Source organism: Micromesistius poutassou (assembly GCF_964030765.1).
Source record: "Micromesistius poutassou genome assembly, chromosome: 8".
In the NCBI taxonomy this organism is placed as follows: Eukaryota; Metazoa; Chordata; class Actinopteri; order Gadiformes; family Gadidae; genus Micromesistius; species Micromesistius poutassou.
Window position 1 is genome coordinate 8,364,763 of NC_140278.1, and position 70,982 is coordinate 8,435,744.

General features: G+C 43.7%; 4 protein-coding genes across 9 annotated transcripts in view; 3 read left to right on the forward strand and 1 right to left on the reverse strand.

Annotated features, from left to right (window-relative positions):
- Positions 1–5,736: 5,736 nt before the first annotated feature.
- Positions 5,737–22,875, forward strand: thrap3a (thyroid hormone receptor associated protein 3a). Of its 3 annotated transcripts, none has more exons than XM_084471431.1 (11): positions 5,737–5,892; positions 10,361–10,535; positions 14,385–15,323; positions 15,826–16,437; positions 16,644–16,828; positions 17,178–17,286; positions 17,531–17,615; positions 18,269–18,453; positions 18,563–18,749; positions 18,972–19,109; positions 21,250–22,875. In XM_084471431.1, exons 2-11 carry the CDS (start codon positions 10,384–10,386, stop codon positions 21,448–21,450), a joined length of 2,793 nt encoding a protein of 930 aa, XP_084327557.1. In that variant the 5' UTR covers positions 5,737–5,892; positions 10,361–10,383; the 3' UTR covers positions 21,451–22,875. The 3 variants fall into 3 exon arrangements, with proteins under 3 accessions (XP_084327557.1, XP_084327558.1, XP_084327559.1); XM_084471432.1 differs by having other exon boundaries at positions 16,656–16,828; XM_084471433.1 differs by lacking the exons at positions 5,737–5,892; positions 10,361–10,535 and adding an exon at positions 12,809–12,907.
- A 204-nt stretch (positions 22,876–23,079) lies between these two features.
- On the forward strand, positions 23,080–36,642 carry sh3d21 (SH3 domain containing 21). 2 transcript variants are annotated; one of them, XM_084471210.1, is made up of 17 exons: positions 23,080–23,397; positions 24,105–24,262; positions 24,408–24,462; positions 25,284–25,393; positions 26,434–26,524; positions 26,706–26,767; positions 26,869–26,914; positions 28,726–28,820; positions 29,757–29,855; positions 30,177–30,228; positions 31,152–31,199; positions 31,308–31,416; positions 33,769–33,907; positions 34,568–34,627; positions 34,957–35,093; positions 35,585–35,648; positions 35,982–36,642. In XM_084471210.1, the coding sequence occupies exons 1-17, from the start codon at positions 23,394–23,396 to the stop codon at positions 36,012–36,014; spliced, it is 1,362 nt and encodes a 453-aa protein (XP_084327336.1). In that variant the 5' UTR covers positions 23,080–23,393; the 3' UTR covers positions 36,015–36,642. The 2 variants fall into 2 exon arrangements, with proteins under 2 accessions (XP_084327336.1, XP_084327337.1); XM_084471211.1 differs by having other exon boundaries at positions 31,167–31,199.
- A 1,571-nt stretch (positions 36,643–38,213) lies between these two features.
- Positions 38,214–50,334, reverse strand: eva1ba (eva-1 homolog Ba (C. elegans)). Of its 2 annotated transcripts, XM_084471303.1 has the most exons (4): positions 50,102–50,334; positions 41,851–41,977; positions 39,966–40,054; positions 38,214–39,749 (listed from the first exon to the last, which is right to left on the reverse strand). In XM_084471303.1, the coding sequence occupies exons 3-4, from the start codon at positions 40,030–40,032 to the stop codon at positions 39,310–39,312; spliced, it is 507 nt and encodes a 168-aa protein (XP_084327429.1). In that variant the 5' UTR covers positions 40,033–40,054; positions 41,851–41,977; positions 50,102–50,334; the 3' UTR covers positions 38,214–39,309. The 2 variants fall into 2 exon arrangements, with proteins under 2 accessions (XP_084327429.1, XP_084327430.1); XM_084471304.1 differs by lacking the exons at positions 41,851–41,977; positions 50,102–50,334 and adding an exon at positions 41,665–41,840.
- A 17,342-nt stretch (positions 50,335–67,676) lies between these two features.
- The window catches only part of LOC311351267 (adenosine 5'-monophosphoramidase HINT3-like), a gene marked incomplete at its 5' end in the record, with an annotated part of 13,722 nt that continues 10,416 nt past the window's right edge, over positions 67,677–70,982 (forward strand). The window contains 5 exons of one of the 2 annotated variants that reach the window (XM_084471380.1): positions 67,677–67,857; positions 68,000–68,117; positions 68,305–68,374; positions 68,761–68,887; positions 69,619–70,239. In XM_084471380.1, coding sequence (XP_084327506.1) covers positions 67,720–67,857; positions 68,000–68,117; positions 68,305–68,374; positions 68,761–68,887; positions 69,619–69,666 — 501 coding nt within the window. In that variant the 3' untranslated portion in view covers positions 69,667–70,239. Of the gene's footprint in view, positions 67,858–67,999; positions 68,118–68,304; positions 68,375–68,760; positions 68,888–69,618; positions 70,240–70,982 lie in introns of those variants that run through there. The other variant, XM_084471381.1, reaches the window with a different exon arrangement.

The window sequence follows — 70,982 nt, forward strand, 5'->3', positions numbered from 1 at the left end:
TAGTGACTGTTCTGGCGCGCAGGAGAGGAAGCCACAGAAGCAGAAATGTGTTTTCATGTGATTGTAGGTCACAGTTGCAGACGCTGCCAAGACAGCTGCTTCCAATTTTGCGTATTTATTTCAAGCTTTATAAAACGTCTGTTTGTTTGCGAGTGCTTTCTTCTGACATAGCATTTTATTGTGTTTGCTGTACTTCTCAGAGTGAAGATAATGTTGTGTAATGTTGCATCTGACTCCATTTAGTATGTAGCATACTCATCTCTATTTCATTGTGTGTGTGTGTGTGTGTGTGCGTGGTTTTGTGTATTTGTATACATGCCTGTGTGTATACATGCCCTCTGTGTGTGTGTAAACCTGTGGCATAGTGTCTCAGCGGTAAGAACATCTCAATCCCAGTCAGGATATCTCACAGGTTTAGTACGTTCTTAGCATCGTGTTCTTTCAGTAAACTCAGAAGAGTTCTCCTCCTGCCATCAGAACCTGTCACACTAGTTTCTCCACCATTCCCAGAGAACTGGTTTCAGACCACAGGATAATGTGTCTATAAAAGGTAAATAAAACATTTCCATATTCCTGTTTCATTCCTCTGATCTATCACAGATGGTTAAGTCCAGTAAAACTCTGTCCGTTGGTTCCAACTCAGACTTTCAAATGTCACCAAATAAAGTGAAAGTCTCAGGGTGAGGTGATGGCGCTGTGTGATGTCACTTCCTTAGCAATTATTCTTCTATCTCTCTCACAAAACCACGCTTCACTTGACTAATCGGAATCGCCGAAGTTGGAAAAAGTGTTATAGTCTGAAAAAGATTCTTGGAACACGCAAGACGATTGAGACCTTATCTTCCAGCAAAAGCTCCTTGCTGAAGATGGTAATTTAAATTTCACAGTTCACCATAGCTAGTACAAACATCTAAAGTCCTGTATTCTCTGTGGGTGTGACACGCGCCTGTGGGAACACGTGCTCTATCGTCTGGCGGTTGAAGTGATGTCTTGTGAAGAGTTTGCAAGGCCTTAGTTGTCTGAGGTGAAACATCACACATCCTACTGCTGTTGGACGTGTGAACCTTCACCAGACCAGTGTGAACGTGTGTCATATTATTGTAATAATATGTGCTTTGAAGCTAAAACTGTCCATGTGATGGTTAGGACTTTTAATCTTTCTGATTTGATTTACTTGGCAGAAACTAGAATTGAATCATTTTCAATCAGATACACATTTAAACCAAAATAAACCATGTTTCAATTTTGTATTGCTGCGTACGTTTTTTCCCTACAGAGAAGGTGTCTGCTCCTGTGTTCTCTGTGACCTTTGTGTTTCACACAAAGGTCTTACATACAGTATATGCCGGGCTTGCTCATGGACACTACAGTAGCCCTGGGATTCAGTGTCAGGATGGTTAACAAGGAGGACCCCTGGATGGGAGGGGGTAGTTAAAGTCCTTGGAGACTGTAACTGTGATTAAGGGCTATGTCAATACGATAAATGAGAAGGCCTTCTCATAAAACCTGCTTGGAAAATATCTACAGATAGAGATTTGATTCCCAGTCACGCCGCCTGGTGTGAGTTTCATGTTTGTTGCATGGCCATTTTGTGTGTCAGGGTGTCAGAGATGAGCAACACAATCTGTTTTACGCACTTTTAATATCTGCTGCCCTCAGCAAAAACTGTCCAATAACTCTCTCCGTGGGAGGCTAAGTGTTCTTCGGGCAGCCAAACATAAGCGGCACTTTAACGTTGCTATTTCAGACCAAACGTTTGTTATTCCACACGACGCTAAGAGCCTTTAATTGTCCGCATCTCCTCCTCCCTTCCAGGACCTCGCTGGGACCAAGCCACCAAGCCGCCGACTCCGATGTCGGGCCAACGCCAAAAGCAAACGTTACGATTGGAAACCTCAGTAGCCTTATATAGCCTTATATCCTGCGCCCATCTCTGGCCAGCGGGTCTCGGGTTACCACGGAGACACTGGAACGCGGGTGGTAAGCGAGACCCCGTTAACACTCGGGGGGCCGAGTGACGCGGCGGCGCAGATACGGTTGAGCGTCCGGGGTTAGGTGGATTTACCGGCGCACTAATTTTACCCACAGGGACGAGGGGAGAAGTGGGGGGGTGGTGGGGTTGCACCTGTGTGGTGGATTAGTGCAGATAGCATATGGTGTGTGTGTGTGTGTGTGTGTGTGTGTGTGTGTGTGTGTGTGTGTGTGTGTGTGTGTGCGCGTGTGCGTGCGTGCGTGCGTGCGTGTGTGTGTGTGTGTGTGTGTCCTCGAGTAGTGCATGAGGAGGTGAAGTGTCACTAGTGACGTCCCCGGTATGTCCTGGCAGAGGGTGGGCGGGGCTTGTTCTGTTCCGTACCTGCATATCCCTGACTCCCTCACAGTAGTGTGTAGCAGACTGCAGAGTTAAACCTTCTGTTTTGGTTTCCCTCCTCCCCTGAATCAGCAGATTTAACCTCTTTACAACTCCCTCCGGACCGTGCCCGCGACCGACTCCAGATGGTTCACTCCAAACTCTGGGTTGGATTCTGTGTACTTGAGACCGGAGTTTGTTCCTTATGAAAATGTAGCCACCCATAACCCATTAGACGCTAGACCTAGCCAAGGTATTTCCACTGGAAGGGTTGTGTGGATGCTGAGAGGCTCTCAGCTGCGGTCCCAGAATGGCTCTGCTCTTCAGGGGAAATCCTGGGGGCCTTGGGGGCCCGGAGGTGCAGCTGGGCACTCAGGAAAGTTATTTTCTCCTCTGCTGTGTTCCCCTTGAGTCTTCCACAAGCCAAAATAACACGTACACAGACACGAGAAACACACGCACCCAAACACACACAGGCATGTCAAGCAAACACACATACAGGTGCACTAATGCACTCACACAGTCTGTCATACTGCAACTGAGGAACAATATATTAGCATCCATACCATGCTAGTCATCTTTGTCGCTAGACCAGGTGTGTGTGTTTGTATGTGTGTGCGTAGACAGAAGCCCACAGACTGTTCAGTTGAACCAATTTCTCAGTCTTCCCTCCGGGCCACACAGGGTTGTGCTGCTCTGTGTTTCGTCAGCAGGATTCACAGGGAAACCACGCGTGTCACGTACAAGCATCGCAAGCCACACATCTGTCTCCTACCCTCACCTCAGAAAAACACCCTCTAACACAGCCGTTGCCGTGGTCACCGAAATGCCAGGGCCCATCCATCACCAGTCGATCATCGCCATCTCTCCCTGACAAGCACCGGTGCACACGCACCTGATCACATGTCACATCAGAGGATTCAGAGACGGAGCGGAGGGTCTTAAACAAGCTGGTGTCCCATTGCCGCTCCAACCCCCCCACCCCCGCTTCCTGCTGAGTGAACGTTTCTTATTATTCATCGCCGTCTTCCCAAGAGACCCTTTGAAAGACGTTAGCAGATGTACCCTGCAGCGTTCAGACCTAAACAACAGCAAACGAATCCCACGTGGTGGACCGGCTGTTTACCGCTTGACTTGTAATTCCCGTGTCCCTATTCTGCTCAGCCCACCTGGTCTTTATACCAACTAGACCAGCTTCCTACCATAGCATTATAGATACCGTTTGATATGATTGAATTGAATTGAATTGTTTTTGGGAGTGAATTTCACTCAACACACCGATTATTGGGTTTTCTGTCTGTCTTTAATTGCGTGTTCAGGTCGGCGGGGTCAGGATAGAGAGGTCTGGGTGCCAAACGTCCACAGCATAGGCATCCTTGAGCAAGATGTCCCCTAACCACAACCTGCTCCTAATGACATGTATCTGAATACACTATAAGTAGCTTTGGATTTAAGCGTGTGATCAATGACTCAATAGTAAATCAGGTTATTGTATCATCTGGTGTGTACTTGTAAGCACATGTATGTTAGTCCAGGGGCCTCCCCCTCTAACTAGACCTACTGATGGAAACCCCTCCCTCTCCTTCATCTGAAATACTGAAGCGCTCTCAACGATAACGTTGAGGGGTCTGACCTCTCTGTCGCCCCTGGTGTGTGAGAGCGTTCCTGTTTTACGATCGAGCCATGCTATTTCGGTTCTGTTGGCACACAGGGGGGGGGCCCTGTCAGCTCTCTGTCTTGCCCGTTCTTTAGACATGTTAGCAGTAGTGCTGTTCTTATACAAGACATGTTAGCAGTAGTGATGTTGGTATACAAGACATGTAAGCAGTAGTGATATTGGTATACAAGACATGTAAGCAGTAGTGCTGTTCTTATACAAGACATGTTAGAAGTAATGCTGTTTTACACAATAAGAGAAATATCAATATAAAACAGAAAAACATGTCTCGTCACTATTAGCATGAATTATTCAGTGAATCTGTGGAATATTCTAAAATAAATATTTAAAAAAATTTGCTGGATGCCTGACACTTCGATCTTGGCTTCTTCATTTTAATACAACTCCCATCATGCAACGGCCTGTTTTCAAAACAGAGATGCTGTGGGTCTCCATGACAACTGGTTTTCGATGGAGTTGAACTTGGAGTTGCTAATGGGTTCTAGATAAGGGGTCGCGACCCCCCGTGGATCCCAGGCAGCTGCCTGCTATACACTCCGATCTGGTTCACAGCAGTCCTGACCGCAATAAAAGATCCTTCGGACCCCCCATGGAGTCGGGTGACTCGACATTTATAAATAAGGGAAGGGTGAGGAGAATTCATATCTAGGACATCTCCACTGGACCCGCTGCCAAACCCACATTTTACAAGTTGGACAGGTTGGATGTTGTTAAAGTTGGATGCTGCATGTCGAAATGAACTAACGTTGCGTCCCAGAATACAATGCTCGTAAACACCATCTTACACTGATATTGATAGGAGCGATGAGTGATTTACAATTTGATGAAATTTATACCATACATGGCAGCATTGTAATACAAAACTAATCTTCAACGGTGTGCCAGTGAACACTCTTTCCGTTTAGCTCCGTCAGACAAGACTCAGTCTATTTATGTGCATCCATTGATTAAGTGAAAACTAAATCGAAGCTTTTTCGATATTTCATTTGCTTAAATTCAAACACGTTTTAATGTATCTTTACGTATATAAATATGATTTATATATATATATGTGTGCATTAAGTAACACAATAACTATTGCAACACATGTCACAACATGTTGCATGTTGTCGTGGTCTGTTTCAGACTTGCACATCTGGAAAACTAAACTAGAGGGTGATTTCTGGAGAAATATAAAATTCCTCCACATATCTCTGCCAAGGACAACTGTGCCAGGGCTAGGAAAGGCCTGGAACGAACCAGCCAGGAGATGACCTGGAACCGGATCAGAGTGGATCTGGAGCAGGACCAGAGAGATGGAGGAGTAAGGACATCTGAGATGAGAGGGATGCACCTCTACACCTCCTTTAATGGAGCTGCAGAAACATCTGGCGTTGGAAGAATTTTACATAACTTATACGTTCAATTATATTTGTTCTGTCTTATTCTCTTTCTTGCAGTCTTTCGTTCGTTCTCTCTTTCCTTTTCTTTTTTATTCAATAACTTTGAGACGAAGTTAAATAATGGTCGGTTTGGAGGGCGGTGTTAATAGAGCGCCTGCGCGTGTCTGCACAGTCACACCCACTCGCCCAGTTTACGCATCTGGTGCGCGCAGCCATGGGCTCTCCATCCGATGGGATTGTTAACCAAACTCGTCTTGTCGCACCGGAGGCAGACCGATGAATTTACCCTCCACCCAACAACACACTGGTAATAAGGATTGAAGACTCCGTGATTTGGACGCTGGCAAATACTTTGCCAGGCAGACCTATTTATGCGCAAAAATACATCCCGGTGACATTGTTTTCGTGTGACTCGATTTGGACGTCAGAGTCCCTCTCTCTCTGGCAAGAAGCTCAACTTTTGATCTTTAAGCTTACTGGCAAAGGTACGTAGTCTAACATACGTGTAACATAAGTTATAGGTTAAATGTTTAGACATTGTGAAGTCTGATGTGCGCACACCTCGAATGAACGCGTCTCTGCGTGGTTGAATGAAGTAGCGATGCGTCACCAACAGTTTAAGGCATGTGTAAAGGCTCTCCTCTCACCAGGATCTCTCCCACTGAACAAACACCTGAGCAAACACGGACGTGAGGCAGAACCAGGGAGCGTCAGGAGTCAGACACTTTTTTTCACTTTTGATGTAGGTGTGCGTTTTTGTGTATATGTGCGTGTGTGTGTGTTCGTGTGCGTGCTTGTGCGCGCGCGCGCGCGCGCGTGTGTGTGTGTCTGAGTGTGTGTTTGCGTGTGTGAGTCTGTGTTTTCAGAAACGTTTTTCTCATTATTCTCATTATGAATAAGATTCTCATTATGAATATTCTCATTATTCTTATTATGACTAAGATTCAAATGTAACCTTATTATAACTTGGCTTACAAGATTTCCAGGGACAGACTCGCTCAGGTTAAAACAACGTGTAACAAACACCACGCACCCTGAGTGCTCACCATAGGAGACCAAAATAGAGAGGACCTTTAGATGAGGTGATGTCAAACTAAGAGATGAAGAGAGGAGATGACAGCCGTTTGTCATCCCCTCCCCTACTCATCACCTGCTTCAAACAGACAAGACTAGTAGTTGACCAACTAGTGACAAGGGACATTTGTCATACATTATATTTAATATATTATTATAACGCTATGCAGTCAAACGCTTATTTGCCATGACCTTTGGCTCTATTACTGTAAAATGTATCATGAAATAAGAATAGAAGAACAGCCAAATTACATATGATGATGATGACAGAGATGTGGGCCTATGTATGGTACAATGAAATCAGGATCAACAATAAAATTGGCAAATATCAGCATAATTCAAACCACACAGAAGATCGAATTGTACTAAATATCATAATATCTTATCCCCATATTTACAGAATCCCAGTACATATTGTATCGGCATCCACAAATCGTTATAATATAGAATCATGAGGGCCCTGCCGATTCCCATCCCTACTAGCCCGGTTGTTCTAACACTAGTATGGTCACTCTGCCTGTAACTAGCCTGGTTATAAGCCTGTCTTCTAGCCAAGTTGTTCTAACAAGCCTGGTTACTAGCCTGGTTATTAGCCTGGCTACTAGCCTGGTATATGCTTCGTTACTAACCTGGTTGTTCTAACTCTAGCCTGGTTACCTACCAGCCTGGTAACTAGCCAGGTTACTGGCCCAGTTGTTTTAGCATAGTTGTGTGAAGTCTCTTTAGGGATAGCGGTGCTAACAGACGCTGCAGAGGGCTGCCAGCCAATAATGACAGTTGGTGTAGCAGTGTGGGAGAGCGAAGGGGAAGTTTGTGTGTGTGTGTACATTAGTTTGTACATGTACTCAATGTGACATGAAGAAAGCAAGTGGGATTCCAGCTGTCTCTGTGGAATGCTAGTCTAAAAGCTAGTGGAGTTGATGTTAGTGAGATGCTTGTGAAGGTAATTGATTGTTGTGTAAGCGAGATGGTAGTGGAGATGATTGGGTGAGCGTTAGCGAGATGCTAGTGGAGATGATTGATGGGATGGTGATGGGAGTTAGCTGGATGCTGGTACTGATGATGGGATGTAAGAGTAATTACACTAATAGTAATGAGGGTTAGTGGGATGCTAGTCAAGTTAGCCAAATGCTATGTGCCGGGGATGTTAGCTTGATAGCTAATGGAGTCTATGACATCAGCGACATTGGATGGCGTCAAACAAACAGGAGGCAGAGAGCAGCTGTTTCTTAAGCTCCATCACTGTATGTGTGTGTGTGTGTGTGTGTGTGTGTTAGAGGGAGGGGGAGTATTTTTATGTGTCTGTGTGTGTGTGTCTGGGATCGATGCATGGGGAGGTGAAGCATATGTTTGTGCATATCTGATTGTGGCACATGTGCGTGAACATGTGTGTGCGTGTGTGTGTGTGTGTGTGTGTGTGTGTGTTTGTGTAACCCAAGTAGAGCATGATTACAGAATAAGGCGGCCTTGTTTTTTTTAGACTCCATCACAGTGATTAGGGTCGGGGGGCCTGATAGCAGCTGCCACTAGCTAGTTAGCTACCAGCTTGCAAGGTTACAATTTCTCTAGGCTAACTTGGTTACCAGCTCAATGCATCTGAACCAATCTCTGGTGTTCAGTTAGCATTACTTTATATATTGTTTTGTACTATAGGGTGCATGACTCAATGTTATTTCCCCCCGATGTCTATTCTCTCCACATACTCAAATGTTTTGTCTCAGTGTAGTTAAACTTTGTTTCACCTAAAGCTGCCTTTAAGAGCCATAAAACTGTCTAAAGATGTAATTTTCATTCTCTTCTAATGTCCATTTGGCATTTTAAAGTTTGTATGGACCACCTTAACAAATGGCAGATGAGAGCAATACAATAGTCTTCCTAACAAAATTGCTTATATAATGTCCGACTGTGTGGCAAGGGAACTTTTATTTACTTTGCCCCGTGCTTCACAAAACCTCTCTGTAAGCAGAAAATCTGTTTCAATGTAGAAGAAGTCCTCAGGAAATTATTATTCTGGAGCCAAAAACAACAAGCCAGCTGGAATGAGGAGGTGGAGGTGGAGGAGGGGAAGGACAGATTCATTTAAATACGCTCCAAAATAGTAGCCTGAATACACAGTGGGACCACCATGTGCTCTCTACACTGTCCTCTGATGTTGGTTCCACTCACCAGAGGAACTATAGACGCCGTGATGATCAGTTGTAATTTTTTAACTTGCTGCAGATATCGGTAAAATAAATGTGTCCGGTCTAGTCTGGGTGGAATAGTAGAGAACAGAATAGTGGCAGAAGATGTGACGAATAGGACACCCAAAATTCCTGTCTGGGATTGATAAAGTTTTCTCCTAGTCCTCCTCTTTTTAGTATATTGCTTTTATTTCAAATTATATTACTGTTCTGTACTGTCTGCTGTAACTACGTATTTCCCATCTCAAAATCAAGAGAGAAGAATCAAATTTCATCCTCTCGGCTTAATATCTGAAATGTGGTGAAGAAATCTTTGGAGATATTGTGTTATTCACATCCACATTGTTCACATGTATTCATGGAGAAGACAGGTGTGAGCAGGTCTGGTAACCGGAAGACCTATTACCGTTTACAGTTAGATATTCATGAAGTTGAGGCCAGTATGTCAGTACTGGATCGCTCAAATCACGTTAACACCTAGAAATGTGAATATTTTAATAATCATGTGTAATAATCATGTGTACAACATGTTCAACTGCACTGGGAAAATGTCTGGCTCAAGATATCTTCTTCTCCCGTCCGGGTTCTGGCGTTTTGCCCGTTCTTTGTGGTCTCAGGGTTAGGGGATGTTGTCCAAATCCCCTAAGCCATGAACTGTATATGGTTCAATTAAAGTTGACCTGAGCAAGACTATTCTGCCCTACATGTAACTGAGCAGATTTGTAGATAAACAGGCTATAGTATTTACAGTTAGATAAGCCTGCAGGTAAACAGGGGAGAACAGTAGATACAGTTAGTCAAATGTAGTTGACACAGGATAATACAGGTAAATAAAGGTACTTTCAGGTAAATACAAACGGTTACAGGTGGCAGATACAGGTGGTTACAGACATACACAGATAGATTGAAGAAGTTACTGATAGTTACAGGTAGATAAAGAAAGAAACAGGTAGTTTGTTGCGGGTGGTTACTTTCGGAGGGTTAAACATAGTTAAAGGTAGATACAGACATATACACATACAGTACATAGATGCAAGTAGATACAGGTAGTTGGTTTCAGATACAATTAGTTTTGGATATAGGTAGATCCAGATGTATACAGCTATGTAGTAGATACAGGTAGTTGGTTTCAGATACAATTCGTTTCGGATACAGGTAGATCCAGATGTATATAGCTACATAGTAGATACAGGAAGAAGTAGCTCAGGTAGGTGTCAGAATGCCCCTGAAGAACTGGGACAGCTTCCTCTGGTCCTGGTGCTACTGCAACGGATGCTACTGCTTCTACTGCTACTACTACTGCTACTTACCCTGGAAATCCAGGAGTTCTCGTGAGAGAACAATTTGAATTTGCTCAGCGAGTCACTCTGGGAACGAGCAATATACTCACTCCCCGATTCCCATGGCCTGATATATCTGATATAGGCAGGCCAAAAGCGTTGCTGTTTAGCCGACCTGATACGGCAAGAGGCTTATCTATTGGTTAGCTCCACTGTGCGTGCAGTGATATTTTCAAATGTATGCTTGATGCCGCCCCTCGAGTTGGGCCATTTCGTTGCCAGACCCTACATCTTTCTAGATGTGGGTCTGGATTTCCAGGCTAACTGCTGCTACCACTACATTGATTACTTCTATTACTTTTATCAATGTGCCGGATCCTTCGTGGTGTAGTACAACTCTCCTGCTTGTCTTTCAGCTTGACGAGGCCCCTCTGCAGTGATGTCCAAAACCACCAGATCCGCCTCCAAGTCTTGCTCCAGATCTCGATCTGGATCAAGCCAGAGATCCCGTTCCAGATCTCGTTCCAGATCTCGTTCTACCTCGCAGTCCAGGAGCCCCTCGAGGTCTCGGGGAAGGAAGCATCGCTACAGGTGGGTACGGGTAGCCTGGTTCCGCCCGCCTCCGTCCTTCCGCTCAATTTTCATTTCACTTCAGTACTAGGTCTGGGAGTGCTGTATGATCGAACGATTTATTTTCCCTCAAGTTTGTCCCTCCAATCAGCGAACAGGAGGCGCGGCCTGAGAACAGTGATGTACAGGTCGTGCGCGTTTCAGTTGTAGTCAAACGAATACCAGGAAGCAACAGGAACACAATGGAGAAAGCTATTCGGTCTGTTGTGGAAACTCTGCCGAATATAGATAAATTAAAGCAAGATTTTTTTTTTGTTGGTGGTTAAGATGTTGTGGCGCTTCTTTCCACGGGATTCGGGAAAAGTTGAATTTTCCAGCTGGCTCCATTAGTGGTGAAGGAGTTTGCTAAGCATGAAATACGTCATGACCAAATGTTAGCGATTGGTTAAGGCAGATACGGAGTGGCACTGGGCAGAGCCAATAGGTTTTAAACTTCAACAGCACCCGCCTTCAAGTGAGAAATCGTTTGTCTCTAGCAGTTCTAGACCATCGGTATGAATGAAATGAGTACAAAGGTCTAGTTAGGACTAGGCTAGGGTACGGGCATGAGGATCGAAGGATCCCAAGGTTGTACAACAATTTGTAATCTCAGGCTTTGCAGTTTTCTTTTTGCAGAGTCATGATTAGTTGTGTGATCTGTTGTTGTGTTACAGAGCTGCCAACTTTTGGGTTTTGGCCGGAGTGAGATTCTATAGAATCTTGTAATGCATACCTTTATAGCAGGGTCCGTGGGCGATTGGGATTGTTGACGGGGGTGGGGAGTGTTGGATTGCGGGCGATCGGGATTGTTGACGGGGGGCGGGAGGAGGGGAAGGATGGACACGTGTTTTGTTTTTTTTTGCCGTGAGAAATTGGATGTGTGGCGTGTGTGCGTGTGTAGACAGGCAAAAACGTGTGTCACACGGTGAAACTGTGAGAGTTGGCAGCTCTTTGATCCGATTGTGTCACGTTGTGCTCTATTGTGTTGTGTTTTGCGGTGTGTTGTTCTCTCTCATAATTGTGTGTCTCTGACCATGCGTGAGTGTGTCTCTGTGTTGTGCAGCAGAACTCAAGACAGGAGATAGAGCTCATCTGGTCTTTGTACCTAGATTCACTTATTTTCTTTAGTTTAATGTTTCTCACTGCCTTATGTTCTATACAGGGCTAAGAACTTGCTGACTCACGGAAATATCATTTTAAGATAATCTGTTGGTTTTCTTTGGAGACCGAATGGAAATTCATTGGCGTGGATATCTTCCACTGGCTGTGATCACTTAGACTCCCAGAGAACTGGTTTCACTGTCTCAACTGCACTGCTGGTTTACCATTAATACAGCACTACTGGTGCATTGTGGTTTAATCATGGTCCTCATTTAAATGCTCCTCATTTATATAGCTCTTTTATCCAAAGCTCTTTACAGTGTTGACTGACATTCACCCATTCATGCACACATTCACACACCGACGGCGGAGTCTACCACGCAGGGCGACAGCCAGCTCGTCAGGAGCAATTAGTGTGAGGCGTCATGCTCAGGGACACCACGACACTCAGCTAGGAGGAGCCGGGGATCGAACCACCAACCTTGCGGTTACCAGACAACCCACTCTACCTCCTGTACTAATGCCACCCCTAATCACATGCACAAACACACACTGACACACTCCCACATCCACAACTACCCACACACCACATAAAAACACACCCTATTAAACAAACATTCTCAAGGATATTCTAATAACTTGTTCTAATAACACTTTAAAATCTTTAAATATTTTGCTCTCACCTCAGTATCACAAACTCTCACTATGTCGAAATAATTTGACATAGTAATTTATTAAGTAATTCATACAATATATTATCACAAACTAATTATGTTTATGGAATATACTTTACTCTATTACTCGATTTATAGCCCAACAATATGATAGGACCAAGTTACAGCAGATCTAAATACAGATCCGTGTGTAAACCATTAGTGGTAACAGCCTGAGTAGGCTGCTATATTGGGAGACTGCCAAAGTTAAATTAGCAGTCTTTTGTTTGTTGAACGCTTTTTCCATCTTTCTGGATATTTCTAGCTTTAGTTCTTATTAAGTTCTTCTTAGCTCTTACCGTCCAACACTATAATACCTCTATATGTCTCGTTCGAGCTTTCAGTCTTGGCTGTGTGTGTAATTGGCACCGGCACCTTGGCGTTGTTGGAGCGGAGGGCTGAGCTTTCCCCTCCCGGCCCATGTGACCACAGGACGGGCTACTGGTCCTCAGCAGACTCGCTCTCGAAACTCACTCCGCCGTGCGTTTCGATGCTCTGACGTCTTTAAACCTTCTTTATTCCGATGAAAAAACGCACCCGGTGAGTTATCGACGCATTTCCGTTTTATTTACGTGGCAAAGCTTCTATTATTTTACAAAGTGGATATTTTTCATTTCAGACAGTGTTCCGAATTACATAGCCTATGTTCCTCTTGTCATCAAATAGTAGGCTATTGAGATATTTATCTTAAACTAAGACTGGATGCAGTTAATTTTTAATTGCATTTTATTAATGCAAATTGTTTTACGTTGGAAATCAGTAGTCTTAAATTAAATCAGTGTAAATGGAAACGGAAAGTATTGGTCATTATGGAAGTTGCATGAAGCATGTTGTGTAAGAGCAGCGAGTTCCAAGTGGTAGACCTACATAATGCACCGCTTGTTTTTGATGGTCGAATAAAAACTTTAAATAGAACTTGCTAAAAATGCTGTGGGGAACCCGGCGACCCTGCCTCATGTAAAGACCAAAGAGATGGAATGGATTTAAACTGAGTGAGCTTTGAAACACTGTCCAGCGACGCGCCAGTGACCTCATGTGGTCGGGACTGACATGATTGGTTCATCTTTAGCACAAGATTGTTAGGACTATTCGTTTTTATCGTTTCTGCTTGGCAAACAATTTGACGATCATTTTCTCAGGACGTCACTGTGCAAGTCTTTGCACCTAGCGCAACATTACTCGTCTGTCGTTTTAATTCTGTTTTTGTGCAACTCACCGATTAGCCAGCAGATGACACTCTTTAGTAGCACATGCAACAAGTGACGTTAATTAGGAAATTAGGCCTTCTGCTTTCTGAACCGTATTAACCTAATCTTATTACCACTCGAGAAAAGTTCACTGTCTTTTGTTATTGTCGAGCTGGACATTGAAGGGGTCTTGTTTTTGATTTTCCTTTGTTGACCAGAGGTCCATTGATTTCTTGTGTTTCATATCATTACTCCAATCACTGATAAGAAATTAGGAATCTTTAATGGTTAAACCAAAAATAAACTTAATAGTTTTTAGTTCTCTTTTGTACACATTTTATTATCTGTATTTCATCATGCAGTTGCTGTCTTTTATCATGTGTGAAGTGAAGACAACTCACTTCATACTGCTGAAGCATCACAATTACAGTGTAATGGTTCCAGTGGTTCCTCAAGCCTGCCCCTGTATCCAGTGGCGGTTCTAGGGGGGGGCCAGGGGGGCCAGTGCCCCCGTAACTCTGAGTCTGGCCCCCCCTGTGGCCCCCCCAAACGAGCCAACCCCACCCCCGTCAACAATCGTGCCTGCAATAGCGCCCTTCTGAATTTTTCTAAGCTATTTTCAGATATACCATTTAAATCAGCCAGGATGGTCCTGGTTGATTTATAAGCTATATCTGATATCTGATATTAGTTATCCTGGCAGGACCCCTATGCATATCAGATGACCACAGGTGGGATCTCAACCCAAAGGTCAGAGTCAACTGCCCAGACAACCCGGTCAGGATGCATTGGGCATTTTTCCGAAGTCTTCCTTCTTCCTCTCTCCTCAGCTCCAGATCCCGTTCTCGCTCCAGGTCCCGATCCCCCTCCTCCAAGCCCCGTGAGCGGAAGTACGCCAAGGACCACCAGGCAAGGGGCCCGGGGCCCCGCGAGGCCCGGGGGTACCAACACCGTGGCTTCCAGAGGCCCTTCCACTTCAGGGGGCGAGGACGGGGCTTTTTCCCCCGGGGGCGTTTCCAGCGGGGGGGTGGAGGAGGAGGTGGCGGTTGGGGCTACAACCATCATAACTTCCGCAACAACTGGAGGAACTTCAGACAATGTCCCCCGCAGAGGCAGCAGTACCCGCATCCTCAGTGGCAGCAGCAGCAGCAGCAGCAGCAGCATCAGCAGCAACAGCAGCAGCAGCATTATCCCAGGGGGCGCTCTGCCAGCCCCAGGAAACGCCCGGGCGTGACCCCCCCGAGGCCCATCCCCCGCTCAGACCACTCCTCCTCCTCCCCCAAGTCCAGACGCTCAGCTCGCTCCTCCTCCTCTCACTCCTCCTGCTCCCCTAAGCAGAGTGCCACCTCTGAGCTGGCCAATCAGACCCTCTCAAGCAACGGCAAGGAGGAGCAGCTGCCCTCCAAGGAGGCAGGAGAGGAGGAAGAGGAGGAGGAGGAGGAGGAGGTGGGAGGAGGAGTTACTAAAGATGGCTCTGATGGAGGGAAGTGGCGGAGTTTGAGGGTCTGTAGCGCTGGTCTGAAGAAGTCTAATCCACCAGAATGTTCTGCTGATGACGGTCAGATGACTCTGACGTCTGCTGACCAGTCCAGCCCTGCCCACAAAATCACAGCTGGTGGGGTTAACAGTGGCGCCCCCTCCTGGCAGGGAGTAGAAAACAAAAGCCCAACTCAAAAAAGCCCCAAAGCTGTGATTTCTGGTTTTGGAATCTTCTCTAAAAAGAACAACCTGGATGGAGGTAGTTCCACCATCCCCGCTGCCTTTAGAAAGTAAGACTTTCATCTATTTAAATCCTGAATCAATAAACTCATACTGAAAAGTTTTTTTGAGGATAAAGTTTCAACATATAGGAATTAAGCCTGATTTGGTCTGTAATTGTTTTCATGTGTTTTTTGTTTTTCTTTCATTTGCTGCTCAGAAGTCTAGCTCACGTTTCATTCTCAAACCACACGTTGGTTCTGTATTTTCCTTCCCGCTTCGCCCTCTGGGAACATGTGGTGGTCGTCATAACAGACTCAAATGAGAGGAAGAAAAAGACCAATAAATACTAGATTGGCCCATTTGCGTGACCGCCTGGCAACACATGCCGTGCCAGATATTATTTAGTCGGTCGCTCAGATACTTAAGTGACATTTATAATATATTATCCTTTGTTTATTGTTATAATAATAATAAGCAATGGAAAGCCTCTTCATACATATGGTATAATAATATGGCTTTGTGTTTAATGTACACCTGGACTCATAAAGTTTGATTATTTGGTACTTTCAGGTTCCTGGAGGACCAGAGTAACGGGTCCGGCCAGGGTCGGGAAAAGGGGTCCGAAGCAAGTGGTCAGGTCGCTCTGGAGGGCGGGGCTAACGGGAAGATGAGCGGCTGTGTCTCAAACCCAATGCCACGCAGAGAGGGCGCTGACATGTCTCTGAGAAGCTTCTTAAAAGCCTCTCCCTTTCAGTCTGGCGGAGACAATCATGAGGATGATGAGGAGAAGGCAGAGGAAGGCGGGGCCCGTGCCAAGCCCCAGAAAGGGGAAGAGCCCTCTAAGACAAAGGTTAAGACCTCGGCCCTCGCCGTGTTTGCGGAGCGCCTCAGTCAGTGGGAGAGTTCTGGCTGCCGGCCGCTCATGGCCCCAAACCATCCCGACCTCATACAGGTGTACTGCACCCAGAACCCAGACGCCACAGGGGCCAAACCCGCGGGGTTCTCCCCGGAGAAAGACCCCGGGAGGTTCCTGAGGATGGAGATGCGTAACCCCTCTCCCCCCGCCCAGAGCGCCTCCCTCAGGGAGATGCTCAGAGGAGAAGGAGCAGCATCTTCTCCCTCTGGCTCCAGGGAGGCCAAGTGTAGCGCGGTGATGGACTTCCTGAGGGATCGGATGACCAGGTGAGCATCGAGAGCTATTTGCATAAGACTGCCCCCTTCCATGATGTATGAGCCTAGCATGTGACTCATGAGCGATTCCGTCTAGACCAGAACCTCTCGCTAGTCCATCTAGATTGACACAGCATACCCCCCCCCCCACCCTCTGGAGGTGGTTTTGTTTTGAGCACAATCCAGGGTTTGAGCTGTCCCTGCATTAATATGAATAGGTGTGCTCCTAGCTCGTCGGATGTGTTGGCGGGGGAGCGCCAGTTATCCCAGGACCTGGTCCAGTCCTGCAGGAAGGAGCAGGAGTTCCGCTCCATCTTCCAACACGTGGACACCAGCAAGGTCCAGAGAAGCCCCTCAGAGCTCTTCACCCAACACATCCTCACCATCGTACATCACGTCAACGGTGAGCGCTGACTCCCCACTCTCCCCTCTCCCCACTCTCCTCGCTCTCTCTCCCTACGCTTTCTTCATGATCTCTCCTCTTCCCTCTCTTTTCTTCTCACTAGTTGATCACTGCTGTTCATGCAACATGTTCTGGATGGGTCATACAGATACAGGCCTTGAGAGAGGCTCAAGGCCTTGACATTAGCTTCTCTCAAGATCTTGACTCTCTCAAAGGCCTTTGCTTCAAAATTATGCTTCACTGTTTCCCCACACCTGCACCGCTACGCATACCCATGACTGCACATCTCCAGTAGTAACGTGTGAAGCTAAGTAGCTAATACTAAACTGACTCCTGACCTCCCGTGCAGCCCAGTACTTCCCATCGTCAGGAGGAAGTCTTAGTGAGCGCTTTGCAACATACCAGCGAAACGCCGCCCAGCAAGAGGAGAGGAGGAGGAAGAGTCCCGAAATACACAGGTAGCTGGACCTCACCTCGGCTGGTTACCAGGTCAAAGGTCAGATGGCCGTGTTGCCTGCTCACCTGATTAAAAAAAAGAGCTACTTGGCTTTGTGTGTCGATGGGGTGTGGTTGGTGGAGGTCAGGTGATTCAGCTATGCATTTGTTCATTCAATCATTTGTTTTTTCGTTTTTTTATCTAAGATTGCGTCTTCTGATTAAACTGACTTGATTAATAATAAACTTCCCCTTTCCCCCATTCAGGAGAATAGATGTTTCCCCGAGTGCCTTTAAGAAACACTCTCATCTCTTTGAGGCCATGAAAAGCTCGGAGGAGGGCAGTTACAAGGTGACCAAATATTTTGCAATATGAAGCATAAAAGGGGGAGAAAACAGAGCACCCAGAACCATGGGCTGAGCCAGCCAGATGTCTGTAGACCGCTGACTAGACTGCCATCAAAGGCACAGAGTCTAAGGGAGTCAAACTCATTGAATATGTTGTGAGTTGTGCACCCCCTCCACATACGTTCTTCATAAGTGTGGCTACCTGGGCACTACAAGGCTAATCAATCACATAATTTGATCAATAATGGAAGCGAGAGTTGCTCCTGTGCCCAAGCTGTTCGAAGGACTCTGAAGGTTCATAGTAAGTATTATTCTTCTCCAGATAAGGAACAGAATTTATCAACCGCAGCCCCAAATGAATCGCGGCTCTTCTCCCATTTAACTGTCTTTTCAGATATCATTGCGCATGGTAACAAAACACTGACCCAAGCCGACGTTAAAACCAACGATTGCGTTGAAATAAATTAACTCAAACTAGCATCTTTGTCCATGCTTGTTGTCTAGCGCCGTGGGGAGATTCTTCCAACTTCACACGCCGAGTCTTAACTACCTCCTAAACATCTCCAAACATCCCCGTCCATCGTTAAACGTATTTTGGAGTGCACCTCTCTGCAAACCGGAAGTCCACAGCACCTTCTTCTGTCTCGTTTTGCTCAGGACGGGGGAGAGAAAGCGATGAAGGGTGACTCGTCCGACCTTCGCTTGGACATTGAGCGCCGTAAAAAGATCTCCGTTGGAGAGCAGGATTGTGATCAGGACAAGGAGAAGGGTTTAGGGGGTCCACCAGTTCCAAGCAAAGGGAAAAGTTCAGAAAAATCTTCCAAACGTCACAAGAAATCCAAGTATGTTCCACCGATTTCTAAAACATTTTGAAACATGATGTTCACAACGTCACTCCTCCCCTTGTTCCTCCTGCCTGTTAAAGAGCATCTCTGTCTCTGCTCCTTCAAGGAAAAGGAAGAAGAAACGTTCTCGCTCCAGTTCCTCCTCTTCTTCCTCTTCCTCCTCGACTGTATCCCAGCACAAGGTCCATCCTTCCTCCCAGAGCCGGTCTGGAGACCAGGACTTCAGCAAGACCCACCTGGCCCAGAGAGACCTCCCTCGACCCGGCGAGGGAGGGGGACCAAGAGGAGGATTTGTAAGTTGAGAATATGATTTCTTTTAACTATTTGTTTTTGAAAGGAGAATCTTCAATTTTCCTACGGCTATGGACAGATAACGTGGTGTTGAACCAATGGTTTTCGAACTTAATTATTTGCTTAACGGTCATTTAAAAAGAGATGTCACAGGTGGTCTTCATGTTTGTTCAGTTGGTCCTCTCAAGATGTCAGCATTTCTTCTTCTTTTCTTTTAATTGCAGCAGTTCACTGTTCGAGGGCGGGGCTGGAACGGGGGTAATCACCAAGGAAACGGCATCCATACCCAGCCCTCAACCACGGCAACTCAGAATGAAGACTGGGATCCCGAGTTTACTCCTAAGAGCAAGAAATACTTCTTGGTAGGAAAAAGTATGCACAAAAGTAATAGACATTACACTACACTAGCGGTTCTTTAGTGCAGTATAGTACACATTTCGCTGTCAAGTACTACAGTACAGTACAGTATATTACAGTGTATTACAGTGTGGCAGTGTTGTAGTACTCCGACTGAGTCCGACTCATGAGCTAAATAAGAGACTCGTGACTTGACTTGGACTTGAGCACTGAATGACTCGAAACTTGGACTCTGACTCGTGCATTCAAACTCGCAAATTAAGATGATCATAGCAACTTTTAACTGCTATGATGGTTGGCTAGTGAAGCGGTCCCTAAGCACCCGGCTGCGGAGCCCCAGCAGCAGAGCCCCGGCTGCGGAGCTCACGCTGCGGAGCTAAGATCTGAATCTTAGCCCCGGCTTGATGATTCAGATCTTAGATTATGGTAGGTGATCCACAAAAGCCTATATGGTTGAAACAATGGGATGTCGGAGCAGAGGGTTTATTTTTTAAATCTATCTCCAGAACGGTTTGAGCACAAACATTTTTGCCAGCTGTAAAGCTTAGATGGAGTGGTGACTCCTCGTCGCTGGCGTGGTGGAGTATAAGTAGACGAATAGTATTCACTTTAGCCTTACGGCATATTTATTCAATGTTCAGAAGAGCATACAGAATATACAACTGGCCTGCCGTCATTCAACGACAACGCTCAGCCTGACTAGACACACTAGTCTGGTAGAGCATAGTGACATCATCATGTTACCGTATAACTAAATAATAATGTAACACATTGTCAACAGGATAATACTGGTAGCCTACTACCACAGTACATGGAGTAAGGGCGCAATCACATATTAACCTATTTTCCAATAATTAGGGGGATAAGGGGGGGCCAACTTCACACAGATTTGCTACCTTTGATACAATCGCTACAAGTGTTCCATTCGCTACATCTGCTGGTGGAAAACCATCCAGCGCTAAAGTAAGCATATATGTTGTTACTAACAACATGTTTACTTTAGTGCTGGACTTGGACTCGACTTGATCAATAGGGACTCGACTCGGACTTGACTCGTATGAGCAGTGGACTCGACTCGGAATTGACTTGGATTTTTTTTTAATGACTTGGACTTGAACACTGGAGACTCGAACCGGACTTGGACTCGAGGCATAATGACTCGACTACAACACTGCGGTGTGGTACAGACCTGTACCACAATACATTATATATACACAGTATAGTACAATAGTCATGTATAGTACTATAGTACAGCATATCAAATAAAGACCTTTATACCATGGTCTGGGGGAATACTCGATTCTGATTAACTGCAGGGTGTCCATTAATCCCTGATATATGGACACCTACTAAGTAGTTCCAGTCAAATTGCCTTTTCATATCCCCTGAACATCACAGGATGGCGACTGTAACACACAAGCTGCAAGAAGTACACTTCCCCTCTAAACCTACTGATACATTGTATCACATAAGTCATCATCTCACATCCTATTCGCTGTTCAACTCGCTGCTTCATGCTGTGGCCGACAGTAACGTTACACACAGCCGATCATTTGTTCGTGAAAATTTTGATATTGATATGGGGACAATGACATGGCTGGTTAGCTAGCTAGTCTTGTTGTTAAACATACTGTTAAATTATATTTACTGTTTGTCAACCGTACGCAGTGTTATTGACTTTGAATCTTGCTAGCATAACATTAGCTCTCTGGCTCAAAGCTGAGCGGACTAGAATATCTCCCGTTGCCAAGTCGTATCTAAGGTCCGTCCTATTTACTGGAGGAGTGAACAACGTTTCCATTGCATAAGAACCTTACGGGAGGGTAATGATTGTTCCAGGTATTAGCCAAACCCTCAGGCGTTACCAGGGAAACTAAATTATGGCTTGTGAAAAACTTTATATTTTGATTGTAAAACGCATGAAAATATAAATGAATGGTCTTAATTTCTTTTCTTTGGCAAGGGACCATGGTATAAGCGGGATAATGCACTTCAAGGTGTCCATAATCAGGAATTAATGGACTTCGGGGAGGCTTCCGCGTCGTCCATTAATTCCTGATTATGGACACCTCGTCAGGCATTATCCCTTACATATTACAGTTCCTGCTGTACTAACACCAGACCTGTTCCTACTTGGGCTCGCAGCACGATGACCGAGAGGGCGAGCAAGAGCGAGAGGGATGTTCGTCGGACGTCCGAGGGCGCGGGGGCGGTGGCTTCGCCCACGGACGGCCGCGCTTCATCATCCGCAGAGCGGTCCAGGGCGGCAACCACTTCCAGCTCAACGGGAAGCAGAAGGTCAATGAGGTCGCGGAGGCCGGACGCGAGCACACCGGCAACACTTAACTAACGCTTAAGCTACGCTTAACCATGCAAACACAAAGCCTTAATGTCCGGTGTACTTAAAACAAAAGTTGAAATTGGTGTCAGACACAGACTAAATGGCAGGGTTGTGACCAATTCGAAGCGCTGCATAGGGCTTCCATCGCCACAGTGTGTGTAGAGTGTCCAGGGGATCTGGTCAAACGTTTCCCACAGGCCCCCCAGTACACCGCTGCCTGCAATTGGTCAAAAATACCACGTGAATGATCAGGTGTTGTCTCGATGTGACTCCAGGCATTAAATGTACAACCAACACATCAAAGTGACTATATGTACTGTTACAATGGCAGTGTTCAACTGCAGTTTGACAGCTAATGCAAACATGCCAATTTGGGATTTATTTTAAGTACATCGGGGCCTTTAGGCGTTTAGCACCTTCTCTCAATGGCAACATTTCAAGAGAGGAAAATATTTTTGAGATATTACAGTTTATTTCAGGGCGTAACGTCAGGGATTGACTTTGTTCTGCAGGAAGTACTGTTAGCAGTAAGTTCATGTTTGTTGGTAGGGAGGTAACTTGGATTATATACAGCGGGAAAACCTGACCATCTTGTGGTGGTGGGTTTGTGTTGGTGTTGGTGTTTTTATATTTTAAATGATTATAAATAGAATGCTGCTTCTCACCTGTCTCAGATCACCCACGTAACCAGACAATCTGTTGTGGATTTTCTAAAGGAGCTTGATATGAAATTATAAATAGCAATAAAGACTGTTGTGAATGAAAGTGCATCTACGTGCTAGGTAACCAATCATTAACAAATTCAGATTCATTTTGAGGTGTATCCCACTATGTATGCAGGGAGATTACATGTGTTGCCGTTTACAACGTCAGAGTAGCAGTTAAAATGTGTGTTTGTCATAACTATCTTCGAAGCAAGCAAAGAATAAAATATTACAATACATCAGTGATGTATTACGCTCCGCCCTTCTCACCACGGGACCAAACAACAACGCGCTAGGAAACAACTACTTATGACGTGACTTTTAATTGACTGCTAATTAAGGTTTTTCTTCAGTTGACGAAACATTTGGCTGTCTAGATGTTAATATGAAACGACAGCCTCTTGTTGGCTACTAAATAAGATTTAATGTGATATTTTATGTATTTCTTGGGAAGTGGGAAAGGCTTATCATTTTAAAAGTTTGTATATGTGTGTCCTCTCATGAGAACGTTTTTGTCTGTAAATAGTAATGCATATGATGCACTATATACCTGGTGTGCCTTGATCTGTGTGTGTGTGTGTGTGTGTGTGTGTGTGTGTGTGTGTGTGTGTGTGTGTGTGTGTGTGTGTGTGTGTGTGTGTGTGTGTTGGTGTTGTTAATTGTACAGTATGGGTGTGTCGATTTTGAATTGCGCATATTTTCTCTTAAAATCACCTGCTAAAGTGAAATGGCTCTTTTTTTAATAGTTTTCATCACTGAAAGATTTCCTAGAGATTGTACATTTGAAAAGATACTGAAATAAATTTGACATTTGCTGACTTTATTTTATGTTGTGGACATTATCATTATTATTATTATATTCCTCGCGCGTTCATTGGCAAACCGTGACCTCATAGTCACGGTCATGTGCTGAGTACAGCACACCTCTCCCTGCGTTTATGAACAGGTCTCACCTGTTTACCTTCTATTCTTATCCTCCTCCACCACTTCTATTTTCTTTACTCGTTCCCTCCCTGTGTGAATACTCTACTCCTCCCCTCATCCACACGACCGCAAGAAAAATTGCTCAATCTTCAAGTTAGTCACAAGTCGTTTCATGAGTCTAGAGTCCGTCTTCAGCAACAACACAATACAACCGCTACTTCTCTCACTTCTCCTTTTGCACTAGTCCAAAAGGCAAAAAATTGGCAGAAGGAGTTGTATCCGCTCCCCTTCTGAAGGAGTTTGAAGATCCAGGAGACAGCATGGGTGAGTCCTGTACCTTTCCCCGTGCAGGTGCGCTCCGTTCTTGGGGCTGTTTACCGTCACTTCCCGGTGGCGTTGCTCCTGGCGTCCAGCATCCACATCGTGGTTAACCCTTCTCTAACTTGTTTCTATGAGTGATTCGAGTGATTCAGTCAGTGTCTCCACAGAGAAACCCCTTTTAAATGATTTTAGTTATTGAAGGTCACTTGGTGTTTGTAAATATCGCTAGTAGGCTAATACTAGCATAGTCAATAGTTTGATAAATGACAGCCTGCTGTAACTTACTACTTACTACTCTATTAAGAAAAGCACCTTGAAGTGCTGAAATCAACATGATGTTAAGGAGAATACGAATGTTTTCTTAGTTTTCTTCATCTTGGACTTCCAAGACAGAAACGCCTTCCATGGAACAAATACCAGCGCATATCTTGTCAAAACACGCAGCTCGCCTGCTTCCTGCGATAGGAAGCAGCTTGTGTTATGAACAGTTCGGCTGAAGCGTTTTTGCGTTTCAGTGCACTCAATACTTTCGGTACAAACATCTAATCACAATTAAAGTCACAAAGGGCTTCATAGACCCTTATTAGAGGCCTAAAGTGTCAGGGGAAAAACAGAAGGAAGAAACCTTCAGAGGAAATGGTTAACAGGAGAACTAAAGTTGTCTGCTGGAACGATTGTCCCATGGTGATCTGGTTGCTATGGCATTGCAGAGGTTCTGGTGCTGATAGACTTCGAGGGCACGCTGGGCGATGAGATGACAGTGCGGACGGGAGACCTGGTGAAGAAGGTGACTAAGGCCTCGGAGGAGGGCTGGCTGGAGGGGGAGATTCGTGGCCGCAGGGGCATCTTCCCTGCTAACTTTGCCAAGGTAACCTGTGGGCGGGTGCGAGTGTGTGTGCATGCCATGAGCTAGTACAAGACCGGGTTATTTTGGCTTTCATCCACATTGAACACTTTTCGGTTTGATTCATATTGAACCTGCCGTTGTGTTGTCTGTGATGCTGCATTCACAGGAAGTCCCTGTCTACCTGATTGGAGACCACAAACGGGAGCCCACCCTGAGGAAATGTAAGTTCCTCCTCTCATCCGAAACCCAACTTCTCTTCTATCAACTCCTCTGAAACATCTCCCTTTCTTTCTTCTCCTATAAAACCTATACTCTCCAAAACCTCTTCTCTTCTTTCTTCTTCTTCTTTCAGTTCAGTTTTAAGAGCATCTCAGCAACACCTTGGTCGATTCTATCCATCCTTATTTGGCAGCATTATTTCTAAAATAATATTTAACCTTGGATGAGCAGATACCAGGTGTGTGTGCTGTAGTTGAGGAGATCAAAAAGGTGAGGGGAGTTGTGCAGAGTCTCCTGTGATTCTGTGGCCAACAGAATAAATATGATCCCATCCAAACAAACAATCACACAAGGCATCCTCCCTTGGGGCAGCCCTTGTGCAGCTAATGTAGCACCGAACTACTAGAGGAAATCAATAGCAATAGCAAGCAAACCATTTCTGTATGTAGTATCTGCTCTACATCTAAACATGTACAGCAGTTTACCTGGCCCGGAGCTCTGGACTCTGGTGATCAGGCAGTTGAGACTCACCTTGGACTGTGTGGTCCAGCTCCCAGCCACACCAGTTGTAATTACAACCTGTAGGAAATATCAACAAACACAGTCCCTTTGAGGCCTCCACCGCTCCCCAGACACGGAGCAATTCTGCCGCCTCTGCATTATCCCCTGGCGGCCCCCTGTCTCGCTGTGTGTGTGTGTGTGTGTGTGTGTGTGTGTGTGTGTGTGTGTGTGTGTGTGTGTGTGTGTGTGTGTGTGTGTGTGTGTGTGTGTGTGTGTGTGTGTGTGTGTGTGTGTGTGTTGACGATGCGTTGTGTGTTCCCAGCCAAGATGATCAAGCAGCAGCGGAAGTGTGAGGTGGCGTTCGCCTACACACCGCTGAACGAGGACGAGCTGCAGCTGAACGTCGGGGAGACGGTGGTCATCCTCAGAGAGGTGACGTGTAGGCCATGTTGAGTTTATGCATCATGTATGAGAACCGTGAGTAGAAGTTCTTAATGGACATGAAATGCTTTGGATTAGCGGCATCCTTAACTGTGGAAGTGTCTGGTAACAGTTTAACAATAAAGAGAATTAATAAAATAAGATAACCTTATATATAAAATATGAATAGCGTGGTATAGGTATATGCATGTAAACAGCGCGTTGTACTCCTAAGTACCTATTACGGTCTGCTCTTACGTGTTTTTCTCTGTTAATTTTGAACTATTTTAGTAGTTGTATAGATATGAAGTTAGATATATACCGAGTTAGTGCAAAGTAGTAAGATAGTTTTTATTGACTATAGTAGTAAGTAGATTTGATACATGCACAACATTATAAGACCTAGGTACCTCACAGTGATCATTTAAATCGTGCTCTTGATAGACTGACTTAACCGGTTCCTTGGGCTTGTTTTGAAAGTGTGCTTTCAAATCAGCTTTTGGCAAAGGCTTACTTTCCTGGAGGATATTGCAGATGAAATTACCTACAGTAGGTCTGGCTTGTTATTCATGTCTTGGTCATAATACAGAGAAGGCATTATACTGTTGAGCTGTGTGTCGTCATTACTATGGGGTTGGAATCTTTCAGTATCTCCCGATTCAAAAGTGATTCTCGATTGCTGATTTCTGGGTCTACTTCAGTCGGCTGTGTGCTAAGAAAGTGCTGCAGCAAATGATGGCATAAAGCAGAGTAAAGTGTGTAATGGATTATGTCATTTCTTTTTTAGCATTCTTAGATCAACCAAATAATGCAAACAAACAAAGGCAAACCTAAGAAAGCAAAAAATAATCCAAAATACATGGATTTTTGGGAGTTGGGAATCTATTCATCATCATAAGAGATAATAATTCTTACGTGAATAGATTTCTTCTTCCCCACCCCTAGCCATTTCAGCTGTTTCCACATACTGGTGTGTGTGAACTTCCTTCCTCTTGTGTCCCTCTCATCGCTCTTCTCCCCTGGTATCTCTTGCTCTTCTATCCTACTGATAGATAGAAGACGGTTGGTGGCTCGGGACGAAAGATGGAAAAGTCGGAGCGTTTCCGTCCAACTTCGCCAAAGAGATCTTCGCCGGTCCTAAAGGTGAGAGTCCCTACTGGGATGTGTTGATGTAATTTACAACTTCAACAAACCCAGATGGAAGCCAGAGTGGAGAATTCTTTCGATTTAGAAGAATATTGAATTCATGGCAGGGCAAAATTTGAGGTAGTGAGTGGATGAGGTTTTATTATACTTTAAATTTCATTATTCCATTATTTAACAGAAGCCAAGAACAATGAGGGCAAGACGAGACCCAAGCTCAGCGACGCAGTGTTCACTAAAGAGGTACGCTGATCATACATTTACAAGCTCTAAGGAGGTATGCAAATCATCAGCACTAATGCCTGCCAAATAATTTACATGAATGGTGTTTAATCTATCTGCAGAGCAAACTGCCTCAGAAAGCGAGTGTGAGGAGAAAACCAAAGGCTGGTAAGTTAAGGGTGTTAATTAAATATCAAATATTTTAATTAGTTTCAGAATGTTAATATACAAACCAGATTTAACTACAGGACATAACTCGCGTGGGTTCACATAATTCACCATAGTGGAACCCTACCCTACAAACATTAGCTTTCTGGTCCCATTCCAGTTTTATATGACTGCTGTCTTGTTAGAGCTTTTTCACAGAGGCATCGTCGTAGGTTAAACAGAGGTTTCACTCATCACACTGATTATGGGTCTGCTCTTTCACCAGGGCAATGGTAGTATACTTAAATATTAAAGGCTGCTGCCCTGGCTGGTCTATAGAGGAGCAGACCCATAATTAGTGTTATGAGCGACACCTGTGAGAAACAATGTCGAAACTAAATGTACAAAAGGTGCCTCCTTCTTCTGCTGGTTGTTCTGAAACATGCAGAACCTCTTTGTTGTGTGATTGTTGTGAGTGTTACAATAAAGTGTCAGGGACAATATAAAAGGCTGAATAAAACCACTTACACACTTTCTTGCACTGCAGTTAGGCTAGATTATACCTGGTAGATATAATGATATGAAACAATATATAACTGCCACACCCACTCAATCCTGGGAAAAATATGATGAGCAAATATTGCCATTTTTAGTCTAGCAAATATCATTATTCATTGTGAACCTTTTATTGATGATCTATAACAACTCTAAATCACAGTTCGGATTCTGACTATTATAACTCCCAAACTTAACTTTCTTCTACATGATAAAGTTCTAAACATTGGCAAGTTTTTTGGCAATGTTTGCCGGATTAATCAGGATTAATCCTTCTGTTTGCCGTGAAGATCGAACATTAACCTTAAACACACACACACACACACACACACACACACACACACACACACACACACACACAATACCTCCACTTTACGACCATCTCTCTCTGATAAAGCGTAGGATCCGAACAAGCCTTGGAACAGTAACGCATTGCAGGTCAACTCATGCCCTGTCACCTGTCATGATGTTAGTCATTCATGAAGGACGACACAGCCACATGAAGCTAAGATGAGATATGAAAGTTCTTTGTTGATCTTAGACAGTAATCCAGGATATATACTGTACTCTGTCTCTCTGTGAGTAACAGTAGGCAATAAGGAAAGGAAATGAAGAAATGCTTTATCATCAATTATTTTTCATATTTCTCATACAATGTCCATTTATATTACAGTGTAATATATACATGCTCATTAATATCCGGTAGAGGAATGTGTTTCATTTTTTTTCTACATGAAAAAGTTCTAAACATTGCCAAGTTTTTTGGCAATGTTTGCCGGATTAATCAGTAAAGCTCCTTCTGTTTGCCTTGAAGATCGAACATTAACCTTACACGCACACGCACACACACACACACAATACCTCCACTTTACGACTATCTCTCTCTGATAAAGCGTAGGATCCGAACAAGCCTTGGAACAGTAACGCATTGCAGGTCAACTCATGCCCTGTCACCTGTCATGATTTTAGTCATTCATGAAGGATGACACAGCCACATGAAGCTAAGATGAGATATGAAAGTTCTTTGTTGATCTTAGACAGTAATCCGGAATATATACTGTATTCTGTCTATGAGTAACAGGCAATAAGGAAAGGAAATGAAGAAATGCATTATCATGGATTCTTTTTCATATTTCTCATACAATGTGCATGTATATATTACAGTGTAATATATACATGTTAATTAATATCCGGTACAGGAATGGGTTTCACATAAATGTATAATACTACAATTATACACCCTGATTCATAACACAGTCTGTGTTCTCTGTGTTCAGACGCAGAAAGGTGTCTTATCATGTTTGACTACGCCCCCAAGACCGAAGACGAACTGGAGCTCAAGAAAGGAAACATCGTCTCCATCATAAACAAGGTCTGTGTTGGACTCACAGCCCTAAGATACTGGGTTTCGATCCCCAATGTCCTCAGCCTACCTCTAGACATCCTCAAGCAAGATGGCCCCTACCTTGTCCTTAGAGACCTGTGCAGATGAAAGCGTTTGCTAAATGACTAAATACTAAATATCAAACGTCTGAGTCTTGTGAGAAGTTGATATCTACGTACTGCATTCTCCAGTTATGTACATCAGGCTATTCCTGACCACACTTTGTTATTTGCTTCTCTTTCAAAGTCTTCAGAGAAATATGTGGTGTAGGTCGCCAAACCTGTTGTACCTCTCCGCGAATGCCTCCGCTCAAGTCAAAACACAATAGAACGTATCCTGCCAAAAGGATGAGACTATGACTGTGCTCCTCATTATACTTGTTACTTGGGGTGTAACGATACACAAAAGTCACGATTCGGTACGTACCTCGGTTTTTAAGTCATGGTTCGGTGTGTTTTTCGGTACAGCAGTTTTTATTATTTTATATTATTAAACAATTTGATTTTGATTTGATTTATTAAATTGTATCAAACAAATGCCTTACACAAATGAAAATACATCAAATACAATTGAGGATAAAAACACAATAAAGTCCAGGACTTATTTCCATTGTGGTCCTCATCACAAAACATCAGGATTATTATTATTTTTTTTCTGGTACGTACCGAAATGAAACGTGCATCGAAGCGTTAGACCCGTACCGGAAAATGTTGGTACGAATACGCGTATCGTTACACCCCTACTTGTCACTCAGTTCTAATGAAGACGCCATAGCGGCCATTTTGAACATCTCACAAAGATGACCGACTGCAGGTCGAAGCAAGTGAAGTGTTTATGTTGACCTCTCGGCTACCTCTTTGAAAGTGTAATTGCACGTCCCAGCGGGCGCTGGAGACACTAATCAGACTTTTTAATCTCCTAAAGGAAACGGAGGATGAGGGCTGGTGGGAAGGAAACCTGGACGGGCGCCAGGGATTCTTCCCTGACAACTTTGTCATGGTGATTCCACCGCAAGACGCAGAAGTGAGTTGAAATCGCGACGTTTTCTTGTTGCTCTCCAGCACTGGAGCTTTTCCTGCGCGCTTGTTGGTGCAGTTATGAGATGTTTGTCGAGACCTCGTTTTCTGCAGCTGGGCTGGCATTGGGGCCGTCCTGTTTCCGTCTTGGAAGTATTTTCTGTTTCTTGACATTCTTGGTTGGCGTGACTCATAAATGTCTATCACTGACGAGATGTTTCCTCAGTGGAACTGTCTGTGTGCAGAGAGACGAGGTGTGTTTGGTTGTGCGGTGGAGGTGTGTAACTACATCTGTGTGTGTGTGTCTCTCTCTCTCTTCTCTGTGTAGTCGGACGCCGTGAGCGACCCACCCGCACGTAAAGAAGCCACCTCGCCGGCAGGTAAGATCCAGACAACCGTTCGCTCAGGACGGCCGTCGTTATAACGTCGCTGCGTTATCGTTGGGTTTAGTCTGGTTCAGGGTTGGAGATAGTCTGGAATCATGGACGGTAGTTAGAGCAGCTTCAGTTGTTAGTGGAAGAACACTGGGTTGTCTTTACTAATTTATCCCCTCTTACTCACTCACTCCCTCACTCACTCTCTCTGTCTGGAAGGACTATTTCCTGTTTTACTGTAAATGGTAAACAGAATGTATTGGAGAACCACATAATAATAATACTGTAATAATGCTGTACTGTGGTATTGATCTTAACTACTGAAACCACATTTATAAATTATAATGTTGTATATTATAATGTGTATATATATATATAAATATGAGTATATTTTCTACTACATATTTCTCACATCATTGTGTATTTATCCCATCAACTTGGCAGTTAGGAGTATGCTTTATCTTTAGTTATATTTTTGAAGATTCCTTTGTTGGTGAAGGATGTGGTAACACGTGGTGCAGTGATGAGGAGGATGTGAGTAGGTTTGTCTTGATCTGAGGAGGATTTGAAACTCTAAGAAGCTTCTTCTGCTCATCATCTCCAAACCACCATTAGTCTGCAGTGAGACACTGCGGGAGCTCGTTAACGGGACTGCGGAGGGTCCGCATGTTGTCAGTTTGAATCCTGCATGTTAAATAAGTTCATGTTTTATTAACAAACAAAGTCGCGCCCTCAGCTCTTCCAAGCTTGCTCTTTGAGGTGCTGACACACTTCAGCCACCTCACAGGAAGTCTGATATTGCAGCAGGGTGCAGAGTGTTGTGTGGCTGTGGCTGGTGATGTGACTGTTTTGGAAGGGCTCTGGTGGAAACAAGATGGGGGGGGGGGGGTGTTTTTTTAAATTTATTATTATTTGTCTTTAAATCACAGTTTGTCCAACGCCAGCGATGGACAGAGCCGTTCCCACCAAGACCAAAGGTAAAGAACACAGCAGATTATCAAATGGATTGTATTTTCTTTATACATCTCAATGGTACCGTGCTGTATGTTTCGCTGTTACATGTAGGAGAGTGATGTGTATTTCAGATGAGAAGCCTGACCTCCGCAGTAACCCCCCCGTCAAGGTGAAGCTGCCCTCTCTTGTCCGGCCCAGCCCACCCCCCGTGAAGGACAAACCTGGCAAGCTGTCAAAGAGGTGGGTTACCACACACTTGAGCTACAACACATAGAAGCTACCACACAACTGAGCTAGCCACCTTAGCTACAGTACAACTGAGTTACAACACACCTGAGCTACACACTTTAGCTAGAACAGACCTGAGCTACCACACAACTGAGCTTTAAGGCCCTGACACACCCACCAGATTATTGGTCGTTGGACAGTCTGGCGAGAAAAGGCAGTCGGACCGATTTGGTCATAGCCGATTTCAACATATGAAATCGACTGAAAAGAACACAGACGGCTTGAAAGGCACACACCGAACAGACTCAGGTCACCGAGCTCCAATAATCTGGTTGGAGTGTCAGGGCCTTTAGATAGAACAGACCTGAGCTACCACACAGCTGAGCTACACACCTAAACTAAACACCTAAGCTACACACCTTGGTTACCCCACACCTGAGCTACACACCACAGCTGCAACACACCCAAGCCACCACCTACCTGCCTGTCATTATAGTTCAACAAAACTATTGCTTTGTTGTGGCTACTGCATAGTTTTGGCTAAGCCAAACTCCAAAGTCTAGCAGTGCACCTTCTGTCCTCCTAGGTCAGTGGTTCTCAAACTTTTTCGGTCACCCCCCACTTTGGACAAGGGGGGATGTTCAAGCCCCACCTGCCCCCATCGCCCCAACACAACGCTAACGAAATACGCCAAGCTTAACATCTCCACATTTATTGAAGTAACATCAAGTTACATCATGTTGTATCTAAATTCTAACTCAATAACGTCAAATAACAGCAAGTTCAACAACAAGAGAAAATAAAAGTGCAGCTGTGTCATGACTTGTACCAAGTTCAGAAAAAGAGAAAATAAAAGTGCCACTTTGCAATCTGTTAAAAAAAAAAAAAAGACGAGCAATGCATTTGGCAAGACAGGTGAGCAATTGAACTCATGAGACCTATACCTGCATGAGTGGCTGCAAAGCTGCAAGCTTAAAATGTTCAAATGTAGGCCTATTTCAAATTAAAAAAAAATCATTATTAGTGACACGTCTACAAAATATGCGAGCAGCGCCCCCCCGGCCGAGAAGAGAGCTGGAGTGTCAGCGGACACGCTATGGGACGGGGAGGACTCCAGTGACGAGGCTCAGCATCGGGACGAAGCTGCTGCTCGGTTACAACACCTAAAGACGACTCTGTCGGTGTGTGATCGCGGTGGCGAGAAGCACGGTCGTTCGTTTCCCAATATCGCTCAGATTGACAGATTTATCCTCGCCACCCCTGCTCAGTGCATCCCGCGCAGCAAGAGAGCGAGACTTCTCCGGTGCTGGATCTGATATTCAGGTCGGATGTGGTTTTAAGTTGTGCGGGTATAAGGACGGGTGCGGGTTTGCAACATGAGAGCCGTGCAGGACTCTGCTCTGCTCACCTCTCTCTCCGTCCCGCTCTGCCTCTGGCTCACACACGCTCCCCCCCCAGCCTCCGCTCTTCCGCTCGCGTCACTTTTTAAAATCCCCTTCAGAGCGAAACATGTATTTGCCACATCTTGCTCCGACTGTTTTTGACTGACTAATTTTAAAATGTTTAGCCACCCTGGCCTACAGGCAGGTTAACGAGCACAGCGACGCGGCGCCCCCGATGTAGAATGACGAGTTGGAGCGCGGCGACAGCACTTATTTTATAGCATGTATATATCTTATAGCGACATTCTGCTTGGAAATACGAGATATGACTTGTGGTCCATATCGCCCAGCCCTACTGTCAAGCTTTCACTCCTACCATAAGAAATGTGGAGTTTTCAGTGAAATTTCCTCCCGTTTGTCGCGCCCCACCTGTCACGTCTCTGTTCCCCACCAGTGGGGCGCGCCCCACACTTTGAGAACCGCTGTCCTAGGTGAAGCCATTTAGCTCCCTCTGTTGTTGCTCAGGTTACATGTTTTAATTTAGCTTTTGTTTTCAGTTGTCTCTTCTAGCTTGGGAAGTCCTTCGAAACTCTCATTTTGTGTGTGTGTGTGTGTGTGTGTGTGTGTGTGTGTGTGTGTGTGTGTGTGTGTGTGTGTGTGTGTGTGTGTGTGTGTGTGTGTGTGTGTGTGTGTGTGTGTGTGTGTGTGTGTGTGTGTGTGAGACAGACAATGTGTAGCCAAGATTATTATGGTCTGACGGCCTTTGGTCAGAGCCAGGCGTTGTCACGGGAACCTTTTTTAAATGTCCCTACTGACTGGCCGGAGGCTCTGCGTCACCCGGTGGAAAAACACACACACACACACACACACACACACACACACACACACACACACACACACACACACACACACACACACACACACACACAAATGGCGCAACGTGTGATTTGTGACTGTGTGCAACGTGTATTTCCTTCCCCAGTAAGAGTAACGGTGATATGCAAACTGCGGACCAGTTTGATGGCTTGGAGGCAGCCCCCGAGAAGCTGAGCCACCCCACAGCCGGTCGGGCCAAACCCCCCGGCCGCAGACCCCCCTCCGGTCTGGTCCTAACCGGACAGGTACACCACCACTAATACGACAACTCGTTCAACTATTACTATTGCTAGTTTTCATACTAATACTTTAACTCGTAGTAATACAGACTAACTGATACTAATTCTGGTACTAATACAGACTAAAAGTAGCAGTACTTTTACACACCAATACACACCAATACTAATGCTAAAACACAATGCTAAAACACATTAATACTTATACCTCACTTATACTACCAACTATACAATATATAGTAATATATATTTAGTACAAATAGTAACACTCTAGTGTGTATGTATATGTTTATATATACTGTACATACATATACATCATATATACTATATATACACCAAATCCGAACATTAGCGCTATAAGAACAGATTATTGTTATGTAACCAACAATGATAAAGAAAAACAATGGGCTAAATGTGTGTCAGAAGCTACAGCTACAGCACTGTTGATAAACTTTACATGACCTTTATGAGGTAGATCAATGAGGTAATGCTCCAGGTTTTTGTAGGTTTTGTGTCTCTTCCGTTCACATTTGCTTCCTTGAAAGGGCATCAGAGGAGACTAATGGCCTGTGTGTTTAGTTTGACTCGTTCAGGAAACGGTTTGATAAGGACTGAACGTGAATGAGGTTTTTTGCTTAAATGTTAGACGTGTCTGATTCTTCTTTACAGGATACTTCTGAAGAACCAGAGCTATTGTCGCCGTCCAGAAAGTCACCAAGCATGCCAAAGGTTTGATGTGTTTTAATTTGATTTAATGTATTTAAATGGAGATTTTAGAGAAAACACCAGACGTGATGGAGCCATTGACATCCAACCACTCCAAACCGTATCCGAGAGATTTGAGGGATAGTGGCAGAGCGTAAAAACGAGTGTTTGTGTTGCCAAACCGTTTTTTACACAATCTTGTGGTCGCTTTTATGGTGATAATCACAAAGAAAGGGTCAAGCAGAAACAAAAGTGTTGCAGCTCCCAGCATTATCAGAGGATTTTGGTTCTGTGGTGAAAATCCCTAAAAACAATTAAGAGAACATTTAACTTAAGATGTTCCCTTCGTACAGGTGTCAGAAACTACAGTACCAGCGCCCAGGCCTGATCCCGTGGCGAGGAGCCCGCCCGGGGAGCCCTCTCTGGAGGGTCTGCAGGCCGACGTCAGGGAGCTCAGAATGGCCCTGGAGCTCCTCAAGACTCGACAAGAGTGAGTGACAGACCTCTGGGATGTAATGTTCATTGATGTCATGTCATTTTTATTTATTTGTATTTATTTAACCTTTTATTCAGGGAAGGCCATTGAGAGCAGGCTCTCTTTTTCAATGACGCCTTGATTATAACATGAATAAAAACAGACATACAAATGTACAATAGATATAAACACAGTCAAACAACCAGAACAACATTTCAATATATATATATATATATATATATATATATATACAATAGCAAGTGTTCTGTCAAGATGTTGAAACGCTTCTGGTTAATACAAAATAATCCATTTAATAGTTAATAATATGTCTAGAAATTTTAAATGTGAAATGATACTTGAAGTGAATGAAGTGCTTTATATACATGTTGTGGAATGGTGTACAGTTATGTCGTGGTTGGGGTGTATTGTATTTTGTTGCATTATGTCATGATTATGTAACTATCGGAAGCTAACTGATTAATAACTGTTGCCGCCGTCTCGCTCAGACAAGACATGAAGGAAGTGAAAGAGGAACTGTCTCAGGAGAGACACAAACGGATGATGCTTCAGGTCAGTCACGTCATCTACCAAGTATATAACTAAGCCCACTTAAAGGTGTAGAAATATGGAGGTGGTATTCCTCCTCCAACAGCTACAGTCTCACATCACAGGTCCACTTGAGAGGTTTCCTCCGGTATATTACTTGTTCTGCACTATGGAGGAAAGCCTGAAAGTCAAGCATCTCATTGGCATTAATGACTGCTGCTCGTTGTACAATTATTTACATATGAGAATAAAGTTGAATTGAATGAATAGAAGTGCTTACTCACCCTCAGCCCTCAGAAGCACAACTTACAATGAACTAGCAGAGGTTCATCTGACTATCTGTCTCTTTTGTCCCAGGAGGAAGTACACAGTCTGCGGATGAAACATTGAGCGTCTCTGTATTATTCTGGGCCTCCCTGTGGTAGGTGAAACCAAACTGCCTGAAATACAAACGGACACAAGAACTTTTCTTCTTCTGTCGGGAAGTACAAAACAATCAGAAAGACGAGTGATGTAACTGCTGTGAGCAGGCAATAGAGCTAGCTAAGATCAACAAGCTAGCTTCTCTCTGGACCAGCCTTGTATTAAAAGGTAAAATACCATTGAACCTCTGTCATTGTACTTGTGGAGCTGTATATCTGATTCCTGGAAGCTTTATGTGTACATTTTTGGATGTGTATCTTTTTTTTAAGCATTTTTGCTTTGTTCATTATTTTGTAATTCTCAACCATTTGGTGACTATGGGATTGAGGTTAAAGTTTTACAAATCAAAATGTAGGTTTACAAAATAAGGATATATTTTTGGTGTATATTGAAACAATTCTTAAATGCATTTAATGGAGGTTGCTGGTTTTTACTCCTGAGGTAAAATAAAAAAGATTAGAATTGTTATCAAAAAGATTTGATTTAGATTGATATAATATAAAGATCATATAATTTTTTTTTTATATTGGAATTTTGATCTACAAGCTTATGTTTGTTTTTCAACTGCAGTAGCACAATAAACCTGTAGAGAGCAGTGGCAGTCTGTGTCTGGTTTTTAACTGTCAGTATCTGAAGTTGAGTTTCTATATTACATTCGTCACAGGACGGAACCATGTATGTTATAGTTAATCATTTTTAGGGAGGATAAATCGAATAAACATTATTTTAAAAAAAAACGGAGCAGGGACGACGACGACAACGTTTCTATATGTAAGTATAGTTGGGTTTTATATTAGCCCTATTATATCCACTAGAGGTTCCCCATAAGCAATAAACCTAGCAAAAATATTTGCACCATTTATATTCATCTATATCCCATTCAGAATGTATTCAATCTACTGTTGAATGAATAGGAAGAAGCCTGTAGTGCTAGCTACAAGTTGGCTCATATTCCTTTGCATCAGGCCTGTTAAATGTCATCACCACAGGATAAAAGACAACTGTCTTTTTCAGAATTCTATGACAACTACTGTGGTCAACTACAACTTGAAACAGGACAGTGTCGCGTCTTAGAGAACTGTATATTGTAAAAATATATATATATGTTCTGCCGTCGGGAAAATAGAGATTATAGGACCATATTCCTGGTCTATTTTAGATCTGGTTTCAGATCCTGACTGTCTCTGCCGTGAAGTCTGAAACAGGACTAGCCTACATGCTTTAGAACACATCTGGAGAGCATCTGGACTTAGTTAGAGAGAGGAGGCTTCTGAAATGTCTATGGGAACTTACACTATTTTTAAAATAGTGTGGTGGACAAGTGTTGTCGAGATATTCCCACAGGATGCAATAAATAGAGCTGATATCATGTTTGCCTTGTCAGCAAAGTTTGAGTTTATTTTATCTTAGTTGATTGGACAATCAATCACAAAGAACAGCATTCATATGACTAAATTCTACACGCTTGACTATTAAAAATAATAGTATTCCCCCACCGCAGGGATTGGTCATACGTTTGTAAAATAGTATAAAATAGCACATTGCTGATGGTAGGGATATGGTCAATGGTTTAGGCTGTGGAGCTGGCTGTCATGGCTCTTTGCTGTAGGACTGCTTTGTTTAGCAAACACCGGCGATTATAGTGAAGCCTGGTGAATGCCTCTGTAGTTATTTATGATGCAGGGTTTTCTAGGATCAGCCAGGGAACCATAAATTATAGTTTACCCTCATCTTGGATGTTTGTTTGAGGATACATTTCCCACATTCTGAATAGAGACACTGTAGTCCTGTTTCCAGAAGTCGTACGAGTCGGCTCCTCCTCCTTTTGGAAATATTTGTGAAGTTGAGAGTGCTGTTTATTCATGCTTAATCGTTCAGACGGCCACCTGTAGTTACCTCCTAGTCAGCAGACCACCTGCAAACCAACCACCATCAACACTGTGTTGGCTAACTAGACAGGAAGGTGGAACTCCTGGACACACAGACACCCCCACATGGTGAAGTCAGTAACCCGAGCTGGTAGCCCAAAGCCGATCTGTTTAATCAGCACATTGCATGTTTGTCTAGATTTTGTTGACATTTAACAAAAGGTTCCTCTCAACGATGGACAGATTGTGGCGTGTGTTTGTGAATTTTTCATAAAACAGCAGAATCAAAACATGTGGACACAAGTCATACATTTATTTTTTCTCCTCTACCTTAATTCAAGGACAGTGGCCAAAAGCACTGAGCAACATGTAATCAAATGGAATGCAAAACATGTATTTCATCAAGAAAGTCTATCTCTGTGCACAAAGTACTGTAACCGATACCTCTCCTCAGGCTGGGACAGGATATGAGTTTCATACCGATCATCAGACATCACGATTTATATCCTCTGTCTTTAGGAATCCTTAAGGCGTGCACACATTTACTGTTGCAACGCCAACATAAAACCATTTTCATTTGTTAATGGCTGTTTCTAGAAATCTGCTCAACGATTTAAAGCACTCCTGGGGGAGCCATGAGAATAAAAGGTTATTCCTCAAGCCTCTCTCTGGTGTCTTCTAAAATACTGTTCAAATAGCCTGTGGCCCGGCATAAAGAATACTATTCTCTGTTTAATACTTTAATTCTCTCATTTCCTCTCTTGAGTTCATTTTCAGTCCAATTCAAATACAATTTATATTGACACTTTGAAATTCATAATTTTAAATATTTCAACAATAATCTTTAAAAAATATATTTGTGTTGTAAAATACTTCATCCTTATGTCTGCTGTGTGTCATGAGTTATACTTTTTGAATACATAAACTTTAAGAACTTTGTGCTTTATCACATTTAGCTCCAGGCGACATTAATGCATCAGATGATTATTAAAACAATGATTTGGTTCACATTGCAACTCTGCCGTTATGGCGGGAATGTGTCTTGGGAAGAAGGCCTAAAGATGGCCACCGTACACTTGATGGGCAACATTACACCGTTTGACATGTTTCAGTAAAAGATCACTGCTTTATCAAGTGGATCCCAGAGTGTAACTATAAAGGAGTTGGATTTTATGTTGACCCAGCTCACTTCACTTCTTTACAAAGGGTTCAAAATGTCTGCAGATCAGAACCAAGAGAGAGCCCAACATGGAGTCATGTGCATTTTCTCACGTGCACACTGATTGTGCTCTCCGCAACATGCGCAAAGTTTGAGTGTGTCTTGGGGGTCAGGCCAGGGGTCTCTCTAGTCTTCATGGCCCTCTGTCAGACCCGTAGCACCAATTACAGTGTATTTAGTAGTAGTGCACACGTCCAATAGTCCCTGCTCCTGTCCCCAGAATATCCGGTTGGCCATTCCTCCAGATCTCCCGGATGATTCGCTCCCTCTCCTCCAATCGCTGGGCTCGCTCCAGCTCCTCGGCCGACGTGAAAACATTCGGTGCACCGTCCAGTTGGCTGTGGTGGTGGTTGCTAATAGGAACCTCTGTGGTGTTGGTGGTGGTAGTGGGGGGCGGGGTCATCGCCAAGACGACCTCGTCTTCGTCATCGTCGTCATCGTCGCTGTCATCCTCGTCTTCGCGGCTGGTGTCCTTCAGCCGTTTGTTCTCGAGCGTGGCGGGCGGGACAGCGGTGCGAGGCTTGCAGGAGATCCGGATCACCAGGAGACAGAGCGTCAGCACCAGACCAAAGCACACCCCGATCACAAAGTAAAGACCGAAACTCTCTGGGTTTGCTGCAAAGAGGAGACACACCAAACATCATCCGGGGTTAGACAGTTAGGGGTTTGTCATTGTATACAGTGAGACAAGTGTGTGGGCTTGCTAAAGGATCCTGGCTAACAGGTAGGGTATGGGGACTGAACCCAGCACCTTTTGACTATGATGAAATGAACATGGTCATGAACATGATCTGGCATAACACATATTGCCTCTCAGGAACACAGACTTACCTTTAATGTGAGCGAAAGCGGCAATGCTGTTGCTCAGCAGGTCCATCTCCTTCCTTTTCACGTCCATGGTTGGTCTTCACTGCTGGGGACTGACATACATCAACGTTAGTTTTGGTCAGACAAAGCCAACATGCTCAATGCCCTAACATGCCAAGTACCCTCATATTGGAGGTTTGAGGAATCCCCGATACCTCGAGAGCGAACGCCCTCTGAGTGACCACCACCTGGTTTCATATTCCAGACCAACAAACCCCCACCTCCTCCTCCTTGTGGTGGTGGAGGAGGAGGAGGTGGTGCATGGAAACTTTGAAGCGAGACCACCAGCCAACAAACGCTCCTCTGTGTCCTCAAAATGTTCCCACCTCCGCTCGGATCATCTGGCACATGCTGCCTGACCTCTCCGATCTCAACTCTGAACCGGAACTGACCGGCTTTGAAAGGATCTGGCACTCTCCTGGTGCAGACCAACAGTCTACACAAGAGTTGGAGAAAAAAACCTGAGCCTGCCTCCTCTGGTTTGTGCTCCCCTCTAGTCCAGTCCTCCGTGGTTCAAGTGGGTGTGGGTCTACATCAGCTCATCTGGAGTGACGCTAACGCTACGTCCTGCTAGTTTCCTAACTCTGAAAGAAGCTATTGTTGGTCTTCCCAGACGAGTCTTTCCCCCCCCCCCCCCCCCCCCCGGTTGTGACTCCTCCAGGATTCCACGGAAATTTCACACTTCCCGCCCAAGAAACCATCTGCCCAATATTGTCCGGTTCCCCACGTCCAACAAATCCTTCTTTTATTTCTCTACAGCAGATAATGTTGTTGTTGATTGTTTACTTTCTGTTGTGTATTTATGAGGACACCCCCCTGGCTGATGGCCTCCTTCATGGCTGATTTCCTTCCTGAGGGACGCAAGCTGTTTCCACTCAGAGTTTATCTGAATTACATAGAGCATTGTAACTCCAGCCCCCCCCCCCCCCCCCCCCCCCCCCCAGTCTCTAGCGGTTTCTGCTGACTCTAGGTTTTCTCCTCTTGGTGGTCATTGTTCCCCTGACCCCTCCCCTCCCTTCCTCCAGGCCTAATGACATCACAGCGCTGGACTCAGGTACAAGGATGCAGCTGTTGATGGATTCAGAGAGCGAAGGAAAACAAGCAGGGATACCCTTAAACTAACCTTAACCCTAACCTACCCTTAGCCTAGCTCTAACCCTAAACAAACAAACAAAAAAAAGATAAGAGTGCATTCTTCTAATTCTTGGGTAGGTTCTATTTCGACAAAACCTCTAAACCTTTGACCTAACCCTTAGACCCTAAACCCTAAATCGACCATTAGGCCTAGCCCTAGCCCTATTTGAACCCTAATCTAACTCTATCATCAAACCCTCAATTTAGCCCGACCCTAACCTGCCCCGGAACCTAACTACCCTACCCCTTACCCGCCATGTGTCCTGTTTCATTGAATCATCAACCGTTTCCCGGGGGTTCAACATGTGCTTTGGGTTACGGCCTTTTGAAGGAAAACAAGCAGCGACATTTAGCTGAGATATGAAAAGACAATGAGTCTGTGAGCCGTTTAACCTGTAGCAGTTCCCCTCTGACTCAAACCACATGTACGTCTTCACACAGATCACATGGATTCCCTGAAATCACCCAAACTCTGACCCTGCATGCTGTTTGTGTTTTTGTTTAGTGCAAAATGGCGGCCAGTCACAACCTGGCTGATGTTCAATGCTGACGTCGACGTCTCCATGAAGAATGCCGCATTCATCCTGTTTATGTGTTGATATGGGGACACATGGAGACCACATGTAGCTTGTGGAGTTTTAAATGCCTCTCTGGTCCTCCTGGGGAAGGTATGAGCAGAGTGCAGATGAAGCAGTTAAGATCTAGAGGAACTCACCTCAAACTGAAGCTCTGTCTTTTAGTTCCAGCTCATAGTGAGAAAAAGTTGGTCTCTCTCTCTCTGTCGTTCTCTCTCTCTCTGAATCGATGCTTGTGATCTTTGCTCCCCTGTTCGTTTGAACACCCTACAGCAGAGAGCAAACACACACACACACTCGTCAAGCTTCATTACACCAAAACTTACCCATGCGTTTCGTTTGCAAAGCACACAGTGACAGGGCTCATTCTGTTACCATGGGATACAAGATACAGCTAGAGATAAGCAGTGGTCTTGTATTTGAACAACTGCATCTGAGTGCATGTGGAGTAAAATACATAGATACAGTGCTGCAAGTAAAATAATGAAATGAAAATAATAAATAATAATGAAAATAATAAATATGTACAAAATAAAATGTATACAAACATATGAAGTCGACTTACATACAAGTGGAGAGACAGAGAAGAATTATATGAAAATGATAACAAAATGTAAAAAGTCTGCTAACGCTAGCTGTATTTTAGTTGGTTCAACAGATCCCCTCTCTGCTGCCCATGACAGATTCTGATCTGTCTGGGCTTTGGGTTGATCCTCAGTGCCCTGCTCTGCCTGACTGGCTGACCTGTCAGGCTGACTGTCTGGCCGACTGATTCATTGTTTGACTCTATGCCTTGTGGGCCAGTGACAGAAGCTGTCTCCACAACAACCATCTCCAGGTCAATCCCTCCAACAACATCTCCTTCCTGTTTAAATACCGGACAAGCCCCCCTAGCCCCCAGCCACATACCTCCTTGTTCCTGGAAGTTATTTGGTGATTCACACCTGCCTTCCAACGAGCTGTTTAGCGTTCCTCTCTGGGGTAACAAGGTAAAAGTCTTGAGTGACTCCACTTTTCCCTCGACCAAGGTCAAACAAGTTATTAGACACCTCGCTGGAATGCAGTGACCTCTAGCCTGTCGCTACCCTTGCTTTTGTTGACAGATGGTTACGACAAGGAGAGCAGTTGGGGTCAGTCTTACCCTGCCTCTATTGTTGTGCTGTGTTTTATTTTTCCCACAAGAGTGAAATGATTAACAGACATCCACCCCCCTTGCAGGGCAATGGGCACCATGACTTAAACGTCACTTTGACCCAAATTCGCTTTTCAAGTTGCAGATGTGACCCTTTACCGAGCTCAAAGCTTTACAATAAAACGGTTGGTAAACATTTAGAATGAAACCCAGCCCTGATTATTGTAGCAGTGGGTCACATGACAAAATCCAACAGTTTTTGTTTGTTCTGTCATTGTATTATATAGTATTCAAAATACTCAAAATCAAAATACACTCTTAAACAAAACACTCTTTGTTCAGGCCAAGCCCATGTAAGTTATGCCCATTCATTCAATAGGAAGTATTATATGCTAATGCATCATTCTTTAAGATTTGTCATCTTAAGGTGAATTATGGAGAAAGCAGTGTTGTCACAGGTGGAAAAACATTTCCAGTCATCTGTCAAATTTCCACAATATCCCGCCTTGTCCAGATTTCTCTCAAATGAACAGTTAGTTCTTTGAGTGAAAAAAAGTCTAACCCACCTTTTGCCATTCTGAGGTCTTTCAAACTTATTCCTATTCCTTGTCGTTGGTTTCCAATGGCCCATATTTTCATAATTACATAAACACTTTATGACTGGAATTTAACGGCATGATCTCGGTTTTCTAATCTATGTCTTGAACTACATCATGACTGACATGACAAAGCTTTACTGATAAGAAAAGGACCAGATAAACTTCTGCAGTCAGTCGCAGAGGGAACTTCTGTTTCCACGGCTACAGAGATAAACACTGAATGTCACATGCTCCCTAGAAAGAGGTCAGACTATTTCTGTATTGTTTGGAAGGACAGACGTGACTTAGAAGAAAACAAACTACCCCAAACCAAACGATCGTCGCCATTTCATTTGCTGTCAGCTGGAAGAGCTTCCTTCCTCGAACCGAATGCCTCTTTCCTCAGACGTCCGGACAACAAACCACTTCTGGGCTAAGGATAGAAACCTCTCAATTGTCTTCCCACTGCCGGGCTGTTATCTGGAAGACAGGATGATTGAGGTGCTGTCCACTGCAGCTGTGCTCGACCGGGGGTTTGCTGGCTACCGCCGAGGCACTTCTCCAAACTGGTGGTTCACCAGCGAAGAAACCGACAGACCAACCAAGGGGTCTGTGAGGAAAAAGTCCTGACCCTGTGGAGTTTATTCAGGTGCTATTTAAAATCCAACAATAAAAAAAATGTCCTACGCAAACAGAAAGTCAGACTTGTGTCTTAGTTATAATGGCACACATCGCACTGCACAGGGAAGAGAATATTTTTGATGCCTTGAACTTTTCTTCCTACGCAAAAATTCTTGGCAGGCGGCTTGGTAGCAGGAAAAAGGGTCAGATCTTTAGTTTCACCGCATTTCATTGTTTTCCTGCGCATACCCCCTACCAGCCCTGATGAAGGGGGTCTTTAACCCTGCTTTGTTTAGTTCATTAACTTTGCCCATGTCATCTTTCATTTAAATATTCTTAAATTTCCTCCTTTGATTTCTGAGCTGTTAGATGTGTCTTTAATGGCCCGGGGAAACAGATCAACTAATCTGGGTAATCACTTCAGCGTCACATGTTCCTCTAGGATAAATAAACCACATTACCCCACAGCCCTGCTTGGCTGGGTTTTCTCTCTTTCTCCTTATGTGTCTGTCTTGTTCTGCCCTTATCTTGGTAGCTGATTAAAGGGTAATGGCTTTTCCCAAAGTGCTCACCACCTCCTACGGATCGCCATACACAGGAAATGCGGATCTTTTGGATTGGTCTTCCTGCCCATATTTCAAGTCAGTCAAAGGGTTTCTACTTAAGTTAAGAGTTAAACATACACTTCTCATCCAATCAACAGGCTGTTACAAGGTTTTCCCTCCAAGGAATGCTTCTGGGCATCAACTGATTCAGTAATAAACCTAACCTTCATTCGTTCTTGCTGAAACCACAGAGGTGTCCAGCACTCGCCAACCTTTCCATGCAAATAACATCAACACCTTTCCAAACCACATTCTTTGGTCAAAGTGTCTGTAAAAGCGTTTAGTGAAAGGTACTCTCTCCCTTCACACACATCTCACTTTCCCTGGCATTTGGGACCCTCCTTAGGGTGTACTGATTTAGGGAAAGTAAAATGTCTCCCCAGTTGCCTCTGACAGGAGCTCCAACTATGTTAAGCTGAAGTGCTGTTGGACCTTGGTCAAGGCATGCCAGGTTCTGATGGAGAAGACCTTGTTGGGCTTGGAAGGCTCACAGACATGTGCTTGTCATCAGCGTACAGACGCACGGTCCAACAGGTTAACTCGACACCAGGCCTGAACCAGTCCAAAAGAGAAAAAAAAGATCTGCAAATACTTTCATAGTTTCATTTAGCCTGAACTGTGCCTGTTTGTCCACCGGGCTCAGTGCTTATCCAGGGATTTATCTGCCAATATACTCTGGACACCTCGTTATTTTCCAATACAGTTACGATAAAAACTATTTACCCGGCTTTGGAAATGCACACATACCGTGACGCACGCGCGGTCTGGCACACGCATTTTAATCATACCGGATATTAAAGTGTTTAGAGTTTGGAAAGAAAGTTTAATTGGCAATCATTCTGACTTCATTAAGGTTGAAAACAGAGATTGAAGAATTGTTTTTGTTTCCTACGTTTCCTTATATAATGTTTATAAACATATAAAGCATCTCAAAGACAGACCCTTGTTGCTGAAGTTCATCAGAGTTGATCACATGAGGCCAGCGTCCCCAAACCAGAAATTAAGTCATGCGTTGTTGAATGTGTTTAAGATCTGAGTCTGAACGTGTTTCAGATGTACAATAGGAGGCATTGTGTGTACTGTCTCGAGAGCTAGACACGTTCTCCTCTATTCTCCACCACCTTTAATGTTTTTCATTTCATTTAATTTCTGAATAATATTCAGCTCAATGCCATTACAGATGATGCTGAGGGAATATTGAAATAACTTTCAAACAAGAACTGTTGTCTGAATGTTGTCTTTGTTCACTTCTCACATGCTTGGGTATTTTTGTTCTATAATGCAGACTATTGCCTTGTGGGTTTATTTTTGGTGGGTTTCACAGTGCTTGGTATCTGGTTGAAGGCAGTGTTCAGTTTGTCCGGGTGAATACACACCAGCTGTCTGGCAGACGTTCAGGGTGAAGAGGAAAACAAAGGATCCAAACTCTCCAAAATCAAACTTATTAGCTCTGATACATACATACAAGAAAGGTCATTTAAATAAACGCCTCCAACTCTACACCACCCTGTGGTCCAACACAGATAGGTTTGAAGAGGGTCAAGGTATGACCTGCAACCCAAATAGATAAATGTTAAATACATGACGTTTGGAAAGCTGGAGTCCCTGCAGAGAGGAGCAGAGCCAGTGTATCCTGTGGTGCATGGTGAATTGTGGGTAATGTCAAAGGAGGAGACGGAGGAGGTGTAGGTTAGTGCAAGTGGGTAATGGAGAGCAGATGTGTGAGTGAGATGGGAGACAGAGACAGGGTGAATTAGTGTGTAAATCTAGACGAGATGTTCCACAGCCTAATGCTGACTTCATCATCACAATCATCATAGTTACCAGGGATGTCCTGAAACCTGATGCCTCCTGTGTATGCCCTTCTGTGTTTACCCCCCGTTTGCTTCAGTGTGTGTGTGTGTGTGTGTGTGTGTGTGTGTGTGTGTGTGTGTGTGTGTGTGTGTGTGTGTGTGTGTGTGTGTGTGTGTAGGTGTGTGTGTGTGTGTGTGTGTGTGTGTATCCTGTGTATACATGTCTGAGTTTGCGGTGAGCGTGGGTGTGTGTGTGCATGCTTGAGTGCTGACAGTGTGTGTGTAGGTGTAGGAGTCTCCCCATCAGGCCCGTTTACAGACAGCTGTGCACGTGTGGGTACGCATTTAGATTTAGAGGTCTTGGTTCTATTGGATTTAAATTTTCTTGACAATCTGCAGTAGGTGGTTTGTGCATGTGCTTCTGTGTTTGTGTGTATGTCTGTAAAAGTGTGTAAGACAGAGGGAAGGGAGGCAGAACCAACACATTAAGATGCTTCATATTTTCTTCTCTATTATACATACACACACACACACACACACTTGCACACCCTTTGCCAGTGCTCCATGTTATCTGGAGCTCATTATGGAAACACGAGAAGAACATGTTAACTTCACGCAGCGGGAATCAAACCCGCGCCTCGTGAATTGGAGATCATCAGCGGTGGCCCCTATTGGGCCCCGGTTATCGGGAGGTCTGGGTCCTGCTCTCAGGGGCCAGACCCGACCCGGACAGGGAGGGCAGGGTTGTTTAGAGGTTAGGGGTTTGACTCCCAACCAAAAGGTTCTGGGTTCCATCCCCCATGTTTGCCTTTTACCTTTTACCAGGCATCCCTGAGCACGGTGTCATAAACACTTCCTTAATTATATATGTTTGATTTCTTTCGAATATAATTTTGATTAAATGCGTGTGTGTGTGTGTGTGTGTGTGTGTGTGTGTGTGTGTGTGTGTGTGTGTGTGTGTGTGTGTGTGTGTGTGTGTGTGTGTGTGTTTGTGGTGGTGTGTGCATGCTATGGAAGCCTAAAATGTTCACAACTACTCCTCATTGTAGATGTGTATTGATTTACATCGAGTTAAAGTTTGGCGTTTATGCTTCCATCACTGCATTTTAAGGCATAGATAAGATGCTGTAAAATGTGCCAATTCAGTATTTTTTTACGGCTATTTAATTCGTTATAGTTATATCTCATAATAATGGCTGAATCAGCATCAGCGTTTTGGTTGTCAAAAAACACAGTCTTTATGGTGTTAGACCTCATGAAAGAACTGTGGTTTGCGTTTTTTTAACAATTAAAATGGTGCATTTTAAGGTGTAATAAAATACAGCAGCGTCATGAAAGCTTAAACGCTGAATTTGATGTCAACTTTTAATCAATAAGCGTCTACAATTAGGTGTAGTTGTGACCCTTTCTGCCTTCTGTAGCGTGCGGTCATGCTTGCGTGTCTGTTCTCTTGTACTGCATCACCTCCATATGGAGAGAGGCACCATGACCGATCAGACATGTCAGGGCTTGACCTCTGACCTTGGTTCTAGCAGACAGGTTAACAAGCCTCCCACTGAGACCAAGGTTATAGGAGAGAAGGAGGAAGGAGACATAGGAGACGAGGAGGTAAGATGAAAGGATAGGAAGGGAGCAAGAGAGGTCAAACACGAGTCAAGCGTCCCCAAACATCCCCCAGGCCCCTTAGCGTTCACACTTAGCCCTCGTTGGAGCTTATCTGATGGGCTTCAGGACTCACAGGCCTGGCCTAACCCCAGAGAGACCCCACATCCACCCTCTCTACACTGATAAGAGACAATAGAGAAGAGAGAGAGAGAGAGAGAGAGAGAGAGAGAGAGAGAGAGAGAGAGAGAGAGCTATACAGCTATAGATAGGGGAACTCAAAATAATTGCCCTATATTTAAATATGTTGTGTGTGTGTGTGTGTGTGTGTGTGTGTGTGTGTGTGTGTGTTTAATTTGCACGCAGTTTGTATGTGTGTGTGTGTGTGTGTGTGTGTGTGTGTGTGTGAGCATGTGAATTTGAGAAAGGTTGAGAGAGAGAGAGATTCAGAGGCCGTCCCAGTTGAATGATGCTTATTCATGCGTATGTGTGGATTAATGTTGGATATGTGTGTGTGTGCGTGTGCGTGTGTGAACATCACATTGTCCCGCTACAGTTTTCTTCTTTGCTGTGGTAATTTGCCCTCAACCTTGCCTGTCTCTAACACATACAGCGTGTAATACACTCTCTAGGTCACAATGGGTTAGGGGTACATAGCAGGCACGTAAGGTAGTGGTACGTAAGGTATGACAACAGCGTGTAACATATGTATGTGTGTATGGGGCTGTATAAACAGTATGATAGAGCAGGTACACAAACTGTGTGTCAGAGCAGTTAGATAAACAGTATATTAGAGGTATATGTGCTAGAGCAGGCATATAAACATGGTGTTAGAGGTATATGTGTATCAGCACATGTATAAACAGTGTGTTAGAGGTATATGTGTATCAGCAGGTGTTTAAACAGTGTGTTAGAGGTATATGCGTTAAAGCTGGTATATAAACAGTGTGTTAGAGGTATATGTGTATCAGCAGGTGTTTGAACAGTGTGTTAAAGGTATATTCGTTAAAGCTGGTATATAAAGTATGTGTTAGAGCAGGTATATAAACAGTGTACTAGAGGTATATGTGTATCAGCAGGTATATAAACAGTGTGTTATAGGTATATGTGTATCAGCAGGTGTATAAACAGTGTGCTACAGGTATATGTGTGAGAGCAGGTGTATAAACAGTGTGTTATAGGTATATGTGTATCAGCAGGTGTATAAACAGTGTGTTAGAGGAATATGTGTGAGAGCAGGTGAACAGTGTGTGATTTGCAGACCGGAAACTGCAGGGTGTTTGTCTTGCGAGGATGTGTGGTGAAGATCAGATGATGATACCATCGTCACGCCAGGGACAGATGTACAGGGAAACTCTCTCTCTCTCTCTCTCTCTCTCTCTCTCTCTCTCTCTCTCGCTCTCTCAAACACACTAAACAGATTTTAATGTTTAATGTCAGTGATAACGTAGGTATACTGCCGTCACAGAAACAATCAGAATACTCAAAAATAATATTCCTGCATTTAACACTTAATGTATTCCCTTGGACAACGCCCCATCTACTACTTCATACCACTCTGCATGCATATATTTTTATATCAATGTTTTTAGCAATTGTATACTAATCATGTAATACTGCATAGTACACATCTTATTTAACACACTACACAGGTAATTCTGCATGAGCTATTTTTTTTTTCATGACCTGCCTTTATACAGCTAATACTGACATACTTTACTCATATTACTAAATTTTGATTTTTTTTTGGGGGATTTTGATAAAAGCATTTAAATAACCAAAAGTTAGTGTAGGGTATGTAAGTCATCAATCAGGAAACCATGGTATAATTTTAAAACTTAATAAAGTTATTTATGGTGAGACCTCCCTCATACATCATCCACATATATATACATTCACACACACTGAAGCTTGTGCTGTAACATGAATTGTTTAAACACACCCAGACATACGGCTAAAACACACACACACACACGCACACACACACACACACACACACACACACACACACACACACACACACACACAGTCGGCAGTCCATGCACTAACATGCAACTCACCAGGTAGTGAGGTCATGAGGTCCAAAGAGACGACTTGGGTCTCTCCCTGCAAACCGGGGGAAACCAGACCTGCTGATCCACGACCCACAACCCTACAGCCCTAAAGTCCTGCAACTTACAAGTTGGTGAGCTACACAGAGACTGTGTGTGTGAGAGAAGAGGAGGAGGAGTTTGTGTGAGTGCAGGGAGAGTGTGTGTGTTTGTCAGAGGGCGCGAGGAGTGTGTGTGACTGCAGGGAGAGAGTGTGTGCGAGAGAGGTTGTTACCTCCCCTCAGAGTTGGAAACTGAGTCACAGAGTCTCTCTCTCTCCCTAATTCCCTCCCTCTCTCTTAGTCTCGACCCCTCTCTCTCTCTCTGTTTCCCTCTCTCAGTCGTTCTGTCTCACTGTCTCTCTCTTTCTCTCCTCTCAGATGGAAAAAAGGAACAGTCTAAAAAGGGGCAGGGATTGTTCGGGGAGGGGGGTGAAATAGTGAGCCTCCTTTCCTCTCTCCTCCCCCTCTCTCCCCTCCCCTCTCCTCTCTCCCCCTCTCCTCTCCTACTCCTCCCTCCACTCTTCCGTTGCCAGGGAAACCAGGCACTCCTGGCCACTGTGTTAACGCAGTGAGCAGCACTTTCCATCCTGGCAACAAACACAAAAACACTAAGCTCCAAGCTGCACCTTGTACTAAACTAGCACTAAACAAGGACTATAAACTAGTACTAAACAAGCACTAAACCAGGATTAAACTATTACTAAACAAGTACCAACCAGGACTAAACTATTACTAAAATAATACTAAACAATTACTAAACAAGGACTTGACAATTACTAAACTAGTGCTAAAACATGACAAAACAATTAATGAACTAATACTAAACAATAACTAAACCAGAAGTCAACTGTTACTACACTGGTAATAAACAAGGACTAAACTAGTACTGAGCTATATAAAATATCTGTGTTTGCAAGCACAAATCTTAATGTAAATGAAAAATGTTCAAAAAACATGCTACAGTACTCCATATTTTTAATATAGCATAATAACTGCAATACTACATGTTTTACTACCTCTTCTCCCCACTTCCTATGAGTTCCTACAAGGATACTTTGTGTGTGTGTGTGTGTGTGTGTGTGTGTGTGTGTGTGTGTGTGTGTGTGTGTGTGTGTTTATTGTCTATCCTGGATTGTAACTGGGGCTGTAATCAGAAGTAACCATAGTAGGACGTTATTATTTCACTACAGAAATACACAGTGAGACGTAATCATACGTTCCGGGGTATTTGGGGAACAGTATCTTCACAGAATGCAGTAAACATGTCATTATCTCTCTGGTGAGAGAAACTGTTAATTGTTAACAGTCGGGAGTAAGATTAGCATTCACAGGCTTCTATAACACGATTAAATGTTGTTTATCTCTGCAGGGGGCCGTGTTCTGTACGTTGTGTAATTCATTTGAATATTTCAAATACTTTATTTCCCTGTGTTTATCACTGTGTCAGTCTACATATCCTCAATCAATTAGTGTATCTAACCAAGTGGTGGTGAATTCATTTTACATTTCAAAGGAGTGAGAAAATACAAAATGATAATTTTATGCAACTAGGAGCAGCATAATCCTTAGAAAAAGTGTGAAGACATTTTGTTTGGTGCTAAAGTAACATTTGATCAACATGAGCTCTGGTCTGATCATGATGATGCTGCTGGTGCCAGCTTGTTCATGCTATGTGTAGGGTGTGTCAATGTGAATGGAATTGTGTGTAGAGGAACTGTGAAGGATGTGTACCGGAGGTGTGGATGATGTGTCTAGTATATGTGTATGGCTGTGTAGTGGATGTAAGACTTTCCTTTGGAGGATCTATGTCCTGGGGTGTATCTAAGTCGTGTGTAAAACTATGTGTGTAAGATGTTTGTAGGATACGTGTGAACCCGTGGAGCCGTATATAGAGCGTTTTACTATCCCACTCGTGGTCGTTTTAGGGTCCATGTTGTTTTAGGTTTTAGGGTCCATGTTGTTTCCATCCAACATGTTTTCCCCACCTCTGCTTTCCTTCCCCCACTAGGAGCAGAGTTAGCTTGCATTGGCTTGCAATCTCCGCGGCCACAATGTTAGCTTTATTAAAGCCATACGATTGGCTCGGACCAACGACTCTTCCCGTTGCCCTCGCCCACGATCTTCCCAGGAAGAAACCAAGAGAGGGATGAACCAATAAAAGGAATTAGATCGTTGTTGGTTGAGCAATCGATATTGAACACGCAACGTTCTATGGGTCATAGGGTTGGTGTTGGTTCTCGACTGAGGGGAGGGGGTGGTGGGAGGAACACACACGTCACTCATCAACCGTCTCACTCCACGCCAATGCTGGACCCTGACGAGGTTCTGGGACCCGAATCCCCCGATGGATTCTGATTCAGCTGGATTCAAATGGAGAGATGTTTGGGTGGAGTCCCCTTCATTGATTGGTTGCTCAGATTGTGGCTCCCACCCAATCGCCCTTTGCTCTGTATCCAAAGGAAAACCATGGAAATCCACGATGACCTAATTCTTTCTGATACCTTCCATCCTAAATTCCACATTCTCAATATATTTACTCAATGGAAAGCAAGATATGTTGTAGTTTGGTTCCCACTAGGTTGTTTAACCTAGTGAATATTGAAACCATGGATTTACTGTGTATATGTATCGTACTGTACAATGTCATTGTATGGTTGTTTGTTTGTGTGCCTTGATATGAACCGATAATCGGTGAGAGCACAATCTCCCCTGGCTGTTCTCCAACTGACAGGAAAGATGAGGAGGAAAACATGGAACAGGCAACAGAGGTTACCAAACACTGAACCACAATACCTGGACTGGAACACCAGGACTGGAACGCCAGGACCGGAACACCAGGAGCTGAACATCGGGACAGAATGTGGAGGATGAGCCTGAGACAGGCACTGGTTGAATTAACCAGCGCTTCATCCCAAGGAGGGGCTGTATGGGATGTGTGTCTGTCTTTCTTTCTGTGTGTGTGTGTGTGTGTGTGTGCGCGGTGTATCTGTGTCTGTGTGTGTGTGTGTGTGTGTGTGTGTGTGTGCGGTTTGTCTGTGTCTGTTTGTGTGTGTAATATGGACAAGACAGAACTAGCCCAGTAAACTGTTAGCTGGGGTCGCGTGAGGCTACCTGCTACCGCTAGCCAGCAAACCAGAGCCCAGAGACCCTGAGATTATTTTAACACACACACTCGGGTAAGAGGGTGGACCTGTGTGGGCGGACACACACGCACACATACACACACACACACACACACACACACACACACAAACTTTCAGATACACACACACACACACACACACACACACAGAAATACACACTTTAAGGTTACACACACATACAGACACACACAAGTGTGCACACACATGCACACACATAGATACAGACATTTTTAAATACTCAGACACTCAGACACACACACACTCGGATACACACACCCTCCGCTGGGACTAGTCCCAGAGTTGGCGCCCATCGTTTCCTCGCGCCAGGCTTTGTCTCAAAGCAACAACGACAACACAACAGAAACTGAAAAACAACTACAAATTTTTGCATAGACCAAAGAGACCATCTCATTTTATTGAGCCTTTATTGAATCACGTAGGTCTTTTTGAGATACTATTCTACATAACTATTCTACAAGAGAGACCTGGCCAAGACTGCAGCACCAAACGCTAAACCATACAGTCAACTACATAAAGCAGCACAGAAGGAGGACCATTATGTCAGGCATTGAATGTGGCAGAAGAAGAAAGAAAGTTATGTTGGCCATTCGCAGAGTGTTTGTGGTCAGGAGTTCACCAGCTGAGTGTAACGCAGTACAATTATTCCCATTATCACTATAATTATCATGAACATCTGTCCCAAACATGTTGCTTCCATTTCTCTTCATCCTTGGAAGAATGAACTAAATATTGTTAATTCAAGTTTTTGTCTGAAGTAGTTATTGCAGCAGCACCATTATTTTAGTAGCTACTACAGTATTGATTGAATGCTTTGCTTGTTCTAAGTCTGACTTGTAAGTGTTTTTAGATGAAAGTGTAGTCTTCTAAATCACTACCTGTTAACTCTAGGGCATGAATCAGAACAGGGGGCGTGAGAGGAGAAACTTCTTCATGTTCCGTCAAGTCCTAAAGCTCTGGTGGTGAAGAAGCACTCATTAAAGACCTCTGGCAGGTAGATCCAGGCAGGGCAGGTATCTGTGTCTTCAGGTGGGGCCCTCCCTGAAGACAGGGAGGGCAGTGGTGGTTTCTTAACAGCCAGCTGGGGAAGTCAAATCAAACTTTTATCACATTCCCGCTACGTTATCGCAGAACTTCCTCATTTGCTCATTTGCGCGGGTAGATGAAGTGTTCAAGAAACATATTTGAATGTGTATTTCTACAGTGGCCGGTTTACACTGTGTTGATTTGCAACCTTCCTGACACCATTTTACAGTTTAGTACTGCTGTCTGTGTTTGTGTTCGCAATTATGTGCTTCCAGATCCATGCTTCCAGCAGCATTATTGGTCGAGACTAATATGGAGCGAAAGATGGTGTTACCCTGCGTTCCCCTGTATTTGAGCTGGTCTACCTTCTGACTTCATAAATTGATCTACAGTCTGGATTGTGAGACTGCATTCTCTCTGAAACACAAACGCAGAACACACTCTACACACACAATCAATCACACACACACACACACACACACACACACACACACACACACACACACACACACACACACACACACACACATACATACAGACACATACGCGCACACACACACACACACACACACACACATACAGACACAAAACAGAACCATATTTTTTCACTCTGCATTTGGACTGGCGACACCAAAGCTCAAGAGTGCTTAAGTGCACTCTATTCTATTCTATTGTGTTCTACTCTGCTTTATAAAACGGGTGGCTTAAATCAAGCGATCTAATTGGTTCCCAACTGTTGTATATTGAGCGTATACACACAGCTATGACGCCTGTTCAGTTTACAGAGTTCAGTATCACTCCGCGCCTAACTCTAACTGTTGATATAAAAGCAATAGCATGTTGATTGCTGGAGAGGGTGGAAATGTTGTAAAGCAATAGGCACACAGTGAGTGAACTCAATAGTAGGCTAAATTGCCGGCGAACCAAGCTACCATCTCTAGCCTAGCCTTCTCTCTGAAGGACGCTACAGGGTGTTGCATAGCAACCACCGTACACTTTGCAGGCAGCCAGGAGGGACTACTTTTTTGTATTTGTTAAAAAAAATGCTTTTCCGACTTTCTCGCTTTTTCAAAATTGAGGGTGTCTATGACTTTCATTTCGCCATACTTACGTAACCATTTTATAAAAGCAATAGATCACTTCAGTCAGTGAAATGTGCTCATTATACCACAGTTAAGGGGTGTTGTCCGTCCCGACGCGCAGCGGGCTGTGGTATGAGAACATACCACAGCCTGTCGTGATCTATTGCTTAAATCTACTCTGCACTGCTCTGTTCTGTTCGACTGGGCTGGACTCAACAGGATTTGGATGGGGGTCGGGCCAGTGGGGGTGGAGCAGTGTTGCCAGCTGCAGATTTTGGAGCAGAGGAGGGGTTAAAGGTTAACAGCTGGGGGAGTTAACATAAACATCTGGTCGCTATGGCAACCCCACATTTCTGTCCCACTGGTGGGTATTTTGGAGCGACGGATCTGGTTGGTGTCTTTCAGACACTGTAGCCCTTGTAGTCCAACAGAGACAGACTCTATTCTGTCCGCTACTACACGATGCTACTGACTTACAGTTCACAACATGAGCATTTGTGACCGGCGAGAACTGATGTTTAGGTTTGGGGGTGTTTGGGGTTTTAGGGGTTAGTAGTTGGGTTGGGTTTTAGTGTTAGGGTATGGTGTCATTTGGATTCTACTGTTTTTACTGCTGCTGTTGTACTGCGTTCTCTACTGCGTTCTAGTGTCCGTCCTCCATGTCTGCCTCTTGTAGCCGCAGACAGAATCGGACAGTGTCAGATCACGGGGGGGGGTTAGGTTCAAGTTCCAGAGATTCTGCAATTTAGAAAAATCATTCATCAGGCCTCGAGGGCTCTACTTAGAGGAACTCCCCCCAGTCGCCATCGCTGAGATGTTACGCAGCTGTTCTGCTCTCATGCACACACAAATACATGCATGCACACATGCACCACACACATACACACACACACACAAACACACACACACAAGTACACACATGCAGGCTCACGTTGTCCTGAACACAACATACATTCTGTCCAGAGAGAGAACATGACTGAAACAGATTCCAGCTTCAACATCTGCAGAATACATCATCGCTCCATGGACCCAGTGTTCATGTTGCTCCAGGAAGATTTATATAGACAAACAGTAGCTGTGTGTGCATGTGTGTATCCAAGACACAAACATTCATGCATACATGAAGGTTGATACAAAGAGGTAGGCAAGCGCACACACGCATTTATGCAGGCAAGAACACACACACACACACACCACAAAACAGAGAGAGAGAGAGAAGGATGAAATCTCTGACCTTGACCTGAGCAGTGTTGTTTGTATGACATAGTTAGCTAAAACAACCAATGAATGGCCGTGTGTGTTTGCTGAAGTGCAATAAGTCTAGTTTGACCTGCAAGAATGAGGCTCCGCCCACTCAGGACCCCAAGGCAGACAGGAAGTCAGATACACCAAAGTCGCATTCCCGCATCCCACAAGGTCATCATGAAACCCTTGAAAATAAAAGCATCACAAGTCCAAATTTTTCCCAAGATCATCAACAGGAATGCACTTAGATATGTATATATTGAACAAATATGTAACATATTCTGTTTAAGATATTATGTTTAAAAATATTGAGCTAAATTCATTTTTGCATTTTGTTGAACCAAGTGGTTTAATACAATGCTAAATCTTCTATGTTTCACTTAGCCATTAACAAACAGCTAATCCAATCACTCAACTCGAGCAGGGTTGAACTGTTTCCTGATTGGCTGGTTGGATTCAAGACTGCGAGCATTGACCTTAGTGGAAGACTAGGTCATGGTCGCACTCAGACGTTATCCCGTGAGCACTTCCTGTGTGGAGGACATGAGGACAACAACAGCGTGTTTACCAGGATGAGAAGAAGAGGCTCTTGTTGTTCTTGTGACGCGAAGCCTGGGGCAAGACAGGATGTGGATTATCTCCAGTGGTGGTGGTGGGGATGGTGACCCAGGAAGTAGAGAGGGAAGAGCTACAGCAGTGCCCAAGCTGTGATTGGTCCTCCATGGGTGTTAACTGGCCAATGAGATGTAAAACCTCAGTCTCAGTGATGTAACATTGTAGAGATGATGTGTTATCTCTCCCTATGGGAGTGATTGGAGAGGAGGAAAAAGGCAGAAGATGAGGTGAAGGATGGGGAGGAAGAGGAGATCAAGGAGTGGGAGGAGAAGATGGAGGTCAAGGAGTTGGAGGAAGAGGAGCAGGATGGGGAGGTGGCGGATGTGAAGTTGGGAGAAAATGGGGATAAGGGGGAGGTGGAGGAAGATGTTGATTACAGGTTATGACACTCAGCTGCAGAGTGGAGGGAGGCTTCTACACACCTGACATTCTGTAGACACGACCCGACAGGTAGAGAGAGAGAGAGAGAGAGAGAGAGAGAGAGAGAGAGAGAGAGTAGGGCTGTGTGTGTGTGTGTGTGTGTGTGTGTGTGTGTGTGTGTGTGTGTGTGTGTGTGTGTGTGTGAGAGAGGGGGGGAATAGAAAGACTGAGACAGACAGACAGACAGACAGAGAGAGACCAGAGAGGAGAGGGTAATATGAACCCTTTAATTATCGAATAGGAGGATTTAGAGATCATTTACAGACATAAATACACATACACACACTCACACATGCAAGCGAGTGAGGTGAGTGAGGATTTAGTCGGAGTGTAGGATTTAGTCGCGTCTAGCCTGTGGAGTAAACCTTTCCTCTGGAAATATAAACTACACACTGACATCTTTCATGCGTTGCGTTTCCTGTGCGGTGCCCACTGGCATCAGCCATGGCTGCGCATGGACGGCCCCCACTCTCCACGCATGGCGTGTCATGGCGACTCTAACAGAGGCTTGAGGGGCCAGTAGATAGGCCTACTACTTACGTGATGTGGTTCCTTGACAGATTTATAAATTGTATTTAGTTATTTAGTTTCTTTTGAATAAATAATAGGTCATAGCTTCCAAGTCATATAGCACTTATGATTATTAAATTCAAAACGTGTCCTCCCTAGAGCAGTTGCCCATTCTGGGCACCTGGCAGAAGCATAGCAGTGCAACATTGTGTGCTCCGTGGAAGAGGACCTGCTCCCCATGTTTTTATAAAGGGCTCACTCTAAGGTAATGAAAACTCATTCATTATACACAAATTAAAACAGACTTATGAATATTATATTACATTTCTACCGAGTCTGTTCCACTTGATGCCACTTAATACTACACAGTGCATCTTCAAACACACATATACACACACACACACACACACACACACACACACACACACACACACACACACACACACACACAAGGCTCTGCTGGGAATTGTTGACTAACAGACTGATGATTAAAAACAACAGTTGAGGCCATTTCCCTTCCCAGCACCACAACTGACAGGAAGACGACTCAGATGACAAATCTTCAAAACTAATTACTATGATTTCTAAAAAGGCAACAACATTCAGAGAACCGTGCTCTGCCGATAGAAACCTTGTGAAAAGAATTTCTAGCTTGTAGACTTTTCTTCTGACAGAATGATAATATAAATATTATTAATAATAATAAACAGAAAAACAACCGGTTGAACATTTATAATGTTATTAATTTCATTTATTTGAAGAGATTTAAATGATTATCCATGCCCATGGGATCCAGATGTTTGTTCTAGAGAACTAGAGAATATATTTTGTAGATCAAGGTTCTGCTTTTCTAATTCATTATCACAAAGAACTACATGTTCTCAAGGACCAGTCCTGTATCGCGGAGCCGGATCCAGCAGTCTGACCATGCTGCAGCCCAACTTCTGGCGGGAGGGGGCGCCTGGTCTGTCAACCCCCAAAGTGCAAGGGAGCGGAGTGACACACGGTTTCCGGATCTCTTACAGATATATTCTTCTGCAGATTAACTAATTTGCGAGTGCAAGATCCAGTTTTCAGAAGACAATTTTAACAAATTATTTCTATCGTGGCCAGTCTACTACACAAGTCTGATTTATAACCTTGACAGAGACATTGTCTTAGAATGTTGGCATCCAGATAGGAGTTTATGGCCTGTCTTTTCCACTGGCTACGGAAAAAGTTTAATAAACCAGTTCAGGCAGAATTTGCATTAGATCTTTGTTTATCTTTTTAGTTCTTTTTAGATCAGTCAGGGTCCAAGGTTGTGGGTCCAAGGTTGAAAGGTCAGCCATATTGTTGTGGTTCCTCCGTTCAGGCTGTTTCCAGACCCATTTCATGCCATTGGTGTCTACGGACCCCCGCCCCAGCAATAATATAAGTCTAAATACATTTGAAGTAAAAATAAAATGAAGTGCCCCCTTTACTCGGATTTGAGCTCATCTGCCATCGGACCTTAGATAGAAGTCCTGCTACGTGGGCCTCGATGAGGGAAGCCCAGGCTGTAGGGTCGAGAGACCCTCAGGTGATACCAGAAGAGAGAGAGAGGATGGCCCATCAACCTCGCCTCAGATCTGAAGATCAGACTTTAGTATAATGGGATGTTTACGATTTCATCGGGCAGTGATGGAGAAGGAACAGTGCTGCCAAACTCCTGGAGCGATGAATAACCCATATGGAGTGTGCTCAGAGGGCATGCTGAAGCCTGCAGACAGTGTTCAGCTGGTAGTGTGTTTGCAATATGTTGCTTGCAGTGTGTAGCGTGTATCACTATTATATCCTGTGTTTATGTCACTGTACTTGTCCACTTGCTTTGATTAGAGTGTGTGAGAATGCTGGTCCACATGTTTATTTGTGTGTGCGTTTTTCAACTTCAGCTTCATGTCTTCAGCAGGCGGCTGACAGGGGGAATGTGGGTCCTGCCTCCTGGAAGCCCTCATGGCTCTCTGTTTACAGCAGGAAAAGAGAGGAGGATCAGGAGGTGAATTAATGACATTCCTGCTCTATCTCTGGTGTCTGCAGACCCTCAGACCGTCAGGGGTTAATGACCTCGTACACACCAGCGGTCAGCCACCGCCAACAGCTCTCAGTCCTGACACCGATGTCACTGAGAGCTGCTTCCTTAGTGATGTTATTATTGGTAACATTATGAGGAATATTTGTAATATTCTTGGCTAGATCGAAACACAACTAGTGAATACTAAAAAGCAACATATACTGCAACCGAACAATACTACAACTAAGCAATGCTACAACCAACGAATACAACAAACAACTAATGCTTCAACCAACAAATATGCAATCAACAAATACGACAATCAACAAATACTACAACCAACGAAAAATACAACAAGTGGCTTTGTAAGTTATAATGTTTTTTATTGAATTGACATATTGTTCATTAGAAACTTTAATAATAATCGATAATGGGTATCTTAGTTTTATTCAAGGGCTACAGACTCTCTAATATCCAAAGTGTATGTGTGAACTGTGCACACGATGGTTTCAGGACTAACATAATGTTCTATTCCCAGGAAATCCCAGTCCATGTCACATTTAAAAGTCTTTAACATTTAAGCCTGGGTGACTGGGTCCATGAAGGGGAGCTGGTTGTGCGTCTGAACATCCTGTTGTCTGTCGTCTGTCTTCCTGTTGTGCTCACAGAGTGGGGAGTGGGACAGGATCCTCCGGATCTATGCCTTTCTGCCTCGCTGGCGAAAATGAAGCAAACATCCCTCCTGCAGACTCACATTCCTAGGCTGCAGCTGTGTGTGTGTGTGTGTGTGTGTGTGTGTGTGTGTGTGTGTGTCTCCCCCCCCATCTCCCCCGTCTCCCCAGACCCCTACGTTAGCACATAGCGTAGCATGCTCCATCTGTCCCTTATCACCTCCACAGAGAATGATCTGGAATCCATCTCTAGTCCATAGTGGGATGATAGCATCGCTGTGTTGGGGGAGAAACTTAAACAAGATGGGACTTTATTTTGGGGGACAGAGTTCAGGAGCAACGTTGGATAAACTGTAGGATGATTTAGATGGTCTTCTGACGAGGGCTTGCACAAAGTATTAGATCACAGTTCACTCCTCTAGTCCTGGTAGATTAGTTCAATGTTGATTAACTGAACGTTATCCAGTCAGTTAGGCATGAAGTTACTTAACTTAAATATTTACCTTATATGGAAGCAGGACATTACAGATCTTAAATTACACAAAACTTTCATGAATAAATATGAAACGTGGATGAAACAAACCTAGCAAGTTGGGGCGGGGGGGGGGGGGGGGAGTGTACACACACACACACACACACACACACACACACACACACACACACACACAAAGCTCTGGTTTAAAGCTTAGCAGGGGACAAGTCCACACACACATAAACTCTCATAAACTTGCATACACAAAAACTCTCTCTCACACACACACACACACACACACACACACACACACACACACACACACACACACACACAAATACACACTGACATACACACACACACACACACACACACACACACACACACACACACACACACACACACACACACACACACAAAGCTCTGGTTTAAAGCTTAGCAGGGGACAAGTCCACACACACATAAACTCTCATAAACTTGCGTACACAAAAATTCTCTCACACACACACACACACACACACACACACACACACACACACATACACACACAAATACACACTGACATACACACTGACACACACACACACACACACACACACACACACACACACACACACACACAGATAAACACACATGGTCGTCAGGTGAATTTGTTTCATGACCTCTGCCTTGTGACCTTTGACCCGTTGGTTTTTATGGCTGCAGGCTGTTGATGGATACTGGACCACCCTCTGGGTTTACCTCCCTCCCTCCGCTTCTCTTCTTCTCCCCCCTCTGATCTCTTCATCTCTTTTCTTCTTCTCTCACCTCTTCTCTCCCCTTCTCTCCTCTCTCCTCTCATCATCTTATTCTCCTCTGTCCTCCTCTCTATCCCCTCTTCCCCCTGCTCTCCTCTCTCCTCTTTCCCCCCCTTTCTCCTCTGTCATCTCTATCCCCTCTCTCTCCCCTGCTCTCCTCTCTCCTATCTATCCCCTCTCTCTCCCCTGCTTTCCTCTCTCCTCTCATCCCCCCTTTCACCTCTGTCCTCCTCTCGATCCCCTCTCTCTCTCTCTCTCTCCTCTCTTCCTGGTTGTTTTCCTCCTCCTGCAGGAGCTAGACCTCTCCTCCTCCCCCATGGTGGTACCAGTGGAAGGGGAGGGTGCGTGGCGGGACGAGGTGGAGAATGGGTGTTGGGGAGGAGGGAGGTGGGAGGAGGGTCTAATAGAGAACAGAGGAACCCCCTGATGGCCCGAAGCTCGTCCAACCATAGCGAGCTCTGTTTGCAACAACTCGACCCAGACCTGCGCTCCCTGAATCCCAAAGCACTCTCCCGGATGGAAGCAGGAGTAAGGAGGAGTTAGAAGGAGTTAGGTGAAGTAAGGCAGAGCTAGGAAGAGGGAGGAAGAGTTTGGAGGAATTAAGGATGAGTGAAGAGAACTTGGTTGTAGTTAGGAGGAGTTAGGAAGAGCTAGGAGGAATTAGGAGGAGAGGAGCTAGGAGATTTCGTTCTTTACGACCCCTTGGGGAGTGGTCAGGAATTCTATGTACAAATATTATCAAGGTTTACAATTCCAGCGACGCAAGGTTAGGGTTAGGGTGTTCTTTTCCTTAAGTTCATGATAAATCGTTTTCTTCCATGGCCTGTATCTGACGACATCACTGATTCAATAACTGAACAGATAAAATTACAGATGAAGTAATTGATTAAACCATTGACTAAAGCTCTTATTTAAGTGGATCTTGGCCAATGTAAACTGGGTTAGGGAAACCCTTTCAGAGTGGAATGTAATGGGTGCAGGTCGGGATGGTGTGGGTGTGATGCTGGGGACCTCTGCAGCAGTCCCTGTTATTTCAACACGTTGCGGTCTTCATCACTTCCAGAGTAATTACAAGGATACGGCTTTCTGACCACATTTCAAAAAGACAGACATTATCTTGCGATGAATGACAGACTTCCACAGACAAAGGGTCCGAAATAAGCAAGAAGAAATGACAAAAATATATAAACTATGGTTGGAGCAGATGATCTCAGATAGAAGCGTTTTATATACTGTATATATAGTATTGTATAAGTATTATCTTTATACCATCATTTTTCAAATCCTTTTAAACATGCCGGTTTCTTTGGAGTTCAGATTCTTGTAAAGAGAACTTAAACGCAGACGCTACAACCCCAACGGTTCTCTCGTTAAAAGTTTAAAAGGTCCATAAGGTAATGTTATAGGGTGCATATATGCAGGGACACATTCATGAGATGGGTGGTCCAAGTGAAATCAAACTCTAAATCCTAGTGGGGTTAAGGAGAGGTCTAACCCGTACTCAATCAGGTTTTTTCTCAATCAGGGGTTTACTGTTGTTAACTCAATCAGGGGATGTCCAAAAAGGCATAATGCAAAATGTATTCTGTATTTGGTGTTTTTATTGCTAGTTTGTGTTTATTATATTATATTTCTAGCTTGAGCTGAGCAACTGTAACAAATAATATCCTCTGTCATTTAAACAAATCTATATCTGAATCTATCTGTAGGCTGTAGCTTCGCTATCATATTTGTTTATGTTAATATCATATTCAGTGCTATGATGGAAACCCTGCGACAGTTTGACACCCAAATACTTGTCAACCGCTCAGTCACGACTGGGCGAGAATAGAAGTGCTTGGTTCAGTAATCACCACTCTGGCATCCCATAATAACCAGCTTCCATTTAACCAGGGCCTTGTGGTAAATGGAGAGTGCGCAGGAGAGAGAGAGAGAGAGAGAGAGAGAGAGAGAGAGAGAGAGAGAGAGAGTAGAGAGTAGTTTTCTGCTGTTATTTTCTCTTCTTGTGTTCTCCGGTCACTTGCTTCGGTTTCCCTGGCGATTGCGGTTCAAAGGTCAGCCACAAAATACACATTTCACTTCCTGGTTGAGATTAATTACTCACACACACACACACACATATATATATATATACATATATATATATATGTGTCTCAGTTACATTCATAATGAATATACATGTTATATATGTTATATATATTTACAAAGTGTGTGTATAGGTATGAATGTATAAACTTGTTGTATAGATATATACATTCTCCATTGGGATTGGAGGCAGAGAAACTTACAGAGAGCGAGAGATGAAGAGAGAGACAGACAGACAGACAGACAGACTCATAGACAGCAGGACAGACGAAAGGGAGACATAGACAGACTAAAATACAGAGAGAGAGGCAAACATAGGAAGAGAGATGTGTGTAATGTTTGCCACACCAAAGACTTCTTTTGAAGAAAGATTTAACCGTTTTTCACTAAAAGGCCGGGGAGGAAGGGGGGGAATCTTTGGAAATGGAACCACGCAAACCACTTCACTTTACTCATACGCACGTCATCTTACACCGTTTAGCCTTGTCGCCCATTGTTTTGTGGTGTGGTGTTGTGTGTTGTCTTTTTATAGATATACTGCATGTCTACATATGCTGTAAATTGAAATTCAAAAAGCTTCAATGCCATGAACGACACTTGAGTGACGTTACGAAAAGCAAAACCATCAAAAAAACGTCAGCAATAAAACAAAACAGAACATGGTGTCGAAAAAAAAAAAGAATCAGGTTGAAAATGTTTATGAGGTGTCTCTTATTTGATGACACTGTGGGACATATGGTGCTGCCAGGGGGCAGAACTCCTGCTTCTCTCCCCACTGGAAACTCAGTATCTCCTCGCTGGGGACGGAAGCTTCTCCAGCCCCATGGAGGCCACCTTAAATGTGACATATTGTACCACCAGGTGTGAGTGTGATTAGCCGTTACAAGCCGTTTTGAAAATCTGCCTCTTCTGACATCACATTTGTGGGTGTGTCCACCTAGATGTATGCTGGATAGATCAGTCCACCAGCTTTCCCAGTGGACTGTAGCAAACGTTGCTCATCTATCCGTCATACATCGAGGTGGACCCACTTGTGATGTCAGAAGAGGCAGATTTTCAAAACGGCTTGTAACGGCTAATCACACTCACACCTGGTGATACAATATAGTCCTTTTTTTTAACCTTTAAGGAGTGAGGATGTTTGTATAGTTCTCTCGGCAACCCCTGGCTCACACTGCCCACTGACACTACTCCCTAAGTCTTCTCGGGCCTTTCATTAAGGAAGTAAGACAGGCACAGGGGGGAGAGAGAGGGTGAGAAGAGAGAGATGGAAAAATGGAGAGAAGAGGGAGGAAAGAGAGAGGTGTACAGAAATGAGTGACAGGTTGAGATCGGAAGAGATTGATGGAGAGGGAGGCTGAGAACAGAGAGAGATGTACAGAGGAATGGGGGAGAGGGGAAGACGTATAGAGAGATGGAGCACAGCTGGAAGAGATCTGGAGGAGAAGGAAAATCTGGGTTTCAGATGAAGAGCAGAATGAGCAGATAAAGGAGTAGATTTCCACCTCCCATAAAACCAGATAGCCCCAGTCTCCATGATAACACACTAATTGGATAATTAGCATCTGTTAGCATCTGTTAGCACCTGCCATCACCACCAAAGCACTGCTTTGGAAACACAATACATATTTAAAGTGATCAGTGACACAAAGAAAACACTTGTAGAAAACACAAAAGTGACTGAATTTCTTTTCAGAATATACTGAAACAGACTGGGAAGGATAGTCATATTATGAAAGGATTCCCAAAGAACGCAATCATCCCGTTCTTGGACTGTGGGCCCTAACCTTGGAACGCTCCCTGAGGTGCTCCTGGGACCGTTGTCGTGGGAACTTGAATCCCAGGGGCTCTGAGGACCAACAAAACCCTGAACCCAAACCCTGCAACCAACTGGTAGCCCATATTACCAGACCCTTAAACCAAACAAGGTTATATGTTAGATTCATAAAAGATTTGTCTATTAGATGTCTCTTCTCAACTATTCGATGTATCTTGATGCCTTTTTTTTGTGTATTATGATGCAGATTTTGACAAATAAACCAAAACCAAAACCTAACCCCATATAGAAACCCTAACCCTAAAACCAAAACCTAGGACCAAAAAACAATCTGAAAACCCTACCTGACCTTAGAACCAAAAACCAAACTCTTATACTAATAGACAGACATTATCTGGAGAGAAATTAAAGACTTCCACGGACAAATGGTCCGAAATGAGCAAGAAAAAATTACAACATGCCGGTTTCTTTGGAGTTCAGATCCTCTGAGGAGTCGTCTTGTCTGTTAAGAGAACCTGAACACAGACACTACAACCCCAACGTTTGTCTCATTAAATGTTTAAAAGGTCCATAAGTTAAGGGTACAGGGAGCAGGAACACATTCATGAGATGGGTGGTCCTAGTGAAATCAAATTCAAAACCCTAGGAGTTAAGAAGATGTCCTAACCCTAGAACCCTAAACCAAACTCTTAAACTAATAGGAAACCCTTACCATATAGAACCCTAAACCAAACTCCTAAACTAATAGGAAACCCTTACCCTATAGAACCCTAAACCAAACTCCTAAACGAATAGGAAACCCTTACCCTATAGAACCCTAAACCAAACTCTTAAACTAATAGGAAACCCTTACCCTATAGAACCCTAAACCAAACTCTTACCCTATAGAACCCTAAACCAAACTCCTAAACGATTAGGAAACCCTTACCCTATAGAACCCTAAACCAAACTCTTAAACTAATAGGAAACCCTTACCATATAGAACTCTAAACCAAACTCTTAAACTAATAGGAAACCCTTACCCTATAGAACCCTAAACCAAACTCTTACCCTATAGAACCCTAAACCAAACTCCTAAACGAATAGGAAACCCTTACCCTAGAACCGAAACCTAAACCCTGAACAACACCTGAATAGGAAACCCTTACCCTAATAGCAAAAACTAAACCCTGAAACCAAACCCATATAAGAACCAAAAAACCAACCCTATATAACTCTAATAGGAAACGCTAAACCCCAGAACCAAAAACAACCCCTAAAACCTAACCCAAATTGGGTTTCAGTTTCTAGGGTTGGGGTTAGGGTTGGGGGCTCCTACAGGCTGGGTTTTAGGGTTTGGTTTATATGATTTGTATTAGTGCTAGGGTTTCCAAAGGGTTGGGTTTTAGGGGTTGTTTTTTTTTAGTTTTAGAGGGATGTGTGTGTGTGTGTGTGTGTGTGTGTGTGTGTGTGTGTGTGTGTGTGTGTGTGTGTGTGTGTGTGTGTGTGTGTGTGTGTGTGTGTGTGTGTAGGTTTCACATAACGTTTTGCTATTACTCCAAGAACATTGCCTCTCTCTTGTGGCCATCCCCTGTAGTACACTTCCTGCTAATCGATGTTATCTTCACTTGGCTATGTCCGCCTATGTCCATCCTGATGTTGATCCTCCATCCATGTTATTGTAGACTGTCGGGGTAATTGTTTTGCGACAATTATGGCATCCAGTGAGGTGGGCGAAGTAGCCCAACTCGATATTTCGAAAAGAAACATGGCTACGGATGAAGGTTATGACAAGAAATGTATTTTCTGCAAGATCGTGAATAAAGAAATGGGCGCGGAGCTTCTTCATTGTGTAAGTCAATTGTTATACACACAACACATTTTTTAAGGCTTTTCCAGAAGCTGCTAGAAATAGAAACGACAACAATAAGTCAACAATGATTCTGTATCATCGTGAAGTAAAGTGTTTACTTGTGGTTTCATTTATGATACAGGATGAAGAGATTTCATGTTTCAGAGACATCAAACCAGGAGCACCACACCACTACCTTATTGTACCCACCAAACATGTGGGGAACTGCAAGTCGCTGACTAAAGATCATGTGCCTTTGGGTAGGATTGTTTTATTTACTGCAGTCTTTAAGTTTTAGTAAAGGAATGACCAATTCAAGGTTACAATAAAAAAGGGATCTCAAGTAACCATCAAGTATCATCAATCTGAAATCAATACGTTGTATTTTTGGTTATTGGCAGTTAACTTTTATACCTAAGAAACTAAGATTGTGTTGTTCTTTTTCAGTGCAACGGATGGTAGAAGTGGGGAAGGAGATCTTGGGGAAAAACAATGTCACAGATCTCAATGACGTCAGGTGGGCTCTTCAGCTTTACTCTTATTTATTTCCTGTGTGGAATTTAGAAATGAAAAAGAGCAAGCTATAATCACATCATGAAAATGACATATTGCATAACCCAACACAATGTTTGGCATTCCCATGTCTTCGATACGGCTCTGTGCCCCCACCGTAATCTCTGGAATCTGCGTCTTGCTGGTCACCTTAATGTATTGTCTTCCTCCCGCTTGCTTATCCCCTCCTAACTATTTGGTCATTCATAGGGTCTGGAAAACCGGCCAGTATGACACATATTGTCATCTCCACACATCACCTATGTGTGGAGATAAGCAGGAGTATATCCTCTTATTAGTAGTGTGCCTCATTTATATTATTTGAAATCAATATTTATTTTTCTTATGCAGGTTTGGCTTCCATTGGCCACCCTTTTGTTCTGTCAGCCATTTACACCTCCATGTTTTGGCACCTGCAAGTCAACTCAGCTTCATGTCCCGCCTCTTCTATAGACTAAACTCCTATTGGTTTGTCACAGTGAGTTGAGTTTTTTTACATGTATTCATTTTGAAATGAGTATAGGTGTTCATTTGTTTATTCATCATTCTTGATAATTGGAATGAAAGAAAGTAAAAGAGCGCTTTATCCCTATTTATCTATCAGTGACGTAATTGGTCCAATACTTATTGGTATCAGACAATATGTTCAAGATTTGTATTACCGCTACCCTTTCATACACTGAAATAATCAATATAAACTGACTACTAATGAACACTTGACTGGTGAATCTCATTTTCTGTCGTCCATATAGACTGATTAGCATCAGCAGACATACTGATTCTGTCAGTCTGTCTATGACATTGGCAAGTCTTTGCTCCAGTGGGACAGGATTACAGTCTGTGGAATAGAAATCCCTGCTATGAATTCTGCTCTGATCTGTTGTTACACCAAATTCAGCAGTGTTAGTTGCTTCCAGAGTTGTCAATGTTGGAAGGTGCTATGCATCAGAATTTCATTCTAAAATATATATATAGTTTATTAGCTGATGTGGAGATTAATATTCATATTATTTTTTGACATTTTCCTGGTACAGGATATTATTTTGGTGTGTAATTATATGTTATGGTTATATTACGTTTTTAGACTCTTAGTTTTGGCTTTTCATCAGGGAGGAATCTGATAGTCCTATTTCTTTAGCATAAGGAGGAGCTGGTTTGCAATGTAACCCTTTTTAAACACTCAAATGTTGTTTGTTTTTTCACTTGCAGGTCGACCAGTTGATTGAACTTCTCAACTCCAAAAGTGAGACGAATTGATAAAGTATTTTATAGGTTACCCTGACTGGCAAGAGGTAAACAAAACTGAGATTCGTCTGGGTTCCACGGACCCCTTGGAAAGAAAGCCTTCATGAAGATGAGTGATCTCACCCCGGTTTCGACCAGTAGACCCCAATGATTTTAAACTCTAGTCCTTCATGCTTTATTACAAATTATGTCACAAACCAATCTTATTATTGTATTATTTCAAAAAGTATTATGAGGCAAATAGCATATTCAATTATTGTAGATTCAATCAAATTAAATAGGAAGTAAATTATTGTATTCCCGTCAAGCTCAGTTAGCTTGCATGAAAATAACAGGCGTGGTAATGTTTGGCATGATGTTATTGAATGTAATGCATTTTAATAATATTGAAAGAATGAGGATAGAGGCCTATATTGAGCCTACTGATAAATATATTAATTACAATATTGATGAATATTCAATCTTCCTTTAATAAGCCAAAAATGGATCATTAAGCGGCTATGTCTGCTGCATTCAGGGAACTTTAATAATTTAAATATATTTATTCTGAAATTACCCTCTCAAACAAATATCAAATATGATGTATATAAGTGTTTGACTACTATGAATGTTAATAAAAGCTGAATGCACAGTACCTGGTAGCAGTGTTATCAGAAGAATTACTTATTTATGCTGTTTATTTAAACTGCCCCTGCAAGCTGTAGTAGGATAACCACATTTAGCCATCAACAACACAACAACAATTAATCAACACAATGGTTTAACAACACAACAATACTACAATACAACAGACTATGTTATTGTAATATTCAAATGAGCACAAAGCAAATTCTTGCTTTTGACCTAGATGGATTGTATTAACCAGGATACAAATGCTGGCCCCAGCTGGTGGTTTCAGGTTCATTCTATAGCACCATATTGTCTGTCACTGGCAGCCTCATGTTCTCTCTGCTAAAGCAGCCCTCTGGCAGCATCCCAGCACTCATCCACTTATCTTTAATGGAATGGTGACCATCAAGAATCCTATCGAACAAGTACAAGTTTGATCTTTTCTTCGCTCCCTATAGCTTTTTCATTTTGAATGAGGTCATGATTGAATTGTATTAAAGGGAACAAGTCTGTTGAACGAGATCCCTGTGACATGTCAAACATCTATCGGAAATGTATTACAGAATGGACAGAATATTACAGTAAGTAGTAGAAAAAAGAAGGTGAGGTTGCGCAACTGGGTTGTCCTTTATCGAATCTGCTCAATTAGGGGTGTCAAAATTCACTTGACGTTATCTTCACACATTAGGTCATACTCAACCGGGAAATACAGTGATGCA

Excerpts from the sequence above, each read along its gene's own strand:
- sh3d21 (XM_084471210.1), top strand. Across the intron at positions 28,821-29,756 it reads TCGTCTCCATCATAAACAAG|GAAACGGAGGATGAGGGCTG; the intron begins GTCTGTGTTGGA and ends AATCTCCTAAAG. Across the intron at positions 33,908-34,567 it reads GTCTGGTCCTAACCGGACAG|GATACTTCTGAAGAACCAGA; the intron begins GTACACCACCAC and ends TCTTCTTTACAG.
- thrap3a (XM_084471431.1), top strand. The coding sequence starts at position 10,384 with ATGTCCAAAACCACCAGATCCGCCTCCAAGTCTTGCTCCAGATCTCGA. Across the intron at positions 17,287-17,530 it reads AAGAGTCCCGAAATACACAG|GAGAATAGATGTTTCCCCGA; the intron begins GTAGCTGGACCT and ends TCCCCCATTCAG. Across the intron at positions 17,616-18,268 it reads CGGAGGAGGGCAGTTACAAG|GACGGGGGAGAGAAAGCGAT; the intron begins GTGACCAAATAT and ends CGTTTTGCTCAG.
- eva1ba (XM_084471303.1), bottom strand. The coding sequence starts at position 40,032 with ATGGACGTGAAAAGGAAGGAGATGGACCTGCTGAGCAACAGCATTGCC. Across the intron at positions 39,750-39,965 it reads CGCTTTCGCTCACATTAAAG|CAAACCCAGAGAGTTTCGGT; the intron begins GTAAGTCTGTGT and ends TCCTCTTTGCAG.